The 51,203-nt window shown below is 42.2% G+C and overlaps 2 protein-coding genes and 1 pseudogene across 2 annotated transcripts; 2 read left to right on the top strand and 1 right to left on the bottom strand.

Moving 5' to 3' along the window:
• The first annotated feature begins 10,752 nt into the window (after positions 1-10,752).
• MMGT1 (membrane magnesium transporter 1) lies at positions 10,753-23,115 on the top strand. The gene is made up of 4 exons (XM_003420500.4): positions 10,753-11,086; positions 16,012-16,064; positions 18,153-18,256; positions 20,060-23,115. The coding sequence occupies exons 1-4, from the start codon at positions 11,008-11,010 to the stop codon at positions 20,217-20,219; spliced, it is 396 nt and encodes a 131-aa protein (XP_003420548.3). The 5' UTR covers positions 10,753-11,007; the 3' UTR covers positions 20,220-23,115.
• Positions 23,116-33,730: 10,615 nt separating this feature from the next.
• On the top strand, positions 33,731-37,211 carry LOC135228800 (integrator complex subunit 6-like; annotated as a pseudogene).
• An 8,876-nt stretch (positions 37,212-46,087) lies between these two features.
• Positions 46,088-50,039, bottom strand: LOC104846932 (integrator complex subunit 6-like). The gene is made up of 5 exons (XM_064278485.1): positions 49,868-50,039; positions 48,912-49,006; positions 47,096-47,450; positions 46,618-46,711; positions 46,088-46,251 (listed from the first exon to the last, which is right to left on the bottom strand). Exons 1-5 carry the CDS (start codon positions 50,037-50,039, stop codon positions 46,155-46,157), a joined length of 813 nt encoding a protein of 270 aa, XP_064134555.1. The 3' UTR covers positions 46,088-46,154.
• Between the last annotated feature and the right edge of the window lie 1,164 nt (positions 50,040-51,203).

Here is a 51,203-nt window from a genome sequence, read left to right as displayed (position 1 = left end):
AATGTAGCCCCTTATCTTGTCTAAGCACCTAGTTTGTTAATTGTAAGTAGTTCTCCGGTGCCCACAGTAAAAGTTATATGGTGGTCCACACTTAGGTTTAGATTTAATTATAGCTGGTCAAGCACACTGGGCCTTGAAAAGTAGCCCTTATTTAATTCAGCCAGCCCGATCTCTTCCCTGTCTCAAAAGCACTGAATAGTCTTTAAGTCCAAGTCTGTCCCTGTCAGGTCAGCAACTGTCCCAGACTCGGGACAATGACTGTAAGCCCATTCTTTCTCATTACTACCTGTGTCTTTCTGTGCCTTCCCAAGAAACTTCATGGCTGCCTGTCTCCTGGACCCTGACTTCAGCCTAACCACATTGCTCAGTTCACACAGGGCTAGGCTTTGCAGAGGCAAGAAACCCAGGTGAAGACCCTTCCCAGGCTCCTCCATTGACTCCACCTCAGACCTATCTTGGTCACCCCAGGAGACCTAGCGAATGAGCTTACCTGCTTCTTCAGGCCTGACTGCCCAATTCAAGGCTGTTTTGCATCAGCACAAAACCACTTTTCACTCTTCAAGTATTTGGAACTTGAAAAACCAAAGCCACAGATTGCTTGCCTGACCACAGCAAATGTCTTCAAGCCCTAGACGCTACCTGGCCCCTTTGTTTACATAACCCCAGCAACTTAGTCTTTGCCTCCCCAGCAAATTCTTTATATCCAGGTCCCAGGAGGAATCTTGAGATGGCAATAACTCCACCAAGCAGCTAATGCCTTGCTCCCCTCTGAATGCACCTCTCCCTCAACCTAGCACTGCTCTGTGCTTTTGACCCCGCCCCGCAGTTTCTCCTCTCACTGCTGCCCTTCACTGCGAAGTGCGCAACCCTCCCAATTGCTGCCTTGATGCTCCCTCCATCTCTTCCCTTCATCAGTAACTGAATCTAACCCAGGACACTCCCTGCTCTGAAGCTGTTTCAAGTGGAGGCTGTTCATCTCCTCACAACCCTACTGTCCTACACATCTGTCCACACATCCACATCCACACACAGCTCACCCTATATCACGTGGCCTAAAGAAGGAGTTGGCACTCTACCCACTCTCCATTGTTGTCTCCAGCCCATTACTCCTCCACCTTCCCTGAAGCTCTGACACCCTCTCCCTGCCTTGTCATCTAATGACTTCCTGGTCGCTCCCACACATTCCTTAAGTGCTTAGGCATCTGGTTCACAAGCTTCCTCTTTTCCCCAACCCCATAGCCATCCTGGGTGATTTTAGTGTCAGACAACTCATGTGGAATTCAAGTCTTGCCTCTTTGCTCACTGGGAAAATCAAAGTCCTGAAGAAAATAATTCTCACCTTCCTATTCTGTGGCCTACTTAAATACCCCTGTCAGTGTCCACCCTTCCTTCCTCCATTCCAGCCTAAATAAACGAGAAGTTTCCTCCTCCCTTTTGAAGCTGATTCCTCAGCCTGTACTCTGCATTTCATCACCCCCTTCCTGCCTCTTCCAGGATCTACTCCAACGATCACCCCTACCACCACTACTAGTATCTTCAATGGCTCCTTCGCCACTGTCTCTTTCTGCTCTCTATAAATACCTTCAGGTCTCTTCTGAGAAACAGTGTCCATCAGTAAAGTTCTATTGGAACACAGGCACGACCATTCATTTATTTATTGGCAGTGGTTAAAGAAATCAACTGCTAACTGAAAGGTCGGCAGTTTGAAACCACCAGCAGCTCCTCAGGAGAAAAGATGTGGCAGCCTGCTTCCACAGAGATTTACAGCCTTGGAAACTCTACAGGGTCACCATGAGTTTGGTTTGGGTTTTTTTCGCACTACAAGGGCAGAGTTGAATAATTTTGACAGACCATATAGCCCGCAAAGCCTAAAATGTTTACTATCTGGCCCTTTATAGAAAATGTTTGCTGCCATATCTTTCTCCCAAAGAGCAGCTGGTGGGTTCAAACTGCCGATGCTTTGGTTAGCAGCCAAGCACTTTAACTACTGCGCCACCAGGGCTCCTCGACCACTACTTTCGCCCCTTCAAATCATTCCTCCACACTTCTACCCGCGAGGTCTTTCTGAAGCACAAATCTGATTCTATCACACCCCTGCTCCAAACCCTCTACTGGCCACCCATTGCCTTCAGTTGTGGCTCCTAAGCCTGGCACACTGTGCATCACATGCCCTGACTCCAGACTGCCTCTTCATCCTTACATCCTGCCCTTCTTCCCCAAATTTATTTTGCTTCCGCCATCCTGAACTTCTTGCAGTTCCCTGAATGCTTCTTGTGGTTTCATGCCATCTATGTGCCTTTCCAGGAGCCCTGGTGGTGCAGTGGTTAAGCACATGGCTGCTAACTGGAAAGGTCAGTGGTTTGAACCCACCAGCCGCTCTTCTGGAGAAAGATGTGGCAGTCTGCTTCTGTAAAGATTACAGCCTTGGAAACCCTATGGGGCAGGTCTACTCTGTCCTACAGGGTCTCTATGAGTTGGAATCGACTCGATGGCAATGTCTTTGGTTTTTGGTTTTCCATGAGTTCCCTCTGCTTGGGTAGCCCTTCAACCTCTTCCTCACCTATCTAACTTCTACTTGTCTGACAAAACTCAGATTAAAGGTCATCAAGTATTCAAGAATGCTGAGTTAGGAGCCCTCCATTTGGTCTACCACAGCCCCTCAGGCAAATCTCTACCCTAGCCCTCAGGATGTAGTATCACGTTTGGTTTACAGGATTGTTATCTCACAGGCTGGGAGCACCTTGGGGGCAGGGACCAGGTGTTATTTATTTCTTTACTGATAGCACCTAGCACAAGCTCTACCCAAGGTCCAAACCCAAAACCAAACCCGTTGCTGTCGAGTCAATTCCAACTCATAGCAACCGTTTAGGACAGAGTAGAACTGCCCCATAGGGTTTGCAAGGGGCAGCTGGTGGATTTGAACTGCCAACCTTTTGGTTAGCAGCCGAGCTCTTAACCACTGTGCCACCAGAGCCCCCTACCCCAGGTTTTACTCAGTAAAACATATCTATGCATCAATAAATGTCTCTTAAATTTAATTGAGTACACAGGAAATCTCCACGTTTGCAAATAACATTAAGGTCCTCTGGAGACAAGTTCAATTCAAGAAGGATAAACTGGAAGAGAGCTTTACATACTGAGTACATGTTAAGTGCTCAATAAATACTTGATAACTGAAAAGTAGAGATAAGTTTAGTCCAAGGTTTTGCACAGTCCCTGGTTCATTGGAGGGGCATAATAAACACTGAATTAATTAATTCATGTATTGGGGGAAGGCTGAACAGCTGAGGTCATATTGTAAAAGGTCTTTATGCCTCAGAAAATTTTAACTCATTCATTTCCCCGATCAAAAACCTTTCCAATATTAATTTGGCAGCAGAAAGGGAGATGAATGAAATGCAGGAAGATGGGCAGGTAGGAAGGCCAACTAGAAGGTTAGAAAAGTAGTCCTGCTGAAAAGTAATGATGCCTTAACTAGGCCAATGCAGTAGGAATGGAAATGGGAAGCTAGATGCAAGAGTTAACGCAAAGGTAGGATTAATCTGTCTGGAGTCCTGGTGGTGTAGTGGTTAAGAGCTTGGCTGCTAACCAAAAGGTTGGCAGTTCAAATCCACCAGCTGCTCCTTAGAAACCCTGCAGGGCAGTTCTACTCTGTCCTATAGGGTCACTATGAGTCAGAATCGACTCGACAGCAACGGGTTTTGGGTTTGGCAATTGATGGATGGGCAGGGGGCAAGGCACTTGAGGAAGAAGCATTGAAAGGTTTTGAGCCTGGATAATTGGAAAAAACAGGACTGCTAATAGCATTAATGTATTGGTGGTTCAGTGGTAGAATTCTCACCTTCCAAGCGGGAGACTCGGGTTTCGTTCCCAGCCAATGCACCTCATGTGCAACCACTGACTGTCAGTGGGGGCTTGTGTATTGCTATGATGCTGGACAGGTTTCAGGGAAGCTTCTGGACTAAGAGAGACTAGGAAGCAAGGCATGGTGATCTACTTCCGAAAATCAGCCAATGAAAATCTTACGGATCACAACTCTTTCATAAGCAACAGATCATGGGGATGGCTCAGAACCAGGCAGCATTTCGTTCTGCTGTGCATGAGGCCACCAAAAGTTGGGTACCTACTTGGTGGCTACTATCAACAACAACAATGGCATTAATATGGGAGTCAAAAGGAAGACCTTGGTCATGGGAATGTTGGATTTAAGGAACTGGTGGGATATCTAAGAGCAGATATCAAAATAGGTAGTTGGAAACTTGGGTCTGGAGTTGAGGGAAGTCAGACTAGTGATAGATTTAGGAGCTATAGGCACAATACTGAGGCTGTGGGAACTCATGTGATCTCCAAAGAAGAAAGTAGGAAGAGACTCGGTCCTACAGTAGTACAGGAAATGCCTATAATGTATTTAAGGACTAGAACAAAGAATAGGTCATACGCTATCAGTTAGAACCCGGTATAAGGATGCTGAAGTTTTCATAGTTTATTTCCTGAACATACCAACTCGATGTGCTAAAAAAAGCAAGTAAGATTTTCAATATCATTGGGAAGGCTATTGAAATGAATCATCATATTACCATCATACAAGTAACCTAGGATATTTTGGGCAAATGTGGTAATGAAACCCCAAGAGAGATATTAGTAGATCTGGAAATGGTCCAGAGAAGAGGAATTAAAATAAAGGGGAGAAGCAACTGATGCTTTAGGAAAGATTAAAAGAATAAAGAACTTCTTCAGTCTGGAAAATTAGAGCTAAAAGGGTCACTAACACCACCACCACCACCAATAATAACAATGGCTAACATTTACTGAGTGCTCACTATACGTGAGACTATTTTAAATGCTTTATATGTATACCCACTAAACCAAACCCAGTGCCATCGAGTCGATTCTGACTCATAGTGACCCTACAGGACAGAGCAGAACTGCCCCATAGAGTTTCTAAGGAGCACCTGGCAGATTCCAACTGCTGACCTTTTGGTTAGCAGCTGTAGCACTTAACCACTACGCCACCAGGGTTTCCTCATATGTATAGTCTCATTCAGTTCTGACAACAATCTTATCACGTTAAGTAGTAGTATTATCTCCATTTTGCAGGTGAGGAAACTGAGGCACAGTAAGGTTAAGTAACTTGTCCAATTTCACAGAGCTAGAAGAGGAGAAGCCGAAATTCAAACCCAATCTGATTCCAGAGCATATGCTTTTAACCACCAACAAACAAACAAATCTTAAAAATATGAATCATTTGACCACAAGCTTGTTTGCTAAGATTCAAGATTCTAAATACCAAGGCACCACTTAATGCTTTAAGAGGAGTACATTTTTTGTTGTTGTTTGAATTTTTTTTTTTTTGCAATGAACACAATCACTTTTGTAAAGAAAAAAATAAAGAGGATGCAATTTCAATATAAATACTGAGAAATACTAGTTTACCCAGCAGGTACTAAACATCTAGAATTTGTTACTCAGAGTGGTTGTAATAAATAAAAATAGTTTGAGGAATGGTTTAGCACATACAATAGATTTATACCTCTTATTTAAAAAAAAAAAAAAACAGTTGCCATAGAGTCGATTCTGACTCATGGCGACCCCACGTGTGTCAGAGTAGAACTATGTTCCACAGGATTTTCAGTGGCTGATTTTTCGGAAGTAGATCACCAGGCCTTTCTTCCAAGGTGCCTGTGGGTGGACTCAAACTTCCACCTTTCAGTTAGCAGCCAAGTGCACTAACCTTTTGCACCCTCTAGGGACTCCACATACCTCTTACGGATACCCGTAACAGGTTATTAGGAAATTATTCCTGGAGAAAATGGAATTTTGAACTGGGTAGGAAAGGAGAGAGTATGCCAGACAGACGGGGAATCTGCCTGGGAAATGGAGACATGGATGAGCTGTGTATGAAGAGACTCCTGTAGTGTAATAAGGTTAATTAACAACTAACTTGAAAACAATTCTGGGCTAGCAATTCTTTCTCTATTCCACAGACTATCTGAGGAAATGTGAAGAGTCTTCACAGGTAACATCGCTGTAGGAAATGCTTCAGAGATCATTATCTCCCACCTTTAATAACATCCACATCATTTATCCACTGTGCATATGGAAAATGTCTGTTTCTTTGGGGAAACTAAAGCCACTCCTCCTTTAGTTTGCTTAGGAATTTAAATGCTCTTTCTCATGAGGTTTGACTTTTGTTCTAGGAGCTCCTGAAAATAGTGCTGCCACTAGCCATACTTTACACCTTTGGGATTAATCCTACCCTAGAGAGTGGTCTCAAAGTATTTATTTGACCCACACAGTACTTGGTAACTGTGACTATGAACACCTTGACTTTCCTCAAGGTTGGAATCCACAGATAAAACAATTAAAAGACCCCCATCCATGAACATGAATTAACCATTTATTTCCAGAAAATGTGAAACTAGGTTTGTTTTCTTATACTCGGTACATGTGTAAGAGGTTAAAAAGAAGAGGGTGGGGAGTGCATTTTAGGAGGGCAACGGGGAAAACAAAACTCAATGTCTGGGCACAGGTCATTTCCCTGAAGACTAGGACAATGTGTTGGTGGCTTATACAAATACCAGATTCCTTACTGAAACCAAAACCCAAACCCGTTGCCATTGAGTCGATTCCTATAGGGTCGCTATGAGTCCGAATCAACTCGATGGCAATTCCTTATTGGCTCTGTCTTTTATCCATAATCTCATCTTTTTTAAAAGAAAGGAGCTAGATCTGAGATCCCTTAAGATACCTCTTAATCAACACTAACCCTCCCCTGCAAAAACAAAACAAAAAAACCAACCCTTTGCAATAGAGTCAATTCCAACTCCTAGCTATGCTATAGGACAGTGTAGAACTGCCCCATAAGAGTTTGCAAGGAACGGCTAGTAGATTCAAACTGCCAACCTTTTGGTTAGCGGCCAAGCTTCTTAACCATACTAAAACCAAACAAAAAACCAAACTCATTGCTACTGAGTCGATTCTGACTCATAGCGACCTTACAGAACAGAGAAGGACTGCCCTGTAGGGTTTCCAAGGAGCGCCTGGTGGATTCAAACTGCCAACCTTTTGGTTAGCAGCCTTAGCTCTATAACTACTACGCCACCAGGGTTTCCTCTTAACCATACTAGGAGAGGTAATTTTTTTTTGAATGAGTGAATTTTATTTTTTTAATTAATTTTTATTGTGCTTTAAGTGAAAGTTTACAAATCAAGTCAGTCCCTCACACAAAAACCCATATACACCTTGCTACATACTCCCAATTGCTCTCCCCCAATGAGACAGCCCACTCCCTCCCTCCACTCTCTCTTTTTCGTGTCCATTTCACCAGCTTCTAACCCCCTCTACCATCTCATCTCCCCTCCAGGGAGGAGATGCCAACATAGTCTCAAGTGTCCACCTGATCCAAGAAGCTCACTCCTCACCAGCATCCCTCTCCAACCCATTTTCCAGTCCAATCCCTGTCTGAAGAGTTGGCTTTGGGAATGGTTCCTATTCTGAGCCAACAGAAGGTCTGGGAGCCATGACCACTGGGGTTAGGACAGGTAATTTAACAGGGTACCTGAAAAAGCTAATTTCGATTTGACTGTTATCAAAGCTGAAATGAAATATAAAAAAGTTTTCTTGTCAACTATCTTTTCTATCTTGCCATCTCCCAGGTGTGGAGAAGGAAGAACTTTCCTGCCAAGTACAAGATACCATCTCCTTGTTCCTCCTGATTTTGAGGCTTATAAATAGGACTACATTTTAAGGAATACATTAACCCACCCAGTGCCCTCGAGTCAATTCCGACTCATAGCGACCCTACAGACAATATATAAGGAATACATTATACTCTTGTTAATATTGATCAAGTACTGTGTAAAATGTTGGCTTAAAAATGTTGGCTTAGAGATGAATAAATTGGAAAAGATCCAGAGAAAAATAATAACAATAATTAAAGATTTGGAAAAAAGGAAAGATCCAGGAAAAAATTATATGAGTAAAGTTGAGGAAACCTGATGAATCTTGGATACCTTCTTTATTTGCTAGTTTTCTTTTTTCCAGCTTTGAAGAAGCTCAAGTATATCAGAAAATGTTTATAATCAAGTGGGTCATCAAAATTTGAGTGCTTGCAAAGGTATATATGAAATAGAATTGAAAGCAGAGGCTCAAACAGATACTTGCACGCCAACATTCATTGCTGCGTTATTCACATTAGCCAAAAGGTGGAAACAACCCAAACATACACCAACAGGTGACTGGATAAACAAAATGTGGTATACACATACAACAGAGTATTATTCAGCCATAAAGAGGGATGAAGTTCTCATACATGGTACAAATTGATGAATCTTGAAAGCATTATGCTGAGTGAAATAAGGCACAAAAGGGCAAATTCAATGATCCACTTATGTGAAATATCTAGAACAGGCAAATGCATTGAGACCAAAGTTTATTAGTGGTTATTTGGGGATGGGGGAGAGAGGAATGGGGAATTATTGCTTAATGGGTACAATATTTCCGTTTGGGGTGGTGGAAAATTTTTGGAAATAGATGGTGGCGATGGATGCACAACCCAGTGAATGTAATTAATGTCACTGAATTGTACACTTAAAAATGGTTTCAGAAAAACGAGTGCAAGTCCATGAGGATTTCTGAACGCAATTCAAAACAATGGAAGAACTCTCTAAGGAGATCCTTTCAAAGAAGAATACATCCCTCCCCTTCTCTTCCTTCCTTCATTCATTCAACAGACATTTACTGAATGCCTACCATGTACCAGTGAACATTCTAGGCATAGACAGCAATCCCTGCCCTCTTGGAGCTTACATTCAAATGGGAGAATGGAGATAGTAAAATATAATAGCGCAACGAACATAATAAATAAGTAAATTACATAGTATGTTACAAGGTGATATAAAAACAGAGCAGGCTGAGGGAGATCAGGAATAGGGACATCGCAAATTTAAAAGGGGTGGCCAGGCTGGGCATCTTTGGTCACGTGTGGTTGAGCAAATTGATACAGCTAAAATGCAGAATTCTGATAGGGCTGAGGGAAAAGAATTATGATCATACTTTACTTTTACCTTGTATTTTGAAGTTTACAAAGCTGTACCAATCAGTTAGGGGGCATTGGAAAAGCTGGTGCAGATTTTGAAAAAAAAAATGATGAATTCTGTTTTGGCCAGTTTGAAGTCCCAGAGGACCACTTAAACAGAAATAATTGTCCAGTAGGTAGTCGGAAATACAGATCTGGAGTTAAGGTGAGATATTGGAAATAGAGACGCCATTTGGGATCACTGAAATATCTAGATGGCTGCAGCAGTGGGAATGAATGAGTGAGTCGGTGAGCAAGTGAGTGAGTCAGTGAGCAAGCTCGTCAGAGGAGAGCAGAGTGAAACGAGGTCAAGGGGAGAACCTCACTACTGAATGTCTGTATTTTTAGGGGATGAGGACAAAGAAAAATAGGTAAAGGAGAGTACATTTTATTCTGATCATTTCGAGAGAGAAAGAATGAGAGAGAACTGCTGTCGTTTCTTCCTGAACGTAAGCTGATTCTCTTTATGACAAAACACTCCTGCTATGCTTCACCATTTTTGGCGTCAATCTTTCTCCAAGATCTTTTGAAGGTAAGGATAAGGGAACTAACATTGAGTGAGCATCCCACGTGTGCCAAGTGCTGGTTGTCCTGTACAGCCCATCTGCCTCCACACTTCAACACCCTCGCCTCCTCCTACACTGCTGGTTCCCAGAGGGCTGAAGCACAAGAAAGGCCTGCCGAAAAAAAAAAAAAAGGACATGGCTTGAGGGGGGAAACCCAAACACAATCAGTGTTCTGGGATGGCACTCCAGCAGGGACAGATTACCCAATAAGCAAGGTACACACGGGCTTACTTGCTGTTGTTGTTGTTAGGTGCAGTTGAGTCAGTTCTGACTCATAGCGACCCTATGTACAACAGAACAAAACACTGCCCGGTCCTGAGCCATCCTTACAATCGTTGTTATGCTCGAGCTCATTGTTTCAGCCACTGTGTCAGTCCATCTCGTTGAGGGTCTTCCTCTTCTTTGCTGACCCCCTTCTTTACCAGCGTAATGTCTTTCTCCAGGGACTGGTCCCTCCTGATAACACGGCCAAAGTACATGAGACGATGTCTCGCCATCCTTGCTTCCGAGGAGCATTCTGGCTGTGCTTCCTCCAAGACAGATTTGTTCGTTCTTCTGGCAGTCCATGGTATATTCAATATTCTTCACCAACACCATAATTCAAAGGCATCAATTCTTCTTCACTCTTCCTTATTCATTGTCCAGCTTTCACATACATATGAGGTGATTGAAAATACCATTGCTTGGGTCAGGCACACCTTAGTCCTCAAAGTGACATCTTTGCTTGTTAACACTTTAAGGAAGTCTTTTGCAGATTTGCCCAGTGCAATACGTCGTTTGATTTCTTAGCGGATGTTTCTATGGGCAATGACTGTGGCTCCAAGTAAAATGAAATCCTTGACAACTTCAAGTTGAAGTTGCCAAGGGCTTACTTGTGCTTACTTACTAATCTGTAGAGCACAATTTCACCTGTTTTTCACCACATCAAAGATACCTTTCTTACTGGTTAATCTGTCACTCGCCCCCAGAGCTCAGGCCCTTTAGCCTCCAGCCCCTCCGCCCCCTCCTCCGGCAGAACACGCCCCTTTCTCCCTATGCCCGCACTCATTGGCTGGCGTCCTTCCTCTCCACCTTCCCTAGAGCCCCCTTCCACTTTTCCTTTAATCCCTCAGCTGTGCTTTGCCCTTCCCTGGGTGGCCGCACCCCGCAGGCTCGAAGGCTCTCGCTGACCTTTTCCGTGTCGCCTGTCCCTTCTCGTCACGCCAGTTTCTGCTTTCTCAAGGCTCGGTGGCTGTTCCACCACTGAGGCGCTTGGCGCCCAGGGTTCCACTGACGTCATCTCTCTGCGCTGCGCGTAGAAGCGCCGGTGGCAGCAGCAACGGCTCCACCACCCTTTGCTTTTGTAGGACTGTGCTCCGCGGGATCATGGCGCCGTCGCTATGGAAGGGGGTGGTGGGCATCGGCCTTTTTGCCCTAGCCCATGCAGCCTTTTCCGCTGCGCAGCGTAAGTGCCTGGGGGACGGGCGCCGCTCCGATGCGGGACCCAGGAGACGGTGTGTGGGCACACACCTTAGGGAGTGTCGGAGCGAGTGTCCGAGAAATGGTTGTTTCAGGCCTTTGACTTTCGGCTTGAAGTTTGAGTGGGCCACCTGAGATTGTGGGAAGGTTGGAGCAGGGATGTTTAGGAGAGGGCGCAGAGCAGGACAGGCGGGCCGAGGGGTGGGCAGAGAGGGAGTCTATCCGGGAATCCAGGACAAGTGATGTGAGTTCTAGCATGGGGCTGGGCAGGCAGAGCGTGGGACTGATGACTCCCGAAGCTCGGGGTCTCTTGACAGCTAGGTAGGCAACATCTTGGACACTCCTTCCTGGGCTGTCCAGGTAAAGACGGGGAACTTAAGTGAGACCCGTTGCCTCAGGGAGGCACTGTGGTACTCGAGAAAGAGCACTGGATGGGAGTCCTAGGAGCTAGTTCTTAAAACTTGCTTTACCGCCGAAGCTGTGTGACCTTGGGCAAGTCACGTGCCTTCTCTGAGTTGCAGGGAAGTGAATTTGAATTATTGCCCTTTCTACCATACAGAATTATTGGGAAGTTTAAATGAAAAAAAAATTTTTTTAAGCACTTTATAAATTCTAAAATTTCATACAAATACAATTGTATTGTCAAAAAGAAACTTGAAGGCCAGCAAAGGATGCCGTGCACTCTTGAGACGGCTGATTTGTTTGAGGTCTCCTCTCTCAGACCAGGGTCAGCAAACTATGGTATGTGGGCCAAATGCAGCCTCACTCCTGTGTTTGTAGTGAGTTGAGAATTTTTTTTAACCTTTTTAAATGGCTGGGGGGCGGGAAACAAAAACAAAAGAAGAATAACATTTTATGGCCTATGAGAATTACATAAAATTCATATTTCATTGCACATCAATGAAGTTTTATTGGAACATAGCCACAACCATTCATTTAGGTACGTCTGTACGCTGTGAGTCGGAATTGACTCGACGGCACTGGGTTGTTTTTTTTTTTTTTTTTTTTTGGTGACTGCTTTCCAAGGACAGAGTTGAGTAGTTGTGATAGAGACAGTATGGCCTTTGAAGTCAAAAATATTTACTCTGTGGCTCTTTACAGGAAAGGTTTGCTGACTTCTAGCCTGTAAAGCCCAGGGGGCAGGGACCAAGCATATTTTGTACATGGCTATACACATGTGTCTAGCACAGTGTTGACCACAGTGGTGCTCAGTACATTTGTTGAATAAAGAAAGTAAATTGAAAGTTGAACCTTATTCCTTTATTTACTTTTCTAGATTACTTTCCATCTCCCAGAATAAAGTAGAAAATTAATATGTATTGGAATTCCTTCAAAGCTCCAATGTTTTTTTGAAGTGAAATGTTTTGTTCTATTTATTATCAGTAATTGAAACTACCCAATTATTTAAGGAACCCTGGTGTTGCAGTGGTTAAAGTGCTTGGCTGCTAACCAAAAGATCAGAGGTTCAAACCCACCAGCCGCTCTTAGGAAGAAAGATGTGGCGGTCTGCTTCCATAAAGATTCTCAGCCTTGGGAACCCTATGGGGCAGTTCTATTCTGTCCTATAGGGTCGCTATGAGTTGGCAGTGGGTTTGGTTTGGGTATCCAGTTATTTAAACTACTTTGTACGTATGTGTATTATAAAAACATTTTGTTTGACAAGCTCAGCTTTATTTTTTTAATTTGAAATTTAGATTTACACAAAAGTTGCAAAGGCAGTACAGAGAGTTATTGTATACCCTTCATCCAGTTTTCCCCATTGTTCATATCTTACATTTACCATGGCATACGGTCGTAACTAAGAAACTAACTTTGGTACATTACTATTAACTAAAGTCTAGTCTTTATTTAGATGGCACCAGTTTCTGTTAATGTCTTCTTTCTTTTCCAGGATCCAGACCATGGGTTTAGTTGTCATGTTGCCCTAGTCTCCTTTGGTCTGTGATACTTCCTCTAAAGCTCCAGTCTTTAATAACAGCAATAATAACTAACATTTATTAAGTGCTGACTATGTGCCGGGCACTGAACTAAGCACTTTACATGTATTATATAATTTAATCCTCCTCAAAGCCCTGTGAGGTAGTTAGTATTATTATTATCCCCTTCTGAAAGATGAAACATCGGACACATAGGCAGCTGGGAAACTTGCACAAGAGTGCAGAGATAATACATGGTGGGGCCAGGATTCAAACTCAAGCAGTTTTGACTCTAGAGCTTATGTACTAGACTGCTTTATAAAACTGAGTCTCGGGTAGTTGGTTGAAATTGTGCCGTGCTTAGGTGCTAGAGGTACAGTGAGGTCCTGAGGGAGTTCAGAGTCTAGTGGAGAGACAAGTGGATGGAGAAAGAATCACAATAAAGCATTATAGATGCTATGCTAAAAGTATGTAAGAATGCATAGAGGTGGGGGCGGTCAGTTGTTTTGGGCAAAAGATTAAGAAATATATCATAGAGCCTGGCTGTCCAAAGTGTGGTTAACAGACCAGCATCCCTGGCCTCGCCTGGGAGCTTGTTAGAAATATAGAAACTTTGGCCCCACTTCACACCTACAGAGTCAGAATCTGTGTTTCAGTAAGATCCCCAGGTGATTTGTACGTGCATTAAAGATTGAGAAGCGTACTCCTAGAGAAGATTAGCGTACACTGGACTACTGTGTCGTTTTCTACAATAAGCTTCGGCTGTAAAATTATACAACAGTAGTGCAAGAAGGACCCTTGAGGATCACTAAAGTCTGACCCATTCATTTTATAGATCAGGAAATGCCTGGTAAAGGTAGTGTTAATGTCAGATTGGGCTTCAAGCAAAGAAGAAAGCTAGCTGGTAACTGGAACAGACAGTAGGTTAGCAGGTTAGCTAAAATCTAATTTTTGTATTGATTTGAGTTTTCTTTTATATCGGTCCTTATGTTAAACCCCAAAACTTAAAACTTAAGGGATGTCTCTAAATACACTCTTTAGGAGTCAATACATGTTCACTCAAAACAATTCAGGTTTTTCAGTCCAAAATACATTATTGAATAGGGATTGTGCAAGGCTCATCAGGAATTAGGATTTTGTATTTTTATGTTTCAAGTGATAAGAACGCCTTGTGGGTTTACCACTGCAGTGGGACCTCTTATAATGCTTATGCTGGGAAGAGACTAATACTTTGAGACTAATTATGTTGTGTCAGGTTGTGGCAGCAGATAGCATGCTATGGGGCTGTGGTTTGCTCATCTTTGCTGTATGAACTTTGTTACACCAGCACACCCATCGTGTACCGTATCTCATTTAATCTTCATATCACTCCCATATACTGTTAATGGAAACTGAAGCACTGAAAGGATAAACGCTGTATGTCTTTGATTCGAAGACACGCTCTCCCCTCACATCAACACTCTGAAATTAAGATACATCTTAACAGTCAATGAGGGTCTCTTAAATGAGAAATAGTAAGTTGGAGAGCTAGTATTAAGATTCAGGTTTATAAGCCTCCAAACCCTATCCTTTTCCTTTGTACAGGTGGTCCCTGACTTATGATATATTCAAATTTCGACAAACGACACTTATGACCATCCTTTTTTTTTTCGTACATCTTATCATTAGTAATATGGACTACGTACAGTGTTATAGCATGTAATTTGCTTATATTATCATTCTCATGCCAGCCCCGAAAGACAAAGATCAGATTTATAAAGATACTGATAATAAAAAGCAATAGTAATGAAAACTAAAAAAAAAAAAAAGGGTTTTGGCTTACATCAGAACCTATAGAGTCATCGGAATGGAACGCCCTCCTAACTCTTGAGCTACCTGTAACCTGCTGCCTCCTAAGATTAAGCCAGCAGGAGAATTATAAACTAAATGGTAGAGGCAGAAATTCACGTCCTAGAATTCCTATTCCACCACTGGCCCAGCCTAGCCTCTCAGGAAAAACATTTCCATACCACTGTTACTCAGTACAAGGAGCCCTGGTGGTACAACGGTTAAGCACTTGGTTGCTATCCTAAAGGTCAGAGGTTTGAACCCACCAGTGACTGTGGGAGAAAAGACCTGGCGATCTGTTCCTGTAAAGATTTCAGCCTAGGAAACCCAGTGGGGCAGTTCTACTCTGTCATATATTGGGTCACTGAGTCGGAATTGACTTGATGGCACGTGACAAGAACATTACTCAGTACGATCTACAGAGTCCCTGGGTTGTGCAAATGGTTAACGCACTGGGCTGCTTTGAGTCTACTTCGGAAGAAAGGCCTGGCAACCTACTTCTTGAAAAATTAGCCATTGAAAACCCTGTGGAGCACAGCAATACTCTGACGTAGGAGGTCACCATGAGTCAGAATTGACTTGGCAACTGGTATTACTTTGTCCATCGTATGAGAGTGTGGTGCACTTTTAGACCTGAGATTTTCTTTAGACTTTTTCATTTTTAAATAGCTGTGATTTCTTTGACCAGTTAGTAAAAGAAATTATGTTCTTTGGCTTAGTTTCAGAGGTTTCTAGTATAGTAGTGAAAGGAAAGTTAGGTATTTCTGCCTCATACATGCTCGTCTTTTATTCTTACCCCCTTTTATAAGGTGACAAGGCAGGTCATGATGAGAATAAAATATTAAAATAAGGCTGATTGACTTACGAGATAGAGGTTTTTGGGGAATCTGGGGTTAGCGTTACTTTATGTGACATAGGAGCCCTGGTGGCACAGTGGTTAAGAGATCAGCTGCTAACCAAAAGGTCAGCAGTTCGAATCTGCCAGCCACTCCTTGGAAAAACCCTATGGGGTGGTTCTACTCTGTCCTATAGGGTCGCTATGAGTTAGAATCGACGACAATGGGTTTTTGGTTTATGTGACATGTAAGTGATGGTATATTTATTTGCTTGCATTTTAAGAAAAAAAAAAGGGCTACAATTTTCTTAATGGTATGCTTCTGGTTTATAGATCGTTCTTATATGCGATTAACAGAAAAGGAAGATGAATCGCTGCCAATAGATGTAAGTTTTGGTCATTTATATTCCATTAAAATATATTTTTAAAATTAGCCTCATGGCTTATAATAATTCTTTTGACTGATTTTTATGCTCTTCAGTTTTTCCAGACATGAAATAACATCTGTTCTCTACTTTTCTTCAGTCATTATAAAACCCAAAGAATTGGAAACCTTAAAAGAATTCTGTTTCATTTCCAGAGCTGTGGTTTAATACTCTTTCCAGAAATTGTTGTGTCCATAGTATGAGATGGACTTAGAAAGTTGATTATTTGGCTTTATTTTTTAGAAGAATTTCTTTTATGTAAAGTAAAAAAAAAAAAGTAACACATTATTTAGGGACACATAAGTGGTAAAACTAAAGAAAAATAAGGAATTTTTTTTTAAGCTGAAATGATATATATGTTAGCTTCACTCACAATTTTTAGGTTTACTGGATTTTAAATTACAAAAGTTGTACCTTCTTTGTAACAGAGTCAAATAATAAACATAAAAATGAAAACTGACCCCATTTCTCAGCAATTCCACTTCTACTCCCAAGATGTACCAGCCACTGTTAACAGTTTGGAGTGTACTAGTTCAGTATTCTTCCTATGCATAAACAACATTATGTACGTGTAGTTTTATCTAATCGTACACACACACACACACACACACACAGAGTTTTTTCCTAACGTTATTATGCATGTGTGTATAGTTTTGTAATTAGCTTTTTCTTTTTTTTGTCTCTACTTAATCTATCTTGAACATGTTTTCATGATAATTCATATAGATTTACTACATTCTTGTTAACAGTGCCTGTGATTCCACTGTGTGAAATAGGCCTTGGTACCCTGGTGGTAGGAACGTAAACTGGTATAATATATTACATAACGTTTTAATTTAGAAAGTTTGAATAATAGCGTGTGACTAATCTTGACTTTGGCTGTCTATAATTAAGGATATGGTATATATGCCTATTAACTCATTATCCAGTCACCTTTGCTTTGTGGTAGGTAGATGTATGTATGTATGTGTATATGTATATATTCACTTATAAGTATTGTAAATAACTTTCTTCAGATTGTAAATTTTAAAAATACAGAAAATCACATTCAAGAAAATAAGAAATGCCTATATTCCCGTGTCGGTTAATATCAAACATCACAAACTTTTAGTTGCACAATTTCTTTCAAAAGCCTGTTGGTGTCACCTAACAAAGCCGAGCGTGTGGGTACCCCGCACCCAGCAGTTCCTCTCCTGTGCGCCAGGAGACATGCATGAGAGTATTTGTATTGACGTTGTTTGTAAAAGTTACAAACAGAAAACAGCCCAGATGCCTATCAATGGTAGAATGGATAAATTGGGGTGTTTTCGTATAATGAAATGCAAAACACAATGAAAACAAACGGACTCCTACTGCATGTTATAACAGGAATGAATCTCACAAACATAATGTTGAGGGAAAAAAGCTAGACCCAAAAAAATACATTTGAGTCCATGTATATAAAGTTCTAAACAATATGTATATTTCAGAGATTGATACGTAAAAAAAAAATTTTTTTAATGGTATAAAGACAAGCAGGGAACTAATCTGATTAATACAAAATTTGGGACAGTAGTTAACTGTGGGAGAAAGGGCGAAGGATGTAATTGGAGAGGGACAGGCAGGACTTGAAAGCCACTGGTAGTGCTCTATTTCTTAAGCTGGGTGGTGGAGGAGTGGTGGTCTCTTTATCGGTTTTCTGAACGCTCTACACATACGCATCATAAACGCTTTTGTACATGCTAGTTAACAGTAACACATTGAAGAAGCTCCTAGTTGTTCATGGAATCAGGTAATATTCAGTAATCCAGTTTTGAATGGCTCGGTGCCTGCTTTTGCTATTTGAGCACGTTACTGAGTTCATCTTTGGAAGCAGTGGAATTATTTTTGCGGAGGTTTTTATCGTGTCTTGAGTCTAAATCATTTAAAGTGAAAATTGACTACTTCATGAGTAGCACTTGGATATGGGAGGAGTACCTGTTCGAGGCCAAAAAGAGAGGGAGGGAAAAGTATAAATTTTTATACTAATATTTCTATATTCCTCAGTAATCTCGATCTTTACACTCACAGATAGTTCTTCAGACACTTCTGGCCTTTGCAGTTACCTGTTATGGTATAGTTCATATCGCAGGGGAGTTTAAAGACATGGATGCTACGTCAGAACTGAAAAATAAGTAAGTCTTTCCCTTTTCAGAGGTGTTTCATTTCATAGGGGTTTCCTTCATTTACATAATTTAAAATGCATGTTTTCTGCTATATAAAAGTTGGTCTTATTTTTTGATTATGCAGTTTGGATGAGTAAATGAGGTAAAAATATTGAGACAGTGTTTGACATGATAGGGAAAGTGAAAGCTGAATGTCAGATTATTGACATTAGAAATAAGATGTTCTTAAATTATGGTGTTCACTAGTTGCTTAAAATTATTTGTTGATTGGTCGGATGGATGGTTGGATGGATGGATGAAAATAGACAGAAGATTCCCTCTGAGATCTTAGCTACCTTTCCTCCCTCCCCCTCTGCCTACCTCTTTTTACCCTCTTGTCCCAGCTTAGTTTTTGAAGGAATAAGGGGTTTTCTGTTTGCTCAGTCACTTCAACTGAGTCTGTGACATAAGCTCTCATTCCTGGGCCCTTTTCTATCCCTGTATTAAAGCATATTTGTTATTCTGCTTTTTTTTTTCCTCCTCCTATGTTCTTCTAGGGAGCCCTGGTGGCACTCGGCTGCTAACCAAAAGGTTGGCAGTTCAAACCCATCCAGCAGTTCTGTGGGAGAAAGATCCGGCAATCTGCTCCCATGAAGATTACAGCCTAGAAAACCCCATGGGGCAGTTCTGCTCTGTCACATGGGGTTGCTATGAGTCAGAATGAACTCGCCGGCACCTAACCTAATAACATACTTCTCCTAAGTTACTTTCATGAGCTTTATTCACCTTTCTTCTCCATACGATATCTTACTTTCCTAAAAGCGTCTTTTAAAAAAGTCTTTTAGCTTTGTCCAATTCCATCTCCGGACATTACCCACTTTCCTGGTGCTGGAAATGATAACCCTTTACACTATTTTCTTAAAAGGATTCACAGTGAACATTTCTGGGCTAGAGGAAAGTCACCCTCCTTTTACTTTTGCTTCCTTGTTAGACATTTGGAATACGCAACATCTCAGGCCACATGTTTTGTATGGGGGTATGCTTGAGTTTTTAGGTGGGCTGACTTTGAGATTTGAGTTTTTATCAAAGAAAGAGTCCTGTTTTTTCCAGAAAAATATTTAAAAACAAACCAACCTTAAAGACCATATACTTAATTAGGTGTTTGTGAATTAAAAAAAAATGTATATATGTATGTATGTACGTGTGTATCACTGAAAAAGAAGAAAGGACCCTTCACTATCATCAGCCACTACTGCTCATACAGAGTCGGCCAGCGATCACAGGCAAGGGGCCAGAAAAGAAGGAATTAAGACAGAATGGCATTAAGTAGGTAGTAGCAGAATATATGAGTTTGGACGATAGCAGGTACAGAGGGCCAAAAGTTATTTTTCGTTGTACTTGAAAGATTCTTGGGAAGCAGATCTGTGAACTGACCACGCGGCTTGAATAATGAGGGCCCAATGAGAATAATCAAAGGTGCAACCTATGTACTGACTTTTTAAATGACTGTTTGGCTCGGGCTTGTATTAGATTTACAGAGGCAATTAAAGTTGACCTAGTACTTGTGTTATTATTCATAGGCATCTTTGACGGAAAAGCTGAATGAAAAATAATTTTTGAGGGCTTTATGTTGGTTTTCTGTGTTTCTTATTTTCCTTGTACAGGAAAAAAAATGAAATAGAGTCTGATGACCATTCACAGTCTGATTTCATGGATTTATACTTAGTTTAAAATATAACCAATAGCAGATTCGTAGTTTTTTGGAAGTTTGCTTATTTTCAGATAGGCACTTATAAAGATTTACTTAAAATTGATACTTTTTTTTCTTTTAAGGACATTTGATACATTAAGGAATCACCCATCATTTTATGTATTTAATCATCGTGGTCGAGTACTGTTCCGGCCTTCGGATGCAACAAATACTTCAAACCAAGATGCACTGTCCTCTAACACATCACTGAAGTTAAGGAAACTCGACTCACTGCGTCGTTAAGATTTTTACAAATTCTATTAACAGGACAGGACACAGAGTTGGAATATTGGAGTTTGGGGTATAAAACACTCCCCCAGCAGTATTTATATTGATCTCCCAGACCTAATAAAAACAGAGTCTGTGGCCCTTGTTTGTACACTGTTAATCAAGTCATTAATGCAATATAAGTTATCTGTGAAACAAGTCTGACTTTTTTCATAGAGGAATTTTTTTTTTTTCATTGAAAGCAAATTCGCATCTTTTGTAAAAGTCACTGTTTTGGACATATTTCTTTGGAAAATGTTGATGGGTTTTGTAACTATTTATTTTCTTAGATTTCTTTTCTTTTGCACTACAGTTTTTAGGATCCTTTTGGAAATACTGTGTGACGACTGCATTTGGCACTATGAATTCAAGGAAAATGTTCTTCCGTTCCCAGCAACAGACGGACTTTACTAAGGAGACCAAAATGGTGATTCATCAGGTTTTCTTGTGCCCCCTAAAAAGTGACTCTCCTTCAGCAGATACTTGCCAGGTTTTAATTTATCCATGACTTCTCACTTCACCCCACTCCCATATGCCTTCGAACATCAGCCGTCTGGTTTCATCACTTCTCTGAGATTCTGTGTATGAAAGTGAGCAGTTTTTATGTCAGAAATTCTTGGTTTTACCAAGTATATGTAACAAACAGCTTGCTGTAAGCGAGTTGTGTTGCCTTTGTTTATCTGTAAGAATTTGCCCTAGTTGATTATGTAGTGTAAGAATAGTTGACGATCGACCAAAAAGACCATTCATAACTTAATTATATCACCTTTGTAGAAGAGTAGTGAGGAAAACCCATTACATGTCGTTAGCCAGTTTGACTTATTTAAAACCTCTGTTAGTTTACTGCATACTAAACTTGAGAATTTGGAAAATAAAGACCACTTCTCATTAATCTGAAGTCAGACTTCAAAGGAATTGGGCCAAATGAGTTCTAAACATTTGGAACTAATATCTTTAATTTTTAAAAAATTAAGGTCATTTAAGAAATTGTTGCGTAGCTTCTGATTTAGAGCAGGCTCAGCGTTTTCCATCTTCACTGGATGTTGCTGAAGGTGAGGATGAGGGTACAGAGTTGAATTATTTTTTTTTTTAAGAAATATTTAGTAATTTTACTTTTAGGGGAAGTTTGGCTAGCACTTTGATCTTCCGAAAGCTCAACATTTCTTTGTAGAACAGATTGCTTTTGCTGAATTGTATAGGTGTAAAAGGAATAACTAGAAGCAGGTTTGAAAAGGAAATGTGCTTTAGGCAAGAGTCATATGATGCCCTTATACTGGATGAGAGTTTTTCCTTTGAAGATGAACATGATACCCTTATGCTTGATGTAATCTTTTCCCTTGAAAATGAACGTCAGCTCTTCTATTCTGCCTGGTAATGCACAAGCCCGAAGCATGAGATTGTTTTGTCATAGGTTGTTTTTGTTGTTTTACCAACCAGTCTGTCTGTAGAATACTGACTCTGCTCTCTAATGAGAACAAAGTTAGAAATCTGCTAATAACTACAAATAATTTAGAAATGATTTATTAAACTGTGAAATCAGGGGTTAAAATGATTTTTACAGCAAAATAATGTGTACGAGGTCAGCTCCTTAAGTCAGGCATGTCTATGTTTCCTTCAAGTATGACTTGATTTGGAAGAGCCTCTTGTTTTCTTCTTTTGGGGGGCTGGTTTCCTTTCCTAATACTTTTTTTAGTAACTTTATTAAGGTGTAATTCATATACTTCACAGTTCGCCCATTTAAACGGTACCATTCAGTGGTTTTTAAGATATTTACATTTGTGCAACCACAGTCAATTTTAGAACATTTTCATCATCCCATACCCATTAGCAGTTACCTCCTCTTTCCTTGCCACCCCTCCCCAGCCCTAGGCTTCCCTTTGTCCCGATAGATTTGCCTATGGATTTATACAGTATGTAGTCTTTTGTGACTGGCTTCCCAAATATGGTTTTACTCTGTGGAATTTTTCTCATCTTGAGAACTGTTATTGCTGTGAAAGGAAGTGGTTGGTTAATTGGTAGATTTCAGGAGAGGGGTCAGATGCCTAGCAGGTTTCTCAGTAAATCTTAACGTGGAATGGTTTTTCATCACAGACAAGCATTCATGATACACTTATAATATTTTGGCTAATCTCTGGAATGGATATTGAAGTCTTTGCCTGCCCAGTCAGGAATGTACTGCTAAAAACGATGCCAAATAATTTGGCAAATAATTGACACGGCAGTTTTCAGATATGTTTAATTTTGCTGGTAGTTTAAAAAAAAAAAAGTATACCTTGGGCCAGGTGAGCTTCTAAAAAATATATTTTTAATGCCCTCCATTGCATTTCTGCTGTCTTTTTAAGTATGTACCTTAGGACTGAAGGTGATTTGGGTGCAGTGTAACACTGCTAAATAAAGCAAGTACAGATTTTTATTTACAGTACTATAAGATGGTGCATTACTACCTAGGGTAGTCTAAAAATATAACCACATGAGCTACTTAAGCCTGCAGTTAACTGTTGTTTCAGTGATATTCAGAAGTGTGTACTATGCAAGGAACTCTAGAATAGAGAAAGGCACTTCTTAAATATCTAGGGAACCAGCCAAGTACTGTTGGCTAATGGCCCACCCGATGAAAATGCACATAGGTTCATTGGAGGCTGTTAAGCTCTGTAACGTCCTAATGATTGTTTACTAAGCATTGTGTCTGATTTTTTGAGTGGCATGAAAGCATCTTCCTGGTTCTGTGTGGCCTATTTCCATGATGTATTGAGTAGTGTTGTTTGTTGTGAGCATTGATGCCTGTAACACCAAGCAAAACACGTTTTTTGGATATGTTTCCTCTCTTTAAATGACTTGCCCTGTCCAATAAATAAATGATTGTGTCACGCTGTTTTTGGTAGTCTTGGATTTTTTTCTTTCCATTTTCTTCCGTTTCTCTGTCCCCAGAAAACAGTAAGCTGATTTTATGACTGTATTTTTTTCCAGTGTGATGCTGTTTTACTAAATTCAAAAGATACTTTACTTTTTTTCTGTCAAGCAAAAATATTCTTTATTCAGATTTAATGGAGACAGGGGTCACTATACGTTGCAAGATGGGGAAAAATAAAATTAAAATAATGTCTTGTTTTTATATAAAACAGTACAGTTACACTACCCGAATATGGAACTCTACAGTTTATTTTATGGGGGTTACTGCAGGTATCGATTTTCCTCGACTGTGCTAGTCACAGCTTTGTTCATTCCAAAAATATGAAACCAAAGTGGTAGGAAACTTAAGACTTTGTACTTGCACTAAGTGGTACGTTTTTTAAAATCGTGGTGAAAATAATACATACACCAAAACATTCGCCAATTCAATAATTTCTGTGTGTAAAATCCAGTGACAATTTTACATTCTTCATATTGTGCAACCATTATCACTAGATACTTTACGTTTTATTGTACATGTAACATCTTACTGCAGTTTTGGGGGTTATTTTTTAGGATAGTAGAATTTATAATCATATATATATATATATATATATACTCTTAAAATTTTACATTAATGGGCTCTTAACTATATACAGTCTTCCATACCTTGCTTTTTCACCTCCTTGGTTTACCCTAGAAGGTCATTCTGTACCAGCATATACACAAAGGAAACCCTGGTGACACAGTGGTTAAAAGCTACAGCTGCTAACCAAAAGGTCGGCAGTTCGAATCCCCCAGGCCCTCCTTGGAAACTCTGTGGGGCAGTTCTACTCTGTCCTATAGGGTCGCTGAATCGGGATCGACTCCATGGCAATGGGTTTTTCCTTTTTTAAATATGCAGAAATACCTCACTCTTTTTAATGACTGTGGAATTCCAGTGTATCATAAATGTTCAAACACTGATGGTCTTTTAGGTTGTGTCCAACGTTCTACCATAACCAATCCATATTGCAGAGAACATTATTGTACATACAATGAGAGCGTATCTACATGATTAATTCCTAGCAGAATTGCTGGGCCAAAGGCGTTTTTCATTTTTAGTTCAGTAATTACTGTCAAATTGCCCTCTAGAGATCTTTACTTCCACGTATAATATATGAGAATGGCTATTTACTAGACCAGTGCCAATCCTGGGTACTAATTAATCTTTGAGCTTCGATAATCTGAAAGGAAAAATACATTGCATTTTAATGAGGGTATAGCACATTTTCATGAAGGAGATGGAGCACATTTGATGTTTATTGGTTCCTTATATTTCGTCTTCTGTGAACTGTGTGGTCATCTCCTGTTTTCTATTCTATGATTTGTTTTTCTACTGATTTGTATGAGCTCTTGGTAAGATAAGAAAATTAGTCCGTTGTCATATGCTTACTGATATTTTCCTGAGTTTTATTTATTCATGCAGCTAAACTTAACAGTCTTTATGGCTTCTGGGATTTGTGCCTTGCTTAGAAAGGTCTTCTTTACATTTAATAATAAATGTAACACTTTTTCCCAGTACTTTTATGGTTTTCTTTTTAACCTTTACATCTTTGATTCATTTGGAATTTATTTAGATATAAGGACTTAGGAGTGAGGAGTCATCATTTTTCTCCCCCAGATAGCTATCTGGTTATCCCAATCGCATTTATTAGCTATTGTCTACACTGATTTGAAAAGCCATCCTTATTCATATACTGAATTTCTATATGCGTTTGTATGTGTTTCTGGACTCTGCAGTCTGTTGGAAACAATACCAGGCTTAATTATTTTAAGTTGTTATACATCTTCCTATTTGACATGGCTAGTCCATACCTCATTATGCTTTTTCAGGATTTTTTTCTGGTTATATTTGCATGTTTATTTTTGCAGGTGGACTTTAGTATCATTTTATCCAATTCTAAAATCCTGTTGGTATTTCATAAAATTTGATTTTGAAAAATTGCAAACCCACAGAAAATCTGATAGTATGAACACCAGTATACTTTTAGATCCACCGATTCTTAACACTTTGCCACCGTTGCCTCTTTTTTTTTTTTTAATGTATTTTTGGTGACAATATACACAGCAAAACCTGCTCCCGTTCCACAGTTTCTAGACAATGATCAGTGACGTTGGTTAAATTCTTCACATTGTGTCAACATTCTTATTATTTCTGTTCTCGTTGTTTCACTTCCATTTACTTAATCTTCCTGCCCCCTGACCTCATTTATGCTTTAAAATAGCTGTTGACCCTTTGGGCTTATATAGATAAAATTTTTTTTTAAAGTAACGCAATACTCAAAGGTGACAGTCGTTACTCTTTGGGCTAAACTCTTACATAGTTTAAAGGTGACTTCAGGAGATAGTTTCAATTCAAGGTTTGTAGAGCCACTCAGGGGCATAGTCTTGGGAACTCCTCCAGACTCAACAGATCCAGTAAGTCTGGATTCTTTAAGAATTTGAAGTTCTGTTCCACATTTTTCTCCCTTTCTATCAGGATTTCTTGATTCTAACCTTGATCAGAATGTTCAGTAGTGGCAGCTGGGCGTGCAACCTTTGCTTCTGATTTCTCCAAATGTACTTTTTTTTTCCTCCTGAATCATTTGAGGTAAGTTGCAGACTTCATCATGGCACTTCATGACTCATGACATCCCCAGGTATGTCAGTGTTCCTCTTCTGAGAGTACAGACATTCTCCCATTTAACCATAGCACCATTCTCACACCTAAGAAAATGATCAGCCATCCAATATTACTTCATATTCAAATTTCCTCATGTATCCCCCAAATGGCTGTAGCTGTCTCCCCCTAAGGTTCACGCATTGCATTAGTTGGTGTGTCTGTAGTTTTTTTTTTTAAAACACTCCCTCTACCTCTTTTTTTACTTGGATTATATTTCTCAATAAACTTTACTTTTTAGAACTGTTTCAGATTTACAGAAAATTGCGAAGATGGTACAGAGTTTCCAATACCTCACGCTCAGTTTCCTCTACTATTAACATTTTACATTAGCATGGCACATTTGTTACGATCTAAATGGACCAATATTAATACATTATTATTAACTAAAGTCCGTATTTTATTCAGATGTCCTTAGTTTTTAACCTAATGCCCTTTTTCTGTTCCAGGATCCCAACCAGTATACCACACTGTTTAGTTGTCATGTTTCCTTCGGCTCCTCTTGACTGTGACAGTTTTGCAGACTTTGTTTTTGATGACTTTGAGAGTTTTGAGGAGTACTAGTCAGGCATTTTGGAGAATGTCCCTATACTGGGATTTGTCTGATGTTTTTCAAATGATTAGACAGGCATTATGTATTTTAGGGAGGAAGACCACAGAGGTGAAGTCCCTTTCTCATCACACGATATCAAGGGTACGTACCTATTAACATGCCTTAACAGTGTTGGTGTTAATCTCAGTCACCTGGCTGAAGCACTGCTTGTCAGCTTTCTTCGCTGTAAAGTTACTATTTCCCCTTTCCATATAGTATCTTTTGGAAGGAAGTCACTATGTGCATCCCACACTTAGGAAGCAGGGGAGTATGCTCCCCCTCCTTGAGGGTGGACTATCTACATAAATTATTTGGAATTCTTTTACATGGAAGATTTGTTTCCCCCCTCTAATAATTTATTCAATCATTTATTTATATAAGTATGGACTCATGGATATTTGTTTCATACTTTGGATTATAGTGTGTAAAAATGGCGTGGGGGAAGGTGTCTGACTTCCTCCAACCCCACAAAGGGGAAGGAGAAGCAAGATCAACAGCCCAAGGCTGATTCCTACGAGGTGGAGATCAGACATGCCTCCTCTTTCCACCATCTCTTACCATTTCTGACACCAACCGTCCCTCCCACAACACTCTCTACTGGGTTTGATAATTCATTGCAATAGCCGCATAGAACTCAAAGACCATACTCAAAATTATGGGGTTTATTATAAGGGAAGTAACAATTAAAATTCAGACTCAGGAACACTCAGGATACAGTTCTTTCATCAGGATAGCCTCTCACCAGCTGTGCTCACAGGCACGCCTCTCCCTGGCCCTTGGTCTCTGCCCAAGGGCACTCAGCTTTCTGTCTCTGTGGGCCAGGAAGCCCACTGCACCGTCTCCTGCTGATGGGTCTCTCCTTCCTTGGTGATGGTGGACTCCTCTCCTCTGCTCTGGAATTGGCTCTTTTTTAAGGCAAAACTAACCAATCTCCTTGGATTACCCTACCACAGTCCCGCCCAATCACCTGGATGGGAGTTACAAGACCACGGCTAGAAAGGCAACACAAAAGTAATCAATCACACCGCATAGTGCAATACTATACTGAAGTCGTTCCAGTTTTGGACATCAGTAGCTTTCAGTTGGCTCTCTTTGACGTACGACCATAATTATGGATTTTTTTTTTTGGAGCACTTTCTTTCTGGCGCTGCAAGAAGCTCCAGGCTCATGTTGTATATTTCCTTACCCAGTCCTAGAATCAGCCATTTCTCCAAGGAGCAGTGGTTCCTTTTACTGGAGAATGATATTAGAAACCAAGATCTGGGTGCCAGGTGTGCTCATCGCTCCCAGAGTGTTGTTGTGTCTCGGCCCCTTCAGCTGACAGAGCAAGGTAATACATGTGTGTGTACTAACCCATGCCTATATATGAATACTTCTATCTATAACATCTCGACAGCACTGGGTCTTTGAGTTTATCTGTAACACCTGTATATTAAGGGGAACGTGAGTTCATGCTGATGTTTAACCCATTACCACATGGATCGTTCTAACCTCTTCCTCTCGTTTATCTGTAAACTCCAGTTCCAACACGGAGAAACCTGGCTTCCACCATCTGCTATCCATTTACTTGAATTGTTTGATTCCAATATACATGTAAAGTGTAAAGAATTGTTAACTTGTGCTGCTCTTGGGAAACAACTTTACAATTAGGTTATGTGCAGTTTCTTTTGCCTTTAGGTTTGCAGATTACACTCATTTCCAAAGTTACTTAGGTCAGCATCTCCCCACGCTCCGCTTCAGTTTTGTTGTTTCATAAACTTACAATACAGTTAGGTTGTTTTGTCGCATTCTCCATTCCATCCTGGGATTCCCTCAACCTTCCAAATGATTTTAAAAATTTGTATATATTAAAGTTCATTTTTTTTGTGCTGTAAATTTCAATGGGTTTTGACAAATACATAATACCATGTATTCACCATTATAGTATCGTACACAATAATTTCACTGCCCCAGAAAATCCCCTGTGCTTCACCTATTCATCTCTCCTCCCTCTCCCTTGAATCCCTGGAAACAACTGATCTTTTCACTGTCTCTATAGTTTTCCCTTTTACAAAATGTCATATTATTGGAATCATACTCTAGGTAGCCTTCTCAGATTGGTTTCTTTCACTTGGCAATACGCATTTAAGGTTCCTTCCTGGCGTCCTGTCTTTTTATGGCTTGATAGCTCATTTCTTTGTATCTCTGAATAGCATTCCATCATATGAACGTACCCCAGTTTGTTTATCCACTCACCTATTGAAGGACATCTTGGTTGCTTCCAATTTTTGGCTATTTTTTGAATAAAGCTGCTATAAACTTTTGTTGAAGGTTTTTGTGTGGACATAATTGTTCAAATCAATTGGATAAATATCTAGGAGCATGATTGCTGGATCATATAGTTTGGCTTTATAAGAAACTGCCAAACCATCTTCTAAAATGGCTGTATTATTTTGCATTCCCACCACCAATGAATGACAGTTCCCATTGCTCCACATCCTCACCAGCAATTGGCATTATCAGTTTTTTTAATTTTAGCCATTCTAATAGGTATGTAGCGGTATCTCATTGTTGTTTTAATTTGTAACTCCCTTAGGACACATAGCGTTGAGCATCTTTTTTAAAATAATTTTTATTGTGCTTTTCAAGTCAGTCTCTCATACAAAAACCCATATACACCTTGCTATACACCCCCAATTATTCTCCCCCTAATGAGACAGCCCGCTTCCTCCCTCCAATCTCTCTTTTCAGGTCCATTTCGCCAGCTTCTAACCCCCTCCACCCTATCATCTCCCCTCCAGGCAGGAGATGTCAACATAGTCTCAAGTGTCCACCTGATCCAAGAAGCTCACTCCTCACCAGCATCCCTCTCCAACCCATTTTCCAGTCCAATCCATGTCTCAAAAGTTGGCTTCGGGAATGGGACCTGTCCTGGGGCAACAGAAGGTATGGGGGCCATGACCACTGGGGTCCTTCTAGTCTCAGTCAGACCATCAAGTCTGGTCTTATGAGAATTTGGGGTCTGCATCCCACTGTTCTCCTGCTCCCTCAGGGGTTCTCTGTTGTGTTCCCTGTCAGGGCAGTCATCGGTTGTAGCTGGGCACCATCTAGTTCTTCTGGTCTCAGGATGATGTAAGTCTCTGGTTCCTGTGGCCCTTTCTGTCTCTTGGGCTCACAGTTATCGTGTGACCTTCGTGTTCTTCTTTCTCCTTTGATCCAGGTGGGTTGAGACCAATTGATGCATCTTAGATGGCTGCTTGCTAGCGTTTAAGACCCCAGATGCCACTCTTCAAACAAAGTGGGATGCAGAATGTTTTGTTAATAGATTTTATTATGCCAATTGACTCAGATGTCCCCTGAAACCATGGTCCCCAGACCCCTGCCCCTGCTACGCTGGCCTTCGAAGCATCCAGTTTATTCAGGAAACTTCTTTGCTTGTGGTTTAGTCCAACTGTGCTGACCTCCCCTGTATTGTATGCTGTCTTTCCCTTCACCTAAAGTAGTTCTTATCTACTATCTAATTAGTGAATGCCCCTCCCCCCTCCCTCCCCCCTCCCTCCCTCCCCCCTCTCTTAACCACAAAACAATGTTTTCTTCTCAGTGTAAACTATTTTTCAAGTTCTTATAATAGTGGTCTTATACAATATTTGTCCTTTTGCAACTAATTTCACTCAGCATAATGCCTTCCAGGTTCCTCCATGTTATGAAATGTTTCACAGATTCCTCACTGTTCTTTATTGATGGGTAATATTCCATTGTGTGAATATACCATAATTTATTTACCCATTCATCCGTTGATGGGCACCTTGTTTGCTTCCAAGTGTTGAGCATCTTTTTATATGCTTATCTGCTCTTCCAAATAGGGAGAAATGATAGTTTTTTGAGTTGGGATATGGCCTAAAGGAGGTCATCCCATTCTCAAACCTGTCTTGAAGGGTAAAGGAGTTTTTCTGGACTTAGTTATTTGTGCCTGTAGGCAAGTGTAATGATGGACTTAGTAAAGATCGAGTTGAAGGGAGATGATTCAAGGTCCTAGAACATGATGATAGATTTAAGATTTTAAACTCTGGTTTAGATACACATCACTAAATGAGTCTATGATCATAGTGTGGCAAAGGGATCATACATTTCAGCTGTATAACATAAATTTGTTTTATAGTGAACTACCATTTTCTGGTGATCTACCAGTTACCTCACGTAGTGTTCTAGTCAAAAAAATGTGTTGTGGTCAGGAATATCTGAAGACACTGGCTTCTCAACCTCAAGAGATCGATCCAGACCAGTCAAAAAGATTTCCAACTTTTGGCAATCTACTTAAACAAGATAAGAAGGTAGGATATTTATTTCTATTTCTGCCCAAATTGTGACATCTTTGTTATAATTATTTTCTTCTTGGCAAGATGAATATATATCAAAGATTTTCCCTCCATTTGTTTAAAAAATAAAACATAACCTTCAGCTATTATGTGGTAGCCTCCTGATGCAAGAGTGTATTGGTTCAACAGACATAATAAAAAAAATAGCTCCCATTTATCAAATACCTACCAGGAGCCGGTGTTTTAAACTATCACATTTAATGCTCAACTGTTCTGCAAGGGGAATATTACTAGCCTTCTTTTAATAAGAAGAAATCAAGACTCACAGTGTTCAATGGCTTGACTAGAGTGACAGCTGATAAGAGATAGAGCCAGGATTTGAACTTACATCTTTCTTGCTCCAGAGTCTATATTATTTCCCACAAGCCCACACTTCAATGGCTTGACTAGAGTGACAGCTGATAAGAGATAGAGCCAGGATTTGAACTTACATCTTTCTTGCTCCAGAGTCTATATTATTTCCCACAAGCCCACACTAACTCCTTTAATATTTAGATCACAGTCTACTTCATCTGCTTCCATTATGGAGATCACTAGTGCTCTATCTGGACAATGACTACGTGTCCCTCTTGAAATATGAGGTACCAGGGAATGTTGCCTTATTTGGATTGTCCTATTGGAGAGTGTGTATGTGAGAGAGACAGACATACTGACTTTACCATTGAAGCATGAAGACAAATGAGATTATATTTGTACTCATGGAGGAAGTTATTGGTATAAAGGCCCAGAATATGCAACAATCTCTTCTGAAACAATGATAGACTTCAAGGTTTTCCACTTTGCCCCAATTCTCACTTGATTGGAGTTTTTGGTAATCTTTCTATGCTTTTGTGATAGACTTCAAGGTTTTCCACTTTGCCCCAATTCTCACTTGATTGGAGTTTTTGGTAATCTTTCTATGCTTTTGTGACTATGGGGATAATAATCACCCCAACTCATGGGGCTTTTTGGAGGGTTAAGTGAACTAATACATGTAAAGCATTTAGAACAGTATCTGGCAGGTAGGAAATGCTCAGTGAAAATGTCACACGTTCTAGACTCCTCTTTTATGAGAATTACAAACGGTTCAGTAATAACGGCAGGTTATATTCTTGTGTTATTCTTGGATGATAACAGCTTCAAACTAACCTATACCACACGATTCATCTTTTATCTACCACCAACATTCACATGCCGCCCCAGCTCTTCTGCACCCAGCTCAAGGTGGGCATATTTGACTCTCTGTGGGATCATGGGTGGGTGGATTTACATTTTCAAATTACCCTGCTCTTCACCATCTACATGTAGCATTTGGTAAAGTGTTAATCAATATTTCTTACTCATGAGCTTAAAGAACAAAAGGAGTAAACAAGGAATTTTTTTCAGAATGGTTTGTACTTCTTCAAAGAAGTTACTGTATGTTTATCCCCTTTTGGTAGATGAGAGCCACTCAGTGAGCTTCAGAGAATACCTTCTACTTTATCTTCCTCCTTATATCACTTAAATGAGATTAAAGTTGAGTTTCGTTTACTGAAAAGAGTGTGTGTTGGGTGATAGTAAATCCTTGGCTCATGAATAAGACTTAACACTGTAAATTCATGTCAGTATATGTTTATGAAAACTGTGATTTTGCAACGATTGTATTTCTGACTTTAATGGAATATGCTTGTTGATTTTTCAGCAAATGGTGATTGATGAAGTAGATGAGATTGCAGCAGGTCCTCAAAACAAAGTGAAACATGGAAAACCCAACTGTTGAACCTCATCTAAGAGAAGGCAGAGTATGACCATGTTGTTAATGAATCAGTCATGTCATAGGAAGATGGTAGTTAAGTCTTTGAGAGATGGAGAGATACAAGCATGTTTGCAAGTGGAAGGGCAATGAGATGCAACTATTAAGAGTTACTGCCAAGAGTTAGAAGGATAAAACCAGTCCCTGATTAGGCAGGCATGAGCTCAACGAGAGAATGAGTCTGCACTCAGTTTTTGACTGTCCTCACGTCTTGCCCATGCTCTAACCCAGTGCAGTCTGATACCTGCCTTCTCAACTCCATTGAAACTGTTACCAAGGCCACCAGCGTCTGTGGACATTGCCATGAATTCTTCAGCAGCACTTGACACAGTTGTTCACTCCCTCCTCCATGGAAACCTTTTTGTATTCCCATACATCAAACTCTCCTGGATTTCTTTCTTCTTACTGGTGACTCCCTTTCATTTTCTTTTCTGAGTTTTCCTTTTTTTTCCCACCTACAAATGTTGCAGGGCCCCAACTGCTTCTATGTGTTCAAACTGAACTCCTGAACGCCCTGTCTTCAACGCTGCTCTACTTTTAGTATTCCTCATCTCAGTCTATGGCACCACCCAGAGGTGTGCTGGTAAAGCTGTAATTGTCCACTGTCCAAGGGAATGTGGGCACGGGAGGGTGGAGAAGCCCTCATCCTTAGAGTTTGCAGATTTCCATAGTGTAAATGCTCCCACCAAGGCTGATTTCAAACCACCAACGTGAGAACACTGACCACAGAATCAGGAAGAGTTGCTCGCTATCCACCCTCGTGATCTGTTGCCTGATGGCTCCCATGGACCCCGGCACAATGATTTTTCCAATGGTTCAGGTAAAAAACATCAAAGTCACCGGGATTTTCTTTTCTTATTCTCTCACTTATGATCCATTAGTATGCCCCCCAAAACGTGATGCCAATACAATCCTGCATCCCACCATTCTCTCTATTCCTCTTATCCACACTGCCACCATCTCTTCACCAAACTACCACAATAGCTCCTTAGCCGATTTGCCTTCTTCCCATGCTTGATCCCAGCTAACTCACTTTCTGCTATGTGGTCAGAATGATCTTGTAGGCATGTAAATCAGATCATGCCATGTACCACTTGAAAACCCGTCATTAACTTTCCTACGCACTCAGAACAGAATCTAAACTCTACAAGGCTCTGCATGTCCTGCTCCTTCCATCCTCTTCTAACATGTCTCCTACTGGTCTCCTCCCTGCTCTCTCTGCTGTCTGTCCTTTCCTCAGTTGCACCAGGCTGGGTCCCCTCATGGCCTCTCACTGTGCCCTTTCCACAGCCTGGAGCACTTACCCTGGGTCTGCACATGGCTGGCTCTTTGTCCTCCTCCAGGGCTCAGCTCAAAGGACGCCTCCTGAGCAAGGCCCTGTGCTGCCCACCCTGTCCACTGAGGCCCCTCCCCAACTCTCCAGCACAGCCATGCTCCCTGCCCCCCTTACAGGAATCCAGGCTCTCATCTCTCTGTTTGCTCCTTGGACACCTTACTGTCCAATTCCCCACAGAAATGTCAGAACCATGAGGCTGGGCATTGTTTCTGTCTCTCTTGTTCACTGCTGATCCCTGGCATGGTGCCTGGCACAGAGGAGGTTGAATAAGTGAGGTAGACATGGCAGACATGGAGTAAAAAGAAAATCACTTCTCTGAGACAGACAGAAGCGAAGGATGAGGAGAATGACATAACCACAGGGCTGTTTGGTGATGGAGGGGAGACACAGCGTTCAGATCTAACTGCCACTTCTGTTTTCTCAGAAAGTTTGAGATAGAGGTGAGGGGTTGTGGGGGCCACGTTGTCTGGCTGCCAGCTCAGTAAAGCATGACAGCTTGTATGCGAAATTCAGGAATCACATCATCAAGCGAGACTTGCAGCTTTGCAACTTGTAAAGGGCAACAAGACAGAGCTAAATCATGAGTACCAGGGGTCTGCGAATGTTTGTTTACAAGTTGTACTATCTCACTTGGTTTCCTTCTGTATTCATAGAAGGGAAGATGATGGTTTTGTTGTGTTATTTTTCCTGAGCTCTACTTGAGGAATCTGAGATTTCCACTTATTACATTCTCCCGATTCATGAAATACATGATTCCCTGGAGACTGAAGAGCACAAAGATGTACCTTTGGGGGAGAGGAAATTCCCCCACCTCTCGGCTCAACCCCTTAATTTGGTTTCCAGATGCTATTGCCATTCACAATGACCACGAGGAGATGATACAAAATGGCCAACCACCACCTGACAGTTTCTCGTCAAAATCTGTTCCATCAAAACCTAGGAATATAGCAGGACATGGTATTCCATCCAGCAAATTGGATGCTCTGTCTAATGACTTCACTCATCTCGGGAAACACAGAGTGATTCAAAAACCTGGAAGCAACACACTTGTAAGAGAAACCATTACCAGCAATCTGTCTGCACGTGACCACGAAGTTACAGCAATGTCGACGTTGGGGACTGTGCCAAATGCATCCATAATAAGTCCTGCTATGGCACAGAAAATCAAAGATGATATAAAATACCAATTAATGAAGGAAGTTCAAAACTTTGGATGCAATAGTGAAGTCTATCGATAAAGCAATGGGAGTTTGCTCTTATGCTATGATTTAGAAGAGATACAAGCTACCTCTTGAGGTGCATCTTTGAAAGAATTGTGTTTTCACCTAATTTATGACGGTTCATTCTTCCTTTCACTAAAAAGGACCAGTAATGCCTTTTCTCTCCCTTAATTGTCCAGTAGCGTTCACAAGAATTTCCATAGTAGATATGAGCAGGTGTCTTTATTTAAGTATTTAAAAGACAAACTGTTTCTAACAGTTTAACCTACAGAGAATGGTTATTGAGGTAGAGGATGCAGGAAGACTGAACAGTGTTTCATCTTTGTCTTAGTTATCTAGTGCTGCTGTAACAGCAATACCACAGGTGGATGGCTTTAACAGACTGAAATTTATTTTCTCACTGTTTGTTGTTGTTGTTGTTGTTAGGTGCCTTTGAGTCGCGTCCAACCCACAGCAACCCCACGTACAACAGAATGAAACATTGCCTGGTCCTCCACCATCTTCACAATCGTTGCTGTGTTTGAGCCCATTGTTGCAGCCACTGTGGTCTTCCTCTTTTTTGCTGGCCCTCTACTTTACCACGCATGATGTGTTTCTCCAGGGACTGACTCCTCCTGATAAACCACGTGCAAAATATGTGAGACATAGTCTCACCATCCTTGCTTCTAAGGAGCATCCTGGCTGTACTTCTTCAAGGACATATTTGTTCGTTCTTTTGGCAGTCCGTGGTATATTCAATAATCTTCGCCAACACCACAATTCAAAGGCACGAATTCTTCTTCGGTCTTCCTTATTCATCATCCAGCATTCACGTGCATATGAGGTGACTGAAAACAGCATGGCTTGGATCAGGTGCACTTTAGTCTTCAAGGTGACATCTTTGCTTTTCAAGACTTTAAAGAGGTCTTGTGGAGCAGATTTGCCCAGTGCAATGCGTCTTTTGATTTCTCACTGCTGAGGAGGCTAGAAGTCCAAATTTAGAGCACTGGCTCTTGGGGAAGGTTTTCTCTCTCTGTGGGCTCTGGAGGAAGGCCTTTGTCTCTTCTGAGCTTCTGCTCTTGGGCCATCTTCACGTGGCTTGGAATGTGTCTTCCCCCATCTCTGCTACTGGCTTGCTTGTTTAATCTCTTATATCTCAAAATAGATGGATTTGAGATTCACCTACACTAATCCAGTTTCATTAACGTAACAGAGATGACCCATTCCCAGATGGGATTATAACCACAGGCACAGAGGTTCAGACTTACAGCTCATATTTTGGGGGGCACAATTCAATCCATAACAATCTTCATATTTTTAGAAATACTGAAAGGATTTTTTTTTTTCTAGTGTCTTCAGAATTTGGAAGAATCTTCAGTTTGCTTGAAGAAGTACAAGGACCTCTAAGTCAAAAAACAGTTTGTTGAATATACCATCAAGGAAGCAGGAAGATGGATGTAAAGAGAAACTTCAATATTGTGTTAAGTATTACGGCCCCTTACAGGATCAGGGAGGGTAGGTACAGGCCCTGCCTTGTCCTTCTCAAACGCAGGCCCTCACTCTTACGTTGTCTCCACAGGTGTTTGGCTTGATATTATCCGAGTCTACAGCATTCTTGCAAGCCCACAGGGCATTCCAGACTCTCCATAGTCTGGGGTGGGCTTAGACGTTCAGCTGACTCTGTTGGCATTTGCTACAGTGTGTCTTTCCATGAGGGCGCATTTTCTATTCCCAGGTAGATTGTAAGCTCCTTTTTGTAATTTCCACAATGCCTCCAACATCACAGGTGTTTTAGGTATCATTGTTTAATGAAATATGCCTTTATTTTCAGATTTAAAAGGCAAGTCTCAGTTCAGTCTCTTGAGAAGCTACTAGAAAACGTAAATTCCAATCACCACCTTGTCGGTAAAGTTAACCACATCCAAAACACATAATCGTGTTATCGCAACAATCAAGGAGAAACACAGGCAGGTTTGCTGTGCTCTAGAGTGGAACCAGATATTGCTGAAGCTTCCCAGAATGTGGCAGTCAAGGGAATTGCCTTCCAGAGGCCAAAAACAGCAGTGGAGCTTTACAACGTTACGATCCTCTTTCAGTAAAAGCTGGGCTTTTGCCCCATAAATCTCCTTTGAAAGCATTGTTTATTGGTTGGTTATTTGTTTTCCCGCCTGAGAAGAAGGATTCTAATATCTCACCAAGCTAAATGCTATGACAATCTTGGTTTATGCAGATGGCTACACGTCAGTAGCTGGTATTTATAACTGCCCTCTTTCGTTAACTATTTTCTTATTCCCTTTCTCCTCAGCGAGTACCTCAGCTAGTTCTTTCCGAGGAGGATGACTTAAACCTTCCTTCCTGAAGGGTCTGGCCATTTGATACCCTTCCCGAATTGGGTCGTTGTGTTTTCCATCAACTTTAATAAAAAAACTCCGGAGTAGTAAGAACTGCTCCAGTCCTATCAGACACATTCTTCCCTGTCCCCTTTGTAGTAGCAACACATTGCCCTTTGCTAGTCAGGTTCCATTACCCCAGACAGTACGGGACCTCCTTTTGTGCCTACTGTCTGAAAGGTATGCAGAGTCCAAAGTGGTCAGCTGGGAGTTTCAACTTCTAATTTAATGGAATCGCTCTTTTATCCACTTCTGTAAAGATTTCTCCCATTAAAACTAAGACCTCTAGTTCAGCAGAGCTTAGTCATTGGGATGGCAAGCCACAGTTTCGCTAGTGGATCACTAGGGGTGCTAGTGAGAGGAGGTACTCCCATGTCCACAGCCTGTTTCCTGGACTCCTGCGTGCTGGCTATGGGAGAAACAGCACCATACTAAATGCTGAGATAGAGCATTACTACCTCCTAGAGGACATTTGAATAATAGTCATATTAAGTGGTCTTCCTCCTAGGTGTATGGATATTATCCTGTCACTGGCAGCATTGTACTTCAAGACAGACCCTGAAATGTTCTTTTTGAAGATGAGTGCAACGCCCTTCCTCTTCAAGTTGGCATTCCTGGCGTGGTAGACCATATGGTTGTCCGATTCAAAATGGCCAATACCACTCCATTTCGGCTCGCTAATGCCTAGGATATGGATGTTTATGCATTCCATTCCATTTTTGAGGATTTCCAAATTTCCTAGATTCATACTTTGTATATTCCACATTCTGATTATTAATGGATGTTTGCAGCTGTTTCTTCTCACTTTGTGTCATGCCACATCAGCAAATAAAGGCCCCGAAAGCTTGACTCTATCCACGTCAGTAAGGTCAACTCAACTTGGAGGAGGCACATCTTCCCTCTTCGTATTTTGAGTGCCTTCCAACCTGAGGGGCTCAACTTCCAGCATTACATCAGACAATGTTCCACTGCTTTCATAAGGTTTTCGCTGGCTAATTCTTTTCAGAAGTAGACTGCCAGGTCCTTCTTCCTAGTCTGTCTTAGTCCGGAAGCTCAGCTGAAACCTGTCCTCCATGGGTGACCCTGCTGGTATCTGAATACCGGGGGCATAGCTCCCAGCATCGCAGCAACATGCAAGCCCCCACAGTACGACAGACTGATAGATGCCTGGGAGGGGGTCTGTCATTTCAGGAGGTGGCATATGATCAGGAACCGATGGTACCAAAGGAAGAATTCCAAGCTGCACTGAAGGCACTGGCAAAAAACAAGGCTCCAGGAACTGACAGAATACCAACTGAGATGTTTCAACTAACAGATGCAGTGCTTGAAGTGCTCACTCATCTATGCCAAGAAATTTGGAAGACAGCTACTTGGCCAACTGAGTAGAAGCAACCCATATTTGTGCCCATTCCAAAGAAAGGTGATCCAACCGAATGCGGAAGTTATCAAACAGTATCATTGATATCACATGCAAGTAAAATTTTGCTAAAGACGATTCAAAGATGGCTGCAGCAGTATATCGACAGAGAACTGTCAGAAACCCAGGCTGGATTCAGAAAATAGCTTGAAACCAGGGATATCATTGCTGATGTCAGATGGTTCCTGGCTGAAAGCAGAGAATACCAGGAAGATGTTTACCTGTGTTGTAATGACTCCACAAAGGCATTCAACTGTGTGGATCATAACAAATTATGGATAACATCGCACAGAATGGGAATTCTGGAACACTCGATTGTGCTCATGAGGAACCTGTACATAGATCAAGAGGCAGTCATTCAAACAGAAAAAGGGGATGCTGCATGGTTTAAAGTCAGGAAAGTTGTGCGTCAGGGTTGTATCCTTTCACCATACCTATTCAATGTGTATGCTGAGCAAATAATCCCAGAAACTGGACTGTATGAAGAAGAACGGGGCATCAGGATCGGAGGAAGACTCATTAACAACCTGCGTTATGCAGATGACACAACCTTGCTTGCTGGAAGTGAAGAGGACTTAAGTCGGAGCACTTACTGATGAAGATCAAAGACCACAGCCTTCAGTATGGATTACACCTCAACATAAAGAAAACAAAAATGCTCACAACTGGACCAATAAGCAACATCATGATAAATGGAGAAAATATCGAAGTTATCAAGGACTTCATTTTACTTGGATCCACAATCAACGCCCATGGAAGCATCAGTCAAGAAATCAAAAGATGCGTTGCATTGGGCAAATCTGCTGCAAAGGACCTCTTTAAAGTTTTGAAAAGCAAAGACGTCACCTTGGAGACTGAGGTGTACCAGACCCAACTCATGGTGTTTTCAATTGTATCATATGCATGCAAAAGCTGGACGATGAATAAGGAAGACAGAAGAAGAATTGACGCCTTTGAATTGTGGCGTTGATGAAGAATATTGACTATATCATGGACTGCCAAAACAACGAACAAATCTGTCTTGGAAGAAGTACAACCAGAATGCTCCTTAGAACCAAGGATGGCGAGACTACGGCTTAAATACTTTGGACGTGTTATTAGGAGGAGAAGGACATCATGCTTGGTAAAATAGAGGGTCAGGGAAAAAGAAGAAGGCCCTCAGTGAGCCCACTGGCTGCGACAATGGGCTCGCACAACGATTGTGAGAACGGTGCAGGACCGGGCAGTGTTTTGTTCTGTTGTACATAAAGTCGCTATGAGTTGGAGCTAACTCAATGGCACCTGACAACAACAACAACAGAGGACACTGGCAAGCCCTACCTGTGCCTGTCCCCTAGCTAGAATCATAACGGAGTCTTCAAAAGGCCATCTATTCTCTATTGAGCCAGCCACTTCAGAATGATGCGGGACAAATAAGACCTGTGAATTCCATTAACTTGGCCCTATTCCCTGTAAAGGAAGTTCCTTATTTAGAAGTGATGCTGTGTGGAATTCTTGGTGTTGGATAAAGGATTTTCTAAATCACAGATAATGGTTTTCAAAAAAGCACTGCGTGTACGGAAGGAAAATCCATACCCAGAATAATTGCCTGTTCATGTAAGAACAAAGTGTCACCCCTTCCATGATGGAAGTGATCCGGTGTAAGTAACCTGACACCAGGTAGATGTCTGATCCCTCTGCAGATGCTGCTATATTGGGGGCTCAGTGTTGGTCTCTGTGGTTGGCAGATTGGGCACCGAGCAGTGCCTCTAGCCAGGCTGGCCTTGGTGAGCAGAAGTGCATGTTGCTGAGCCCATGCAAAATTCCATCCCTGCCACCACGGCCACTTTGTGCGTGAACCCACTGGATTACAACACGAGGGCTGCGGAAAGAGGCTGATTGGCATCTAGAGAATGAGTACCCTATGCATCAGGTTATTAAAACTCTGCTCTGACGAGGCTACCCTTTGCTGGGCATTCTACTGAGTAACTAATATCTTCATACCCTGTGCCCATTTGGACATGTCTATCCACATACCACTTTCCCAGACGTCCTCGTTACAAATTTTCAACCGCGTGCCGTCAAAGTTCCTGACCCTCGGCCAATCATTTGGACTCAGCCTGTACAAGGATATACATTCGTAGCTGTAGCCACCTCTCCTCCAGGCCGAAGGAGCAAACAGGTGTACTGCTCACACCTCTGCCCTCTGGGAGGAGTGCCCTTCACAGCGTCCTTCGGGGCCGTCCCAGAGTGGGACTGTAGTGCTGCAGCTGTCCTCTGTAGGCTTGTGTGGCAGACAGGATTCTAATTATGTCCATCCAATGTCCTGTCTTCTGGCTATCCAATCAAACACGCATATGAGTATTGCTATGATGGAATATTGCAGACGTAATTAAAGTCCCGATTCACTGGACCCCGAGAGATACGGAGATAACGCTGGTGGGCCTGACCCACTCAGTTGAGTCCTTTAAAAGCAGATCATTTTCTCTATCGGGGAGCGGAAGAGCAAGTCAGAGACGTTCGATGGACAAGAAGGATTTGACACAGCTTTATTGCTTTGAAGACGGAGGGGTCCGTGTGAGAAGGCATGCGAGTGGCCCTAGGAGCTGCGATCAGCCCCTGGCTGACAGCCAGCAAGGAAATGGGGATCTCATTTCTAGAACCTCAAACACATGAAAAGATCCTCAACAGCATCAGTCATCAGGGAAGTGGAAATCCAAACCACAATGAGCTACGTCTCCACACCCACTAGAATGGGTACCCAGTACCCAGTGCCGTCGAGTGATCAGAAAAATGGAAAACAACAAGCGTTGGGAAGATGTGGAGAAATTGGAACCCTCAACCATGGCCGGTGGGAATGTAAAATGGTGCAGTGGCTGTGACAAGCAGTCTGGTTGTTCCTCAAAACATTAAAAATAGAGTTATCATATGAGCCAACAACTTCACTCCTAGGTATATACCCAAAAGAAATGGAGCATATGTCTACACAAAACTCGGACACAAAGATTTGTAGCTAGATCCAACATTATATTGCTTCCTACTTCATATCCCACCCCTGAGGACCATTCCCACACGTATTCCCCGGGTCACAGTTTCTATATATTGGAAAAATCATGCAGTTCTTTTGGGGCATAGCACACCTGCTTGGGGGCGACAATGTGTCCCTCACATTTCGGCCTGTGGGAACGTGAGTCTAGGTGTAGGTTAAGGAGCGATGACCTCTGGTGGATGTAGCTCCCGAGAAGGGTCAGCAGTGCCATGGGAGGCAACCACCTTAGGTGAGACCATAGCAAGTTACTCAGGCAAGAGATAAGTAACCTCCTTAGGCAAGAGTGGAAGGGCTACTTCTACATGCAAAGTCAATGTGCAGAATTTAGGCATTCAAAGGCTTCATTGTAATCTGTTCATGTGTTCTCATTCCAATTGCCAGCTTCTCACTCCTTCTCAATTACTGCCCTAATATTAACAGAAGACCCAACCCAATCATACGATTTTGGAGAATCAGTTTGTGCTGTAATTCAGCCACTCATAGGATTAGGCTTTGGTATTTGGTTTTCCCAAATCTTGGCCCTGTGGCTGCTAGAAATCATATTTGCTTTCAGGGAAGTCATAGAATCCTTGAGTCCTTCAGTCAGACCTCAGGGTGGGAAATCAAAGCCCTGAATTCATCATTTTCTTTCCCAACTCTTATGGATTGAATTGTTCCCCCCCCAAAAAAAAATACGTGTGTCAACTTGGCTAGCCCATGATTCCCAGTATTGTGTGATTGTCCACAACTTTGTCATCTGATGTGTTTTTCCTCTGTGCTGTAAATCCTACCTCTATGATGTTAATGAGGCAGGATTAGAGGCCGTTCTGTTAATGAGGCAGGACTCAATCTACAAGATTAGGTTGTGTCTTAAATCAATCTGTTCTGAGATATAGAAGAGAGAATTGAACAGAGAGAGATGGTGACCTCATACCACCAAGAAAGTAGTGCCAGGAGCAGAGTGTGCCCTTTGGACCTGGGATCCCTGTGGTGAGAAGCTCCTAGACCAGGGGAAGATTGATGACAAGGACTTTCCCCTAGAACTGACAGAGAGAGAAAGCCTTCCCCTAGAGCTGGCACCCTGAATTTGGGCTTCTAGCCTCCTAAACCGTGAGAGAATAAATTTCTCTTTGTTTAAGCCATTCACTTGTAGTATATCCGTTATAGCAGCACTGGATAGTTCTTGAGACCATGGGCTGTGGAGTGAAGCGCACCCAAATTTAATCTGGACTCAGTTACCAACCAGTCCTCTGACTCTGGGCAAGTGGCCTTACCTTTCACAGCTCAGTTATCAAGTGGAAATGATAGCCCCTACTTCATGTGGTTGCTGAGGGGATTGAATGTAGGAGTAAAAGCAAGAAAAAAAAATACAATTCTCTGTGTCGACTCTGATTCATGGTGACCCCACGTGTTTCAGCGTAGAACTGTGCTTCATACAGTTTTTAAGTGCTGATTTTTCAGAAGCAGATTGCCAGGCCTTTCTTCTGAGGCACCACTAGGTGGACTTGAACCACAAACCTTTTGGTTAGTAGCTCAATGCCATTTGCACCACCCAGAGCCTCCTGAAGGTAAGAAGGAAATGATGAAACCATTATTCCCATACCAAATGCCTGCATATATTCAGTCCTTAGTCAGTGTTATCCCTGGGACTGCTTCTGCAAGTCAGAAACTTCAGAAACAGTGGTCATGGCCAAGTACCCGGTAGAAGCTACCAGCTGTGAGGCTCAGAGAAGCTCCAGGTATGTTACACACTGATTTTTATTTCTCTATTTTTAGAAACCCAGAGAGAAGACCTGCCCTATGGACCAGGGATGGGCTGAGTGAGAGTAGTTGGACCCTGTCCAACAAGTAAGGCTTCCTGGGAGAAGTGAGAGCTGAGTGGCTGAGGCACAGGCAGATGAGAGGGGGGCTCTCTCTGCTTTGGGTGATCCTGTCAAGGAGGGGGAGTGAGTAGAGAATGTTCTGGATCCAGGGTAACCTGACAAGTAGGGGCCAATGTGAGACTGTGGGTTAGGGTGAAGCAGGCAGTCATGAAAGGGTTAAGGGTAATTAACCATCCCATAATAGTTGTTTTTCAGAAAAGTCCACTCTTGCTACATTTTTGTTACAACTTTTACAGCACTTCACCATGATTGGTTGAATCCCCAGGTTTCTTCTCTTCTCCTGGCAGGAGGCCTCATACCTTCTTATATAGGCCCCTCCATCTTTAAAGCAGTAATGCTGTGTCATGGTCATGGTGGCAGCAATGGAGGTTATGCACGGACTCAGCAACACGGACATCCAAGCACTAATGCCCCTCTCAGTACAGGCACTACGGAGTGCCCAATCTGCCAGCAGCAGAGAGCAACACTGAGTACCCGTTATGGTACCGTACCCAGAGTGATCAGCCAGTTAACAGGCGCTTACATCATGAAAAGGGCAGTGCTTTGTCCTGCTCAAAAGAAACTTACTCTTAATATGATCTTCCTTCCCTATCTACAGTGCTTTTGAGAAAATCAACGTTTATGGATTTAAAAATTACCTTTTCCACTATCATGGCATCCTGCAAGTCATAAATTCTAAGCAAGCAACTCACTTCACAGGAAATGAAGTGCAGCAATGGGTCTATGGTCATGGAATTCACTGGTCTCACTATGTTCCCTGGGGCCCTGGTGGCGCAGTGGTTAAATGCTATGGCTGCTAACCAAAGTTTGGCAGTTCCAATCCAACAGCCACTCCTTGGAAATCCTATGGGACAGCTCTACCCTGTCCAATAAGGTCTCTATGAGTTGGAATCGACCCGATGGCAATGGGCTTTTTTTTTTTCGGTGTTACCTTACCCATCATCCTGAAGTGGGTGGCTCAACAGACCAGTCAAATGGCCCTTTAAAGACTCTGTTATGTTCCTGTCTAGAGGGCAACATCCTTTAGGAGGTGGTAATGCTCTCATAAAAGGAGTCCTGGTGGCACAGCGGTTAAAGCCCTCGACTGCTGACTGAAAGGTCAGGCGTTTAGGCTCACTGTCCATTCCGCTGGAGAAAGATGTGGCAGTCTGCTTCTGTAAAGATTTACAGCGATGGAAGCTTTATGCGGGCAGTTCTACTCTGTTGTACTGGGTCGCTATGAGTCAGAAAGTACTCGGCGGCAATGGGCAATGGGATGGGCGATACTCTGATAAAGGAGGTCTGGTGGTGCAGTGGTTAAACACTTACTGTTAACCTAATAGCCTTGGGAACCCTGTGGGGCAGTTCTAACTTTGCCCTATAAGGTCGCTATGAGTCGGAATGCACTCTTTTTTTTTTATGCTCTTGTAGTATTCCATAACCAGGATTCATGAGGCCAGAATCAAGGGATGGAAATGGGAGTGTCTGCTCTCACTACTACTACTCATGATCCAGTAGCAAAAATTTCACTTCTCGTACCCCTGACTTAAGGCTCTGCTGAACTAAAAAAGGAAAGAAAAAAAAAATCAAACCCGTTGCCATGGAGTCGATTGCTACCCAAATCAACCCTAGAGGACAGAGTGGAACTGCCCTATAGGGTTTCCAAGGAGCACCTGGTGGATTTCAGCTGCCGACCTTCTGGTTAGCAGCCGAATGCTTAATTCCAAAGGAAGAAATGCTTTCTCCATGAAACATAGCAACGATTGTATGACAGGGCTGATGAGACTGCCAGCTGTCCATTTTAGTCTCCTTATCCCGCTCAATCAACAGCAGAGAAGGGAGATTCTGTAATGGCTGGGGTGATTAAACTTGACTATCAAAGGGAAATTGGGTTCTAACTACAAAAGGAGCTAAGGAGGAGTTTGTCTGCAATGTCTACAGCCCTTCCTAGTACTCCCATGTTTTGAAATTAAAAAACAAGAAATTAAAGGCTGTTGAAAATTACAGCAACCCAATTGAGGAAAGGTATTTAGTGGCCAAGACCTTTCATGAATGAAGGAGTGAGTCATCCCACCAGGCCAAGAATTGTGACCAGCTGAGATGCTGGCTGAGGACAAAAGAAATGAGAAATGGGTGGTGAATGAAGGCAGTTAGAATAACATCCCCTCCTCAGGTGGGAAAACAAACAGCATGTTTTACTTTCAAAGGAAATTTATGGGGCAGAAGCCCAGCTTTTACCGGCAGAGAATCAAAAAACTTTACAGCTCCACTGCTTGTACTTAACCTCTGGAAGGAAATTCCCTTGACCACTACATCCTAAGAAACTTGAACAATATCTGGTAGAGCACGGCAAACTTGCTCATGTTGCTTGTTGGTTGTTGTGATAACACGATTACACGTTTTGGATGTTTTCATCCTCCACAAGGTGGTCAGAATCTATTTTTTCTAGTAACTTCTCAAGGTGCTGAATTAAGTCTCGCCTTTTGAACCTGAAAATGAAGAGACGTTTCATTAACCAAAGCTACCTAAAGCGCTTATGATGTGGGAGGCATTGAGGGGATACAAAAAGCTTACAATCTACCTGGGAGTAGAAAACGTATCCTCGTGGAAGGATAACGTCCAGTAAATACAAAGTGTGTCAATTGAGGGCCCAAGCCCACCTAAGACTATGGTGAGCCTGGAAGGCACCGTGGCCTTGGAAGAATGATTTAGACTCAGATAATAGCAATCTAAATGCCTGTGGAGACAATATGAACTATGAACGAGGGTGAGGATTTGAGAAAAACAAGGCAAGGCTCCCCTCAGCTCTCACCCCTTTACCTTAAAAATATTGAAGAATTCCTCTTTACACCCACCTTGCTGCTTCCTTGATGGTAAATTCAACAAATTGTTTCTTGACTTCCAGAGGTCCTTGCACTTCTTCAAGCAAAATGAAGATTCTTTCATACTCTGAGGATGTGAAAAAGAAAACCATCATTTCAAGCAGATGATAGAATATGAAAATGAACTAGAACCCAACCTCAGTGCATCCACAACCTCGGTAATCATTCTTCATGGATCCCCACGTACATACAGTTTGTGTTTTAAACACTTAAATCAGGGCCCTGCACATATCTACTAGGGAAACTCTAGTGAACAGCAACCAAGCAAGGAATGAAAAAGAAAAAAGATGTGTTGAGACTTTTTAGTCAAAGTAAAGAGAAACCATTCCAAATTATGTGAAAACCCAATTCTGCCAAAAGATATGCCTCAAGAGGTAGCTTGTATTTATTTTAAATCATAAAACGAGAGACTCCCCAGTGTTTTATTTATACATGTTCTTTCACTACTTACTTCGTCCAAATCTACGAACTTCTTTCATTAATTCATGTTTAATATCATCATTGGCTCTCTGTGAACTTATTTGCACTGTATTGGTCATGGTTCCCAAAGCAGACATTGCTGCGGCTTTGGGGCCATCTACAGAGAGACTGCTGCTCCCGGCTCCTCCTCCACGTGCACTACTACCAGGTTTGCGCATTGCTCCATCTTGCCCGACACAAGCCAACTGATCAGAGGGAGAATCCAATTTCTTGGGTGGAACACCATCTCCTGCCATATTTATGAAATCTGGAGGGACAGATTTGGACAAGAAGCCATCAGGTGCTGTTTGACCGTTTTCCATCCCCTTCTCATGGAAATCATGAATCTAGAATCTAGCATCTAGAAGCCAAATTAAGAGGTTGAGCTGTGATGGAGGTGCGTTTCATCACTTCCATAGGTACATCTCTGTGCTCCTCAATTTCGAGAACATTATCTCAAGAAGCAAGAGGATGTGACAGAGGGAAATCTCGGATGCCTTAAATTAAGCTCGGGAAAAATAATATGACAAAACCATCTTCTTCCCTTCTTGGCACTATGAATACACATGGAAACCAAGTAAGAAGGTGTAAGTAATAAACATTCGCAGACCCCTCGTACTCACGATTGAGTGCCATATTGTAGCCATTTACAAGTCTCACTTGATGCCGTAATTTCTGAAATTCACCTATAAGCTGTCATGCTTTACTGAGCTGGCAGCCAGACAACGTGGCCCCCATAACCCCTCGCCCCTACCTCAAACTTTCTGAGAAAACAGAAGCGGCCATTAGATCTGAACGCTGTGTCTCCCCTCCATCACCAGACAGCCCTGTGATTACGTCATTCTCCTCATCCTTCGCTTCTGTCTGTCTCAGAGAAGTGGGTTTCTTTTTACTCCATGTCTGCCACGTCTGTCTCATTTATCCAAACTCCTCTGTGCCAGAGATCAGCAGTGAACGAAAGAGACAGAAACAATGCCCAGCCCTGTGGCTCCGACATTCCCGTGGGGAATCAGACAGTAAGGGGTCCAAGGAGCAAACAGAGAGATGAAGGCCTGGGTTCCTGTAAGGGGGGCAGTGAGCATGGAGAATGGGGTGAGGCCTCAGTGGACAGGGTGGGCAGGCAGGGCCTTGCTCAGGAGGCGTCCTTTGAGCTGAGCCCTGGAGGAGGACAAAGAGCCAGCCATGTGCAGACCCAGGGTAAGTGCTTCAGGCTGTGGAAAGGGCACGGGCAGAGGCCGTGAGGAGGGAGCCAGCCTGGTGCAACCGAGGAAAGGACAGAGAGCAGAAAGAGCAAGGAGGAGACCAGTGGGAGAGCATCACATGTCGACAGGATCAGCCTGACCGTAGGGCAGAAAATGAGTTAGCTGGGCTCAAGCACGGGAAACAGGGAGATCAGCTAAGGCGCTCTGTGGCAGCTTGCTGAGAGATCAGTGTAAGACGAAATAGAGGAATAGAGAGAAATGGCAGAGTGCAGGGTTTATTTCAAAGGCCAACTGGCCTGGATTTGCTAATGGATGGGAAGGGAGAGAAGAATAAAAGCTACATCATGGGTGACTCTAAGGGTTGGGCCTGAACCACTGGGTAAATAATCGTGCCAGTGTGTGCAGGAGCCGGCCGGCAACAGCTCACCAGACCAGCCTCTGTGCAACCCTTCCTGATTCTCTATTCAGCGGTGTCACATTGTTAGCGTGACATCGAACATTTTGTGATCAATTTATACCATGGAAAACTGTAAATACCACAATCCAGGGCCTCTCCATCCTCCACAGCACCCCAAATGTTTAAGCAGCCGGTTGTTGCAGTTTTACCGGCACCCAGTGGATGGTGTCCTTTGGTTGAGTTGGCAAAGGCTGTAAGTAGAGAAGGTTTGGGGAGGTGGAGTCCAGGAGTGCAGCTTCATCACCTGAAACCTGTGGTGTTAGATGTCCATTAGACCCCAACTAGAGAAACCATTGGAGCCCTGGTAGAGCGATGATTAAGTGCTTGGCTGCTACCGAAAGGTTGGTGGTTCGATCCCACCAGCCACCCCACACAAGAAAAGACCTGACAATCTGCTCTTGTAAAGATTTCCACCTAGGAATCCCCAGTCTGTGCTGTAGGATCGCTGTGCGTCAGAATTGACTCAACGGCACACAACAAGGACAGAGATACCACGAGTGCGGTTATATTTGAGTCTAGAGTTCAGGAGCAAATTACAGTCCAGAGAAACATATCTGGAATAGCTGAAACATAACAAGCCCCAGACTATCTGGGATCACCACCTAGGGATAACGTAGTGAAGAAGAGAGGGCCCCGGAGCCAGCTTGGGGCCCTGCAGTATTATGAGGTGTGAAAAAAGGGGAAACCAGAAAAGAGAATGAAAAGGAGTTGCCAATAAGCAGGGAAAAAAACTAAGAGAGTGTGGTGTCTGGGAACCTAAGAAGGTTTCCATGGAGGAAGGAGTAAACAGCAATGTCAACTCCTGTTGAGAAGTTACCCGTAGGTACCATGCAACAGAGGCTGGTGACCTTGACAAGGACGGTTTCAGCAGAGTTGAGGAGGCAGATGCCAGACTGCGCTGGGTTAGAGCATGGACAGGAGTGAGGCCAGGCCGAGAGCGGGGAACAGACCCATCCTCTGGTTGAGCCCACCCCGCTACTGCCTCAGGAACCTGCTTTGTCCTTCTAACTCTTGCAGTAACCCCAAATGGTTGCCCGCAATAGGAGTCTTTCCCTTCCACTTGCAAACATGCTCTCGTCTCTCCATCCCTCAGAGGCTTAACTACCATCTTCCTTTGGCATGGCCGAGCCCTTAAGACGAGATCCTCTTTTTCCTTCCCGCTCCATTAGTGGCTCGGCGGAGCTCCACATTTTCTTAGATGACGAAGAGCCGTCGGCTTCTTCGGGGAGTTTCACATCCTTTGCAGGCCCTGTTGCAGACTCATCGGCTTCCTCCATCATCATTTGCTAAAAAACATCAATGAACATATTCCATTAATGACAAAAATCCAATGATTGCAAAATTGCAAACAGTGTTCATAATCATATAAGATCATGCATTTGCCTCATTAATATAAGTTTTAATCTGGGGCCAAAGATTTACCATCCCCCAAGAGACACTCTGGTCTCAGAAATGCACCCCAATTTTACTCCAAACCCCAAAACTACCAAACCCATTGCTGTCCAGTCGATTCTGACTCATAGTGACCCTATATGACAGAGTAGAAAGGCCCCATTGGGTTTCCAAGGAGCACCTGGTGAATTTGAACTGCCAACCTTTTTCTAGGCAGCTGTAGGTCTTAACCATTAGGCCACCAGTATAAGTGAAATAAGGAGTAAGGTTACATCCAAGGTGTTGTCGAAAGCTACACATAACACAGTCATGGTTTGTCAGAATGTCTGGCGATTGAGCAGCTATCATCAACCAAAAGGGGATAGATAAACAGATGGTTATCTATTGAAAAAGTACAAAACATTCTGTGTCCACTCTTGCTGAGGGAATAAAATCATTTTATTTTTATATTTTGCCTTTTCGTGCTTTAAACTCATCATTAACAAACATTAACACTTTACCAAATGTTACACGTAGATGATGAAAGCTGGGTACTTTGAAAATTGAAATTCCGTTACTCTCAGCCCCCCAGGACCTCAAATATATCAACCTTGGAGCCAGGCAGAGTGCTGGGGGTACTTTTCAATGTTAACCCATTGCAGTGGAGTCGATTCCGACTCACAGCAACCCTCTAGGATGGAGTAGACTGCCCCATAGGGTTTCCAAGGATGTAAATCTTTTTGGAAGCAGACCGACACTTCTTGCTCCTACGGAGACGCGGGTGGGTTCAAACCATCAACCTTTTGGTTAGCAGCCGAGTCCTTTAGCCACTGTGCCACCAGGACTCCTTTTCAATGTCGGTAGTAGATAAAAGAAGAGATCTAGGGGCATACAAGGCTCTCTTAAAGCTGTTATCATCCAAGGATAACCCAAGAATATGCCCTACCGTTATTGAAACAAACTAGTGAGAAACAACCTTTCCCGACCATTTACATTTCCTGTAAACAAAAAGTAGAGAAATGGAATGGTCCCCGGACACCCTTTTAACTCAGTAATAAAGTCGCTCCCGA

Source organism: Loxodonta africana, chromosome X (genome assembly GCF_030014295.1).
Source record: "Loxodonta africana isolate mLoxAfr1 chromosome X, mLoxAfr1.hap2, whole genome shotgun sequence".
Taxonomy (NCBI): Eukaryota; Metazoa; Chordata; class Mammalia; order Proboscidea; family Elephantidae; genus Loxodonta; species Loxodonta africana.
The sequence above is the reverse complement of the archived record's forward strand: the minus strand, read 5'-3'. Positions and strand labels throughout refer to the sequence as shown.

Excerpts from the sequence above, each read along its gene's own strand:
- MMGT1 (XM_003420500.4), top strand. The coding sequence starts at position 11,008 with ATGGCGCCGTCGCTATGGAAGGGGGTGGTGGGCATCGGCCTTTTTGCC. Across the intron at positions 16,065-18,152 it reads ATGAATCGCTGCCAATAGAT|ATAGTTCTTCAGACACTTCT; the intron begins GTAAGTTTTGGT and ends TTACACTCACAG. Across the intron at positions 18,257-20,059 it reads ACGTCAGAACTGAAAAATAA|GACATTTGATACATTAAGGA; the intron begins GTAAGTCTTTCC and ends TTTTCTTTTAAG.
- LOC104846932 (XM_064278485.1), bottom strand. The coding sequence starts at position 50,039 with ATGGAGGAAGCCGATGAGTCTGCAACAGGGCCTGCAAAGGATGTGAAA. Across the intron at positions 49,007-49,867 it reads GGCCATGCCAAAGGAAGATG|GTGATGAAGCTGCACTCCTG; the intron begins GTAGTTAAGCCT and ends CACAGGTTTCAG. Across the intron at positions 46,712-47,095 it reads AGTTCGTAGATTTGGACGAA|AGTATGAAAGAATCTTCATT; the intron begins GTAAGTAGTGAA and ends TCACATCCTCAG.